At 36.8% G+C, this 53,101-nt stretch overlaps 2 protein-coding genes across 2 annotated transcripts; both read left to right on the forward strand.

The window, feature by feature from the left end:
• Positions 1–6,100: 6,100 nt before the first annotated feature.
• LOC128863484 (cytochrome b5-related protein) lies at positions 6,101–38,591 on the forward strand. The gene is made up of 4 exons (XM_054102670.1): positions 6,101–6,971; positions 30,236–30,566; positions 30,637–31,019; positions 37,436–38,591. The coding sequence occupies exons 1-4, from the start codon at positions 6,865–6,867 to the stop codon at positions 37,956–37,958; spliced, it is 1,344 nt and encodes a 447-aa protein (XP_053958645.1). The 5' UTR covers positions 6,101–6,864; the 3' UTR covers positions 37,959–38,591.
• Positions 38,592–50,120: 11,529 nt separating this feature from the next.
• LOC128864844 (UDP-glucuronosyltransferase 2B15-like) lies at positions 50,121–52,471 on the forward strand. Its single transcript, XM_054104602.1, has 2 exons — positions 50,121–50,188; positions 51,188–52,471. Exons 1-2 carry the CDS (start codon positions 50,121–50,123, stop codon positions 52,062–52,064), a joined length of 945 nt encoding a protein of 314 aa, XP_053960577.1. The 3' UTR covers positions 52,065–52,471.
• Positions 52,472–53,101: the final 630 nt, after the last annotated feature.

Here is a 53,101-nt window from a genome sequence, read left to right on the forward strand (position 1 = left end):
CTTCATAGAGGCTATTAGTAGTAGTGTAGTCACGCCATACTAGAGCCATTGCATTGTTTATGCTGCTTTGCCTTTGGGTATGAGACCATTTCGACCATTTCAATTTATTGAATTTTGTGTTATTTTATGGCAGTCAAAGAAACATTGAAGACAATAGTATTTTTCACATTCTACGCATTTCAATGTGGTTTGCGGTGTTTTTCTGGTAGCCTGTTCTCTACCCGACTCTCCAGCTATTCTTTTGTAGCATATTATACACCGACGGCGCTTTGATCGACCGAGATCTTCCAATCTATAAGCTTTTGGTTCTGGTACGTCCAATTCATGATCCTTTTCGAATAAACTTTCAACAATTTTTTCCATGAATTCCGTTATTGATAGTTTTTCATTGGTTACTTCTTTATAAGCCACAAAAGCACTCACTAAAGCCATTCCTGTTATTAGTTCTATGGCAAGTTTCCTATACCATTTCAAAGAACGGCGAAGACAGGTATTGTAAGATTTCATTTGGTCAGATATATCTATGTAGGATTTGTATTTGTTATATTCAACTACATTTTTTGGTTTCAATACTTCTCGTTGTCTTTGTTTTACTTTTATCATTTCTTCCCCATACTTCGTACTTAGGACAAGAACGTCTCTTTTGTCTTTCCACTTTTGAACCACAATACCTTCCTTACATTCCATGGATATACATTCTCCTATCTTCAGTTTTCTTTGAATTACTTCTTTTGGAATAAATTTTCGGCTTAATCGCAGAGTACCAATCAAATGCGTCTCACGTTGCAGCTAACAAACGTATAATAGTTATCTGTACAAAGTGTACGGCCCTGAACAAGTAGTTTTTCCATAAGGTCCATGACAACTTTAGATGGTACACTCATGTTTTCATCCTTCGATTTTCCACAGTATACCTTGAAATCATAGGTATACCCGTATTCCAAGCACAGCTTGAATAGTTTAATTCCAAACTTATGTAACCTATTTTCTGTCAGATCCTCATTATTGTTGAAATGCAGCATTTTCAGCAATAATTGAAAACGATTTCTTGACATTATTGGGCAAGCACTTCTGATAAATCGACTTTTTCTGCCAATATGATTGCAAAGAAGGATATGGGCACAACCCCATCCAAATGATTATACCGATAAGTTTTTCAATTAAAGGTGGTAGCATATGCCGATGACTTGGTCCTGATGGTCTCAGGTCCCTTCCCATCAGTAATGGCTGAAATTTTGGAAGGTGCACTGGCTACACTCAGCAGGTGGGCCGCCAGTAGCGGTCTCAGAGTCAACTCTGACAAAACGGAGTTGATGCTATTCACCAGAAAATACAAGCCTCCGCCGTTTAAGCTTCCTAGACTTAACAACCAGTGTCTTACACTTTCATCGGAAGTCAAGTATCTTGGTGTAATACTTGACCCCAAGCTCCACTGGAAGCTGCACATAGAAAATCGAGTTAAAAAGGCTAATATAGCCTTCTATGCCTGTAAATCTATGTTCGGCAAAAAATGGGGCCTCAAGCCACGTGTCGTACTCTGGATGTACAACTTAGTGGTTCTGCCAATTTTGACATACGGTTGCCTAGTTTGGTGGTTAGCTCTTCAGAAGGGCTACAACTTCACTAAATTAGAGAGAGTGCAGAGAACTGCATGTGTGGGCATCACTGGTGCCTGCAGAACATGTCCCACCGCTGCGCTCAACGTTATACTCCACTTAATTCCTGTGGATCTGCAGGTTAAATCCATTGCTGCTCAGAGTGCTATCAGACTGAGGGAGTTTGGCCTTTGGAGACAACTCCCTGTTGGGCATAGCAGCATCTTGAAGCAGATCTCCCCTTCCTTCTCTGATATTCGCACCGACCTCTCCATCCGCAAACTGTGCTTTGAGGGTTGTGCTAGGGCTATCTTTCCGAGCAGGCAAGATTGGAAAGAGGGGAGAGTTGTTGCGGATATAGAGGCCTCTGTTTTCACTGACGGATCCAAAATGGAGTCTGGAGTGGGAGCGGGGGTCTACTCTAAATCAGCCAACATCTCGGTCTCCTATAAACTGCCGGAGACAAGCAGCGTCTTTCAAGCAGAGGTCTTCGCGATCCTGCAGGCATGCAAAATGCTTCGGGATCGCTGCTGGGAGGGAGACATAAATATTTTTTCCGATAGCCAAGCTGCAATCAAGGCACTGTCGTCGCCGCATTGCAGCTCTCTTCTCGTAAACTCCTGTAAGGAGGAACTTAAACGCCTCGAACGGGCAGGAAACATCTCCCTCATCTGGGTTCCTGGGCACAGGAATATAGAGGGAAATGAAATTGCCGATGAGCTTGCCAGGAAGGGGGCGGCAGAACCGAGTCCAGCTGCCCTCTTCTCAGACATCGGTATCCCCTTGGCCGTCGTTAAAGGGAAACTACACAACTTCTTTCTAAGAAAAGCGCAAGACAGATGGAGGTCTGTCTCATCGTGTGCCATTTCAAAAGCACTATGGCCTCAATACGACATAAACAGAACGCTTAAGGTGATGGGAACCCCCCGCCATTCAATTTCCAAACTCATCGCGGTGATCACTGGCCACTGGGTGATCGGCACTCACGCGGAGAAGCTTGGAATTCCGTACAACCCCCATTGCAGAAGCTGTGGGGATCCTACAGAGAAAGAGACTGTGGAACACTTTCTCTGTAGATGTCCGGCTTTGGCGGCTAGGCGCTTGAGATTCCTCAGCGTCCCCTTTGGGGATGACTTGAAGAAATTCTCCAGCCTAGATCCCTTTTCTCTCCTCCGCTACATCAACAGCACTGGATGGCTGTAGACGGTCTTATCTCCTCCCTTAATCCTTTCACAGGTAGTGGTCCACTCTATGGTATCAAAACGGCACGTAAGTGCTACTTGTAGCGTACCTGGGGTACTCTTGCCATCTTACCTACCTACCTACCTACACATTTCTAACTGCTGCAAATATTTCGTTCACATAACTATCTTCTTTAACTGGAAAAATACAGTTATGTCTATTTTTATGTCAGGTATTATATGTTGCTTTTGCACGATCAACTAAAGAGAATTATTTTTAGTTGCGTTAATGGGCTCAAGAACAGCTGATTACTTTTATTACACATAAAGAGTTTTATTTTGAGTTCTGCCTCTATAACTGTAAAAAGTGATAAATTTCGAGGTATATTATTTTGCATTGTGCCTCTTTAGTTGTGAAAAGTGAGTTCAATTAGGTTAGGAAACTTATAAAATTAAAATATTTTATCAGTTAAAAAGGCACAACTTAAGATAATATCACTAGTTAATCGAAAAAATTTCAGTGAAAGAGTCATAAATCAAAATTTTGTTTTATTTTCGCAAACATAATATAAAATTGAAAAAAATATAGTAGAACCTTCTTCAATGTTGTATATTTTCATGATGGAACAATATTTTCTTTAAATATTACAATAATTTTTACATAAAACGTTTTTCGTCTCTCCTGAAAATCTTAGTATTTTGAGTTGTGACCCTTTTGTGTTTAGGGTGCGATATGTAAGTAAATATGTATAACAAACGTTTTTAAATATTAGTTGGTGCACAAAATATGGAATAATAAATTAAAATTCGAATTTTTGTACTGAAAGTCCAAGACAAGTATATATTGTAGAACCACACCAACAAAAGATTTATGTGGCAAAAATCAAATACAGAGTTCGCCCGTAGAAAGAGTGAAGCAAAGAAAAGGTTATGCGGTGATTTGCCGGCGTATGGATTTACAGCGCTTGAGTGAGAAATTTGACACGTATTGGGGAATTATGGATTCTTGTGTTTAAATATTTCACTTAAGGGGTCCCGGTGATCTAGAGCTCGAAAATTTAGAGTATTTTGAGGATTTTTTTTTACTATAAAAAAATTAAAAACGATATTGGAATTTTTTAGGCTTTTTATTTAACTTCTTTTACATACAAAAATGATTTTTTGTTTTTAATTTTAATAATTTAAAAAATGGCGCTGAAGTTGAACTTCCCGAAAAATTGGACCTGGACGGTGTTGTCCATTTTCGCTCTTCTATTTATCTGAAACACAAAAACCAAAAAAATTATTGTATTAAATCAGTATGACTGTGGTTATGTCCCGCCACTAGAATAAAAAAAAATTTGAGAAAATGTCGCGGTTTAGAATTTCTATTTGAAAAAATACGAAATAATAATATGATTCGAGTACAAAATATTAAAATTTCAGACGATTCCGTTATATGTATATCTTTTATTTTTGACAACACCAGGCCGAAAAAGTCGCTTCGAAAAAAACCAGTTTAAAGTTTCAGGTACAGGAGCGCGCGAACCGCTCTCTATATATATATATATATTGGCGCGTACACCCTTTTTGGGTGTTTGGCCGAGCTCCTCCTCCTATTTGTGACGTGCGTCTTGATGTTGTGCCACACAAATGGAGGGACCTACAGTTTCAAGCCGATTCCGAACAGCAGATATTTTTAAAAGGAGCTTTTTCATGGCAGAAATACACTCGGAGGTGTGCCATTGCCTGCCAAGGGGCTGTATAATATTGTAAATAACCGCATGAAAATTTCACAGTATATTCGAAATATCGAAAAAACAAAAAATCTCTTTTTTGAAATTTCTAGATCACCGGGTCCACTTAAATCGCATTTAAAGCAACTTTATGAATCAATGTTGATGTCTGATTTTAAGATTGTACCGCTGAATGTCTACCTTTTTTTTGGTGGTGGGTGAGCAGAGTTCAAAATGTCTTCGCACTCACAGCGACCGTCGTCAAAACTGCGTCGCATGGTGTAGCCACTAAAACAATCCCTCCTCTTCTTCTGGGGAGACTCCCTTCCCGGAACTACCTTGCATTACTTTGGGCAGGCCCAGAACGGTGTACATTAAATGGATCAATACTATTCACCCACGTCTGGGTCCAACATATTTGTAGCCAGCTTCATGCTATAGGCTCGTCACCTAATGTCTCATACAACAATGCATTTTTGTCGCTCTTAAAAGTGTCGAATTTCGTGCCTACAGCGCTTCAGGTAGTTTGAAAAATTCCGAAGTGGTGATTTTAGCTTGGAGAACGAGGACCGTGGCCGGGCACCGAAAAAGTTTGCGGACGCCGAATTGCAAGCAATTGAAGATGATGGTCAAACGCAAGAAATGATGGCAGAGCAGTTAGGAGTGACCAAAAAACCATTTCCTTACGTTTGAAAGGCATGGGCATGATTTAAAGGTCGGAAGATGGGTGCCGCATGAACTGACTGAAAGGCAGCAAGAGAACCGAAAAACTACTTGTGAAATGTTGCTCTCCCGGTTCAAAAGGAAGTCTTTTTTGCATCGAATCGTTGAAAAAGGGGTGTATTTCTCCAATCCCACGCGTAAAGGATAGTATGGTCCGCTTAAAATCAAGGAAACAGTTGATGGTGCACGGTACCAACGACAATTGACCGATTTGAACAGCGCTATACACCGAAAACGCCCAGAGTATGCCGATCGGCGTCACAAAGTGGTTTTTCTTGATGACACACATCGCACAAGAGCCACTCGGGAATTGGTGGAGGCGTACGATTGGGAACCGCTGGTGCATGCGGCTTACTCACCAAACTTGGCGCCTTCCTATTATTATTTGTTTGCATCGATGGGCCACGCACTTTCCGAGCAGCGCTTCAATTCTCACGAAGAAGCCAAAAAAAAGCTCGATGATTGGTTTGCAGCCAAAGACGGCCAATTTTTTTGGCGCAGCATCCACAAATTGCCTGAGATATGGGAAAAATGTGTCGCTAGCGATGGCTATTATTTTGAAGATTAAATTTGTAACCATTTTTTGTTAATAAACGCTTGAAATTGAAAAAAAGTCTCAAATCATTGGTATCTACGAATAGGTAAACAAACAATAAAAATGTTTACATTTAAGTGTTTCTATTTTTATGCACGTCACTGTCAATTGCCGGTTCTAAAGGTTACCATTGAGCTCTTAATGTAGCAATTAAAGCAATTATTGTATATGCATATGATTTAATACTCTTTATGAATTTATTCAATATACATATGTACGCACATATAAAATAAAAATATACAAAGTACATATTTCAGAGAACACAACTCAGCCGGCTCAGTTAGTGATTTGCTGTGTATCAGTCAAGGCATAAGCGCATAGCTTAGTGGATTCTCGTACTCAATACTGGTAATCTCTTGTGGGACACCCTCAACCTTTTACCCCTTGAATATATGCAATAATGTAAAAGTGTAATAAACAAGAAAGCAATAAAGATCGATTTGGAGAGAGTAAAAAGTGTCATTAGTGACTTGCGTTGTTCGAGCCTAAATGTCTGTCTTAGATGGGCTGAAACAAATAAAAAGACGATTCAGGCATGCGCTGGTGCTTACTCAATAAATAAGAACCCAGCGCGTCGCACAGACCTGCGAACTTGAACAAAAGTATGCAAAAAGTATTTTGTATTTAACGCTTAATCGCTTTTATTTTTGAACGAACAAAGCTACGCTCTGCTACAACTAATCGAATCACCGCAACTAGTTTGCTAACAGTACTGAATTATTATCGCTGCTGCTATCTATCCGCTATCCACTATCTGCTTGCGGTCGACCATCGACCGTCGACCTTCGCTAATTTGCAATTCTAATATATTAATAATACTCGCATATGTATATCAGTCTCTAGTGTATGTGTGTATGTGTTGGTCTCCAGCGCATTTGTTGGTTGACTTCTTTTTGTTTGTTTTCATTAAGCAAAATTTAAAGTTGCATTCGAGTTTGTGTTTAATACTGTGCGGTTTGCTATAAACAGCAACTTGAGGTGTAGTGAAACGTAAGGATAAAATTACGCTTATTTATTATTGAATGTGCAGAAAGTGACGAAAAAACGTTTCAACTATGGCAAAGTGTGATGTGACCGATATGAAGCAGGAAGACTGGAAGGTCTCGAATATATTGCGGAAATATCCAACTTATCGCGATTTACTAGTCAAAACATGTGAAGGGTGAGTTAAGTGACAAATTGAAAAACATATCTACATACTCGTATAGGCACTCATACATTTATTTTTATCACACTACTTTACAAATTTCTCTAATAAAGGGGGGGTAAGTTTCACGCCGAGGCATAATTGAGGTTCTATGCCGTTAATGTGCCGAATTGTCTCATCGTTTAGCTCCTGAATTGTTGCTGGCTTATCGACGTACACCTTTTCTTTCAAATAACCCCAAAGAAAGAAGTCCAACGGTGTCGTTGACGTTTAGGTGTGGTTCACATTCAACATCCGTCCTTGAAATTTAACCACTCTTTGTTATTAGGTTTGCCACAAGCATAGTGCTATGCTAAAGTTTTTACCCTATTTAATATTTACATTTTTAAATGAAAATAAAAGTAAAAAGAAAATTGTGTTCTCGTATCAGTTGAAAAATCCTGCAGGTCTATACGCTACTCTGCGTATGAGTGATATTTAGTTCATTAGAACTATTGTATTTCACTGAAGTCACAGTCTCTTAGGCGGCCCACAAACAAATCATAATGCAAAGTATACACGCTTCAACCGTTGTATCAACTTGGGATGGTTGTACACCCAATTTCCATGTTGGTCCAATGGTTGCATGAAAATTAAAATGTTTTAATTTTTGGTGGGCGGAGTTAGCGGTTTTACAATAACTTGGAACGTGTATACGCAGATTGTACAACCAACTTTGTTACGATTTTTCTTTTTATTTATTTACAGAGAAAACTAATGCAATTGAAAAACATAAAAACATAAAAAATTTTAAAAATATATGAAAAAATATAAAAAAAATAAAAATTACAATAAAAAAAAAATTAAATACGTAAAAAAATTTTAAATTAAAAATTAAAAAAAAAATTTAAGAAATTGAAAAAAGAAATTTAATAGGACTATGAATAAGTTCGTGCGGTTTTTTCCGAAATTTGAAACTTTATTGACGAAAAATGGTTACAAATTTAATATTCAAAATATTGTCCATCGCTTACTACTACTTTTTCCCATCTTTCTGGCAATTCACGGATTCCCTTTGTGAAAAATTCGGTCGGTTTTGCCGCAATCCACGAATCGATCCATTTTTTGACTTCATCGTAATTACGGAAGTGCTGGTCAGCCAGGCCATGTTGCATCGATCGGAAGAGATAGTAATCGGATGGCGCAAGGTCTGGACTATACGGCGGGTGGGGTAGGACATCCCATTTGAGCGTTTCTAAGTATGTTTTGACCACTTGTGCAACATGTGGCCGAGCATTGTCATGTTGCAAAATAACTTTGTCGTGTCTATCGGCGTATTGCGGCCGTTTTTCTCGCAGTGCTCGGCTCAAACGCATCAATTGTCGTCGGTAGACATCCCCCGTAATCGTTTCATTCGGTTTCAGTAGCTCATAATACACAACACCCAGCTGGTCCCACCAGATACACAGCATAACCTTCAGGCCATGAATATTCTGCGCCGACGTCGATGTTGAAGCATGGCCAGGGTATCCATACGTTGCCCGACGTTTTGGATTGTCGTAATGGACCCACTTTTCATCGCCAGTCACAATTCGATGCAAAAAACCCTTTCTTTTGTGCCGTTGAAGCAGTTGTTCGCATGCCATAAAACGGCGTTCAACGTCTCTTGGCTTCAATTCATACGGCACCCAATGGCCTACCTTTCGGATCATTCCCATGGCTTTTAAACGTTTGGAAATGGTTGATTGATCAACTCCCAAAGTTTTTGCAACCTCTTCTTGCGTTTGAGCCGGATCTTGATCGAGCAATTCCTCCAATTCGGTATCCATGAACTTTGGCGGCGCACCCTCGCGTTCTTCGTCTTCCAAGCCAAAATCACCACTTTTAAAGCGTGCAAACCACTTCTGGCACGTTCGCTCAGATAGAGCATGCTCACCATAAACTTCCACCAAGATACGATGACTTTCGGCTGCTTTTTTCTTCATATTAAAATAATGAAGAAGAATTCCCCGCAAAAACACATTATTTGGCACGAAATTCGACATTTTCAAGTGTGGTAAAAATATTGTTGTTTACGCTTCAAATAAAAAACTTATACTGACGTTTGTGCCTTACGACAGTAGCTCTCCAACGAATGTTTGGAAATGTGGATCGATGGAATAATAATCAAGTTACGCCATCTGTTGTAAAACCGCACGAACTTAATGATAGTCCTATTAGAAAATAAAAAACAATTTTTTTTAATCCAAAAAATAAAAACAATAAAAAAAAATTTATAAATATAATAACAAATACTACGTAATAAATAACAAAATAAATAAAATTTCAGTATTTATTATTATTGAACAAATTTCACTTCATTCCTGCATTTGGAAAAATGTTCAACACAACGAAAAATTGTATATAATTGTATAAATAATGATAATAAATAAAAAACAATTAACAAAAAATAGAAAAAAATTAAAAAACAGAAAAAAATAAAAAAAATAAAGAAAAAAAAAATTTATATATTAAATACTAAGTAATAAATAAAATAAAGTTTCAACATTTATTAATATATTATTGTACAAATTTCACTTGATTCCTCCATTTGGCAAAATGTTCTACACCACGAAAATGAGGATAATAAAGTTGGTCAACGCGTTGTATATCATACCCTATGATCAAAAAGTACCGTGAATGTTTTCTTCGATTGCCAAGGCATAGTGCACCATGAGTACCTTCCATCGGGCCAGACAGTCAATAAAGTATATTATTTATCCGTTTTGAATCGTTTGAGAGATGCTGTACGTCGCAAACGGCCGGAAACGTGGGCAAACAATTCTTGGATTTTGCATGATGGTAACGCGCCATCGCACCGAGCCCAAATTGTGCTGGATTATTTGACCAAACACCAATTAAATACCATCGTGCAAGCACCGTATTCACCTGATATGGCCCCGTGCGACTTCTTCTTGTTTTCCAAGTTGAAATTATCACTTCGTGGAAGGAGATTTCAGTCAATAGAGCAGATCAAAGAGATGCGACGAAGGACCTGACCAGGGGTGCATGTAGGACTGGGTTAAACGTTGAAACATGTGTGTTGCTTCAGACGGATCGTATTTTGAAGGAGATAAAATAGTTTTGACTTTTGAGATTTCGAAGTGTAAACTCAAGAGCGGAAAAAGTGCAACATGGCATACAAGACAATTATTTGGACTCTCCGCGTTCCATGTATACTTGGCGGCGAACAATTTGCAATGAAAATCCTTCACCGAACGAAACCAAATTCAACCAATTCTCATGGTTTGAGGCCCGCTTAAAGCACAGCTATTTATGCGGTCAAACTCAAAAAAGTTAAGGAATATTAGATCGAATGATTTAATTTGATGCGGTTTTCGAGTAACATATGCGGAATGATATATAGATTCATTTTCAGCAAGAACAAAAGCACCAACAAAAATTAAATACAATAAGAGTATCATTCACCTTTCATTCAATAGAAGGTCATTTTTATATATTAGTTTGAGGAAAAAGAAATCCATTTTCTCGGTAGATAGCTTTAGTGATCAGTATCTCGTAAAACATTACTCAAACAATTTAAAATTTATGCTCATTGTCAAGGTGACATTTCACACTGAAAAAAAATTATTTTGCGGTATTGCGGTTCGTTTCATGCAGTTGTGAGTTACAGGGTGTTAACAATGGAAGTCAACAAAAAGAAAATTCGGCAAATTTTACAGTTTTTCTTTGATAAAGGCGAAAATGCAAGCCAGACCGTTGAAATTGTGAATGATGCCGATACAGTAACTGCAAATTAATTTAAAAAAATTTTAAATTATATCAGAAAATATCGATAAAATCACAGAAATAGTCGTAGTTGACCGGCTTGTTAGTAGTCGTAGCATCACCCAGCAAATAAAAATCGACCATAAAACAATTTTAAACCATTTGCGCAAAACTTGCGAACAAAAATTATGAATATTTTTTCAAACTATTTTTTTTAATATTATTTGTACTCCAAATATTAATTTTTTAATTTTTAATATTATTTGTTCCAAATTAGTTTGTACGCTATACAGTCTGTAAAGTTGTTAAGCCATTGACTTAACAATTTTATTTAAATTTAAATTTAAAATTTTAAAAATTTTTAAAAACAAAACAAAAATAAAAACACGTAACTTTTTTTTTTTTTTGATTTAAAAGTTTTAAAATATTTTTAAAATAAAATTTAAAAAGTTACAAAAAAAAATAAAAACACGTTACTTCGTTTATTTAAACCATTTTCACAATTCTCGCGATTCAGTCTTACCCTATGAAGGCACATTGTTTAAACATTTTTGAATATCTCACTTTACATATATACATACTATACATAGGTACATATTTTAAGACGCATGATTTTTTGCAATAATTCACAAAAAACAGCGTCCAAAAAAGGCAGCTGTTCAAAAGTTATAGACTAACGAGCACTCAGAGACGCAAAAGAGTACCCTGTGCGTCGTTATAACAAAAAAAAAACATTACTTAACAGTGTTCAAATATCATTGAGCATGCATTTAATATTGTAATAGAGTTCAATATATGTAGTTTGCCCCATGTAAAATAAGCAGCAAAAAACTATGTCAGATGATAAACAGGCAATAAAAACAATAAGTCAGCGACCCACGTATTTTGCAACTTGCATTGATAAGACCAACAACAAGCGATAAGAAAAAGGAAAAATGATAAGAACTCATAGCAGCTATTGGAAAAAAACATAAACAAAAAGGCAGTCTCACTTTTGAGTGAGAGATGGGGTTTTTTTCATGGTGAAAAGAATTCAAAAGGTGCAGTCAACATCAGCCCGTTAACTGGTTCGCAGCAAGTCTCAAGGAATGAGTTGAATTGCTGACGTCACATAGAATGTGACGGCGGTTTGTTTATGACCAAACTGAGATTGTGTGCCGTCAGATTTCTACTGCCCAAACTCTGATGGCTTGGTAGCCGAAGTTACTTACTTGCTTACTCATATGGCCTGATCAAGGATCACACCCCATTACCGGATTAAGGCCGACTGCACTAAGCCGACTCTCCAGGCGTCTCTGCTTTGCGCGCGCCATCTCCGATTTGTTACACCTAGCGATGATACAGTTCCCTCGACTTGATCTCCTTCCATTTTCTGCGCTATCCTGAGAAACAATTTCTACAATTCCCCTTTAACAACTGTCAGGAGGCTGCCGATGTCCGGGTAGGAGGTCTTTAAACGAAAGATTATGTCATTATCTTCGTCATTGGTTTTCTCCAGGATTAGGCGTAGTGTGAAGATCTGGTCGATGGCGGACTTTCCCGGTCTAACACCACACTGATGAGATCCAATCAGTGAGATGGCATATGGTTTTAATCTTTCACACATTGCGCTCATATAAGGAGTGGCCGAAGTTAGTCTCACAATTTTGCTTGAGATGGCCAAATCTTTTAATTTATCAACCTTGGATTTTTTGTCACAAACGTTCTTATTCCCATTTTCTCTTCGCATTGGTATCAAAACGGATGAATGTGATATCCCGTTACATTGAGGGCTCTATTTAGCGACCGCATAACCTAACCCACTTTTAGAGAGTATCTTAGAACTGTACCTTGAAAACTACTCCTTTTTGAGTAGACAATCCCTCGATAATTGGGAAAACTCTACGTATGTGAAGCAGAGATATACAATTCCTGTTAAACGACAACTACTTCTAAGATAGTTTGGGCACTAATGCGGCATCACAACGGGCCAAGTGCCTAAACTGACTGCTTTGATCAAATGAACAGACGCTTATTTTGTCATTCTTATGACCTTTAATGAAATTCTTAAGATCAGGAAGGTAATTTTCGATGTTCTCATCAGATTCTCTAGACATTCGCTTATGCTACGCTCAGCATTTAAAATGTTCCTTGGAAACTTTGTCTTGGCTATATCGGTGATTCGATGTTTAGAAGTTCGACGACAAATTTAAAGTCTATTCACTGCCACCAGGATAATTCTTATCCTCCATTACACAAATGAGTTTGGGAATTTAAAGCAAAACAAATCCTGGGGCAGGGCGCATAATCTATGTTTTACAATTACGGGCAGCTCTTCAGAAACTGATAGTAAACTTCAGACTTCACATATCGATGGTTTTTGAGAAAAGTGATATAATTCAAAAATACAAAATACTGAGGTGGGTCAGTTTTCTAGATAATTGACGCGCCAATTCGATCACCTGACAAAACGACACTAACGCCATCTCTCAGAATTGCTTCAAGCTTCGCTTATGATGCTTTTCCAGATAAAAATATATATACTCTCTAGTTGATTTTTGCTTTTAACGGCAAAACTCCGAATTTGAGTTAATTTTGAGTTGTGTCGCTTTTCTCGAAAACCATCGATATCTGTAGTAGACTTTTTAATAGTCTTGTCATCGACAGTTTAGGTATTTGCGAAACGGTTTTTTAATATGTAATCAAAATATTTTACACATGATAATTGTCTACTGGGATAAGCTTTCATATGCGCCTTAATTTAGCTGTAAATTTTGGGTACCGTTATCCACGCTTTGCTTTGTCTTAAAAGGAAATAATTGAAGTGAGTATAAAAATTTAGGGAAGTACGTTTTGTATTAATTTTTGCGACATTTTTAGTAATGGCACCAAGAGGAAAAGAGCTTTCTGATGATTTAAAAAAACGGATTATAAAATATCACAAGGAACATAAATCATTGCGAGAAATCGGTCGTTTGATAGATAGGAGTTTTGCTACAGTTCAAAAGATTGTGAATAAATATAAAAGTGCGGGAAGCGCCACTAATAAAGAGCGTTGTGGGCGTCCGTCGCTCTTAAGTCCCTGAGAAAAAAGCTTAGTCGTACGGAAAATCAGGACACACCCCAAAATAAGTGCCTCCAAATTGAAATCTGAAGTTGAAAATGAGACTGGAAAACAATTTAGCACCCAAACTATTCGCCGGGTTTGTCATAGTGCTGGTTATCATGGGCGCAATGTTAGGGTCAATCAGAGTAAACGGATTTCATTCGCAAAAGATCATGAAAAATATGACCAAACGTTTTGGAACCAAATCATATTTTCTGATGAGTGTAAGTTCAGTATCTGTGGATCTCATGGCCGTGAAAAAGTTTAGAGAAAAGTTAACGCGGAATTAATCAAAACAATATTACCGTCACTGTGAAGCATGGAGGGGGCTCTGTAATGGTTTGGGGATGTATTTCTGCGAACGGGGTTGGAAACTTAATATTTAAGGAAAATATTATGGACCGATATGGTTATTTAAATATTTTGAAAGAAATATTTTAAAAGAAGGCGCCACGAAATTGGGCTTTGGAGGAACGTTTATCTTCCAGCAGGATAATTAATTGGGATAATTTATTTGCTGAACTTGACACATCTAGTAGTTTTTCTGCGTTTAAGTCCATTTTGTCTAAACTCTGCTTAGATAACATTCCGCTCAGAAAGAAAAAGCCCTATAAATTGCCCTGGTATTCTAAGTCTCTGAAAAAGCTTAAAAATCTTAAAAATAATTATTTCAAGAAGTTTAAATCTACGAAGAATCATTTTGTACTTCGTTAAATATAAGCAAGCGTTAAAGGATTTCAACGATTTAAATAAATCTCTCTATAACAGCTATATTACCAATATAGAGTTAAACATTAAAGCGAATCCTAAAATCTTCTGGAAATACATAAAATCTAGAAGGAGCAGTGCCAGTGTTCCCACTGGTATGTTTTTCGATAATAGCCAAGCGCGAACCCCAACTGAAACGGCAAACTTGTTTGCTGAATTTTTTAAATCTAATTTTGCTGACGACGAACTTGATCGCCCATCCGACTTTTCTTCTGACTTAGATTATGCCCTGAACTTTGGAGGTCTTTGCCTCTCTTCTGAGGATATTAGTAATGCTTTAACTAAATTGAAATCATCCTCTCAAACTGATGCTGATGGACTTTCAGCAGTTTTGATAAAAAACTGTCCGGCCTTCGTCTATCCCCTGAAAATTATTTTCAACAAATCTTTATCGTCGGGGTGTTTCATTGACGCATGGAAACTCTCTTTCATTACGCCCTTCTTTAAGAGTGGCAATAAAAATGACGTTAGAAATTATAGACCTATCTCTAAGCTGTCGGCTATCTCCAAAATTTTTGAGCATGCGGTCTATGCAAAGCTGAGTTTTGCCGTTAAATCTTTAATTTGCCCTAATCAGCATGGGTTTATTGCTAACAGATCTACAGTATCTAATCTGGCCGTTTTTAGTGAATACTGCATTGATTCTTTCTCCGCTGGCTTCCAGGTCGACTGTATTTACACCGACTTTTCGAAAGCCTTCGACAAAGTTTCTCATAGAATCTTAGTTAAAAAATTAGCTAGTCTTGGCTTTCATTCTACATTTCTGCAATGGATAAACTCTTATTTGAGCAATAGACGCTGTGTTGTAACAATCGATGGTATTTCATCTACCTCCTTTGCTGCCATCTCAGGTGTTCCGCAAGGAAGTATCTTGGGACCGCTTTTATTTGTGTTATTTATTAATGACATCAAAAGTTGTTTCACATTTGCTAAATTTTTGCTTTATGCTGATGACCTTAAGATCTTCTCAGCGATCAAGACGCAAGAGGATGCCATTAGACTTCAAGCCGATATGAATAGGCTTTATTTCTGGTGCCAGAATTCACGACTTTCGCTGAACTTATCTAAGTGCTTCCAAATATCTTACTCTAAAACATCTAATATTTTGTGCACTAAGTACAGGATCTCGGCATGTATCCTGCAGTGTGTTAGTGAGTTTAAGGATCTTGGCGTCATCTTCGATAACAAATTCTCTTTTAATAACCATATAAATTATATTACTTCTAAATCTTTTTCGATGTTGGGCTTCATCAGACGAAACGCCACTAAGTTCTCTGATCCCTATACCATTAAGTTACTGTATACATCTTTTGTTAGATCCCATTTAGAATATGCTGCTTTTATTTGGAGACCTTGTAGTCAGCAAGCTATTAATAGAATCGAACGTGTGCAAAAAATATTTCTCAAATATGCCCTTCGATCCCTGAATTTTATTGATCCCATGCCATCATATTCTGCTCGTCTCATGCTTATAAGTCTCAAGTCCTTAGAGATTCGTAGGACTATACTGTGTCTGTCTTTTACTCATAATATTATTACTGGAGTAATTGATTGTCCCTACTTGTTGGAAAGGATTCGATTTAATGTTCCCCAGCGATCTCTTAGGAACTTCTACCCTTATTATGGGGGAAACTTTAAAACTACGTATGCCAGCAATGCTCCCATTACTCGTGCTTTACGGGAATTAAATGCCGTTCATAATGATGTTCTTCTTGATTTCTCGCTTTCAAGAACAGCACTTTTAAATCTTTTGAATTCTATATTATAGTTAGTTAGTAGCTAGTATAGTTTTTAAATACATATAATATATTTGTAGCTTAATCTAAGCAACTTTTGTATCATAGTCTGTAAGGATTGTAATTCATAGACTTAAATAAATAAATAAATAAATAATGACGATAATGTACGAGAGTGGCTGTTATGCAATGTGCGAAAACAGTTGAAAACACCGCCACAGTCCCCGGATACCAACCCAATCGAACATTTAAAAGAACATTTAAAGCGGCAAATACGTAAACATCCGATTAGAAATAAGGAACAACTAAACAACGTCCTTAAAGGGGAATGGAATAAAATATCACCAGCTGTAACTGAAAACTTGGTGAAATCAATGCCATTACGACTTAAAGCGATTGTAAAGTCTAATGGTTATCCTACCAAATACTAAGATTTGGTTTTAATTATGTTTTTGATTTCACAAATTAATAATATGATGAGCTGTATACTTACTTTTGAGACATGAATTTTTGTAAAGTTTAATATAAAAGGCTATAATTTTGTTCCTTTTTAAAATTTTGTCATTATTTGGATTATATATGACTTTTGTATTTCATTCATGTAAATCAAACACAATTTTGTTATAACTTAGGTTGTTTGAAGGAATCAATTGGGGGAAAATTGAAAACGTGTCCGGTGTATACTTACTTCTGTTACTAACTGTATTTCTGTGATTTCATCGACATTATCGGCATTTTCTTTAACATCAAAAATGCCTGCACGGAATCGGCGAAACCAAAATTGCACGTAATTTGCTGTTGCAGTATCGGCACCATAAACACCATTCACAATTTCAGCGGTCTGTCTTGCATTTTCGCCATTGTCAAAGAAAAACTGTAAAATGTACTGAATTTTCTCTTTGTTGACTTCCATTGCCCCGTAATTCACAACTGAATGGAACAAACAAAATACCGCAAAAGAAGTTTTTCAGTGTGAAGTGTCACCTTGACGACGAGCATGATCTTTAAATTGTTTGAAAGATAATTTACGAGATATCGAACACTACAGCCATCTACCGAGAAAATAAGAGATTTCCTTTTACGCAAACTGATATTAAAAATATTTAAAATAAAAACTAGTCAAGAGAGAAAAAACGGCCTTTGGCAGAGAAAAATCAAGTGATGCAGCATTATGGGCAGGGCATTAATTTCCATTTGTGTGGAACAAGACGCACGCCACAAATAGGAGGAGGAACTCGGCCAAACACCCAACAGAAGTGTAGGCGCCATTTATTTATTTTATTTATTTTTTAAATTTTTTTAATAAACTCTCCAATGGTACAGTAAATGGAAGCATTACTGCCATATTTTGTTCTCGCCTTTCTACAATAAAATGGAAACAAATTTACGAAGAAATCGCTTGGTGACATTAAATATAATTCATTCTAACCAAGTAAGAACAATCAACAACACTGTTAATAACGTCTAAGTAAATGATACGGATCTACGGCTATCAAAAGACTTTAGTGGAACTAAAAAATTCAAAGAGCAAAGTGCGAGTTTGAGGAAAATTTTCCACCCAAATTACACTAACAGGGTCGAAATTACATTAATTGTATTGAAATTTCGGAGCAGTTTGAGAAATTGCAATTTAAGATTTTTTTTTTTGTTGATAAATAGTTATTTCTTAGCAAATTAGCTGTTCACTAATACGCGGCTGCTACACTACAATTTTAATCAAAATCAACTGCGCCGGTAATCCGGTTTAACGCGCCCTTCAGTCTAGGCTACAATTCAGCTTGCATATCTCAATTAGACCTCTTCTTTTTGCCAAGCCTTAGCAAGTAGCGAATAGGTGAGGCAACTAAATAGTATAAATGAACATTTCGCACCCTAAATACAAAAGGGCACAACTCAAAATTTTCCACACTCGAGCTTGACTTGTCTACAGTAGCACAGAAAACAAACTATGTGACATATTACGCTGAAATTCGCCATGTACGCTTATAACAGTCCTACCAAAAAACAAAAAATTTATTTTTGCCATATGTCATCCGCGGACCGTTTTATTGATAACGTCTCGTTCATATTTGAGCAGAAGGTGCATTTTGAGTTGTGACCCTTTTGTATTTAGGGTGCGATTTGTCAACAACGCGGAAAGAGAACTGCCCTAAACTATGTATTTGTGTTGGTAAGACTGTGCGGCCTAATGAGCTATAGCCATACTCGCTAGCGGCGAATCTTACTCGATAGCTTTGTTGTTGCTTTCGCATGGAATTTTTTCGTTAAGTTAATCGAGGATAGAGATAGCAAGCGGAGAAGGGGCGAATAGAAGAGGTCCATTATATTTTCCCGTACACTTTTTTGCACTACTTTCAGGCATCTCGTATGGGTCGAAGAAAACCAAAATTGCGTACGCAAAATTGTTCTCGTTTTTGAAAGGCCAATTGTAACTCTTTGCACTTTTGCCATTGTTTTTTTTTTATCAAATACATAATTCGCCTCTTCTGTTTCACTTTGAGCTTAATTCCCCACAGTTGGTCAACAAATGTACTAATAGCGAGCGTCGCCGCAATGCTACCCTGTCAATTATTATTCTTTTCTATATTTATAAATTAAGGAAAATTTAGGAGAAAAATTACCAAAGAAGTAAGTAAGGGGGCGTCCATAAATTACGTGAGATGTTTAAGGGGGGGAGGGGGTCGAGTCAAATCTCATCTAATCTTACGTTGGAGAGAGGGGGGGTCTCGGCAAATATCACGCAATTTTTTCTCTGATTGAAACAAAAAAATTGTACATGCTTAAGATTTAATCTCAAGCGTAATCGTAGTATGATTAAGATCATTCACTAATTCGTTCGAAAGAAAATAATTTCATTCATACTTCGACGTTATACATTACTACTGTCAAACCACCATATTTGTTTTATACCAAATAGCTCAATTTAATCTGAATTTGCGGTACAGTGTAGCCCGTCGATTGTTTTCGCGCCACTATGAGCCGAATGCCCTATCACTCAGGTTGACGTTTGACAATTCCGGACTTTAAAGAACATGACGGAAAATCATTTGCTCCATTTCTAATACGCGTACCGATTCAACCGCTGAATGCCTTCATCAGCACGCCTATTGATCTCTATTGCCCAAGTATACGTGATGATTTAGAGAAAATATGCTGCAGTACATGCGGTATTTACTTCGCATCTATCACAAGAGCTGCAGAGCACAGGAGAGCAGCTCACATTGCACCAGCTAAGCAAGCGCGTATGTTCCGCAAAGTGCGACCCTCACGGATTGTCACAAGACGAGCTAATGAGTTACTGTGCGCAAGCGTCAACGGCTTAGAGTGGCTATATTAGAACGAAGTTGAAGGAGCACATGATTTTACTGAAAATCATATGGACATGTTGGTCCCGATAGTCTCTCTTGAAACCGCGCATGATTCTCCATGGACTGAATTAGAGTAGATATTCTTTTTTTAATCGCAGTAGTTACGATTTAAGTCTTCTATTGTTAAATTTTTATTACACTTATAACTCTCAGCAATATTGATTACTAGTCTTAACTAGTCGTAAATAAAAGCACGAAGCAAATTTTTTTTCTTTTTACAATAACAATCCAACGCGTTTACATAAGAAACCCACATTTTGAAAAATCTCACGTGAGATTGGGGGATGGGGGAGGGGGTTGAATAAAATCTCACGACATCTCACCAGGGGGGGAGGGAGGGTCAGAAAATTGAAAAAAACACCTCACGTAATTTATGGACGCCCCCTAAATATATTCAACAAACGCATAGTCCCAAATTATATATATTTTTTTCCTCAAAAAAGTATTTTGAACCTTAAAACTAATATCAAAAAAATTAACAGCTCCTTCTGAGGGAGTGATTGTAGGTCTTCATCTGTAAGCATGGATTTGTTTAAAAACTTTTTCCTTCTATGCGTCAACCCCGGACATTCGATGATGAGATGTTCTATAGACTCCTCATCTTCGCAGCAAAATCTGCAGATGCTGGTGTTAGTTATGCTTAATTTATGTAAGTGTTTATTGCAGGTGAAGTGACCCGTGAGGGCGCCTATGAGAGTGCGAATGCTCTTTTTGTTTAACGTGAGGGCCATTTTTAGCATTGAAACTTAAGAACTTTTTGGAATGTCTAAGACCCTCTACATTGTTCGAATGCTGATTTAATAGAGTTTTGGCCCAGTATTTTACTTTTTGTTTTAGGCTGTTTTTGTTAATTCCAAACACGGGACTAGGCCCGATGAAATTTACATCTGCCCCTTTTTTGGCATGAAAGTCTGCCTTTTCGTTGCCGTCATATCCCTCATGTCCTGGTACCCAAATTAATGAGACATTGTTTTTGGATGCGAGGTTATTGAGTGCCTTGTGGCATTCTAAAAGAGTTTTTGAGTTGTATGTATAGCTATCTAAAGCTTTTAGAACTGATTGGCTGTCCGAGAGTATTTTGATCTTTACTCTCTTGTGGTTTCTACGTTGCATGATGTTTACTGCTTCCATTATTGCGTATAATTTCGCTTGGAGAATGGTAGTGTTCCTGATGAGAGTGAATGATTTGTGGATTCTGGACCCCACTACTTCTGCTCCTACACCATAAAGTGTTTTTGTTCCATCAGTGTACCATTTTTGTGAATTATCACTCATCCATTTTGGGTTTGTTTTCCACTCGTTCCTGTTGTGAACAAAAGAAAAGTAAACTCGCATGCGAACACAACAGAAAGCTAAAGTTAAGGTGGGCCCTACCAGCGCTTAGTATAGATAACTCACGAAAATTCGCATAGCAGACAGAGATTTCAGAGCTTCCAGAGCTGAGAGATTACATCGATTTAGCCATATACAGTCTGTGTCAAAAGAAAAGAACCAGTTTTTTCTTGTAACTACAAAATATGTCGAAACGATAGTGCACGATTTAAAGCAACTTGTGCGTCAAGTTCACAAAATCTAGTCCTCTTTGTCAACAAGCTACGCAGAAAAGATTCAAAGCATGCCAAGAAGATGTCAGCACAGTAATTGCGACTCGTGGTTTTGTACATACTTTTATGTAAAAAAATTGTTAATATATATATTGTATACTTCATAAATAATCGCGGTTCTTTTTTTTTGACACAGACTGATTTCAGGTCTCTATTAATCAAGTGATGATCACTTGAAGCATTTGCACAATTTTCTTGATAGCACAGGAATGCTCTCAAGCGGCGATTGGAAGCATTAGCTGGACAAGTTTTTTTACCAAAAAGACGAGGACTTCTTCGATGGAGGGAATTATGAAATTTTAATGAAAGTTAAAAAATATTATTATACCAAACGATTTTAAATTATATAAGCGTAAATGTGTTAATTTCTTTTTTTTTTTTTAAATAAAACGAAAAAATACAGCCAACTTTTTACTTGTCATAAGATTTGCAAATTAATAAAGCCAAGATATGGTAAACAAAATTTTAATTTGAGCAGCAAAACAAAAAAACTTTCCAAAGTAACCCAAATGATTTGTATGTACCAATAAAATTAATGTATTCATAAAAACGAGAATTAGTTTCAAATTCAATGCAATAACATATTTTTATTAGAAATGCATTTATTTTCTTGTTTGTAATAGAATTAATGCAAAAATTTACAGCTAATATTAGAAAGTGAACTGGTTTTCTAAAAATGAACCGTTATATCTTCTACATTATATTAAAAACAACTGCGCACTTTTTGAAAAAACCTTCACTTTTCTACAAAGTCTATCGGTTTGAATTATTACAATATATTACGATAGAAGACATTTTTTTTTTTTCAAAACAACAAAACACGTTGCTGCAATGTCTAACAGCTAAAGCGTCTAAAGCAAAATAAGAATTTCATATTAAAATAGCGGTACTTTTTAACTGTAATAAATTAAGAAATAGTACTTCAGCGGGAGAAAATTGATCTACCAATGGACCAATGGAATGCTTTAACAAGTGCGATAAATTGTCTTCATCAAATGTGCGTAAATAAAAAAAATAAAAATAAAAAAAACAAAAAAAAACTGTTTCATCTCGTTACTTGTGATGCTCGTGCTCTGTCAACACCGTTTGTGTTCTCGTTCTTCTCAATGTTGTTGCTGATTGTAGACTAAACACGTACAATTGCAAGATGTTTGAACACAACAGGAACATCAAAAGACAATTCGGGAAGTTGAAACAACAAAAGTCTTCCTATATGAACGCAGTCGAATGAAACTCTCTTGAAAGAAAGTTGGCAGCATTGGAAATATGTAATTACTCACTATTTTTATGAGTTACTTAACAGCTTTAAGAGGTATGTAACCATACTCGCTAGTGGCAAATCTTACTTGATAACTTTGTTGTTGCTTTCACGTGCTAATATTTCGTTAAGTAAGCAGAGCGCATAGATAGCAAGCAGAGAATAAAGCAATTCGAAATTGCCTATAGTCTATATTGAGGTCTGGATATTGAGGATATTTATTGCTTAAATTATTTCAATATTAAATATAATAAAAAAAACCCAAAATATGTACACCCGCATCAAAACGATGGCACATGCAATTTTTACCTTTCTTCCTTGTTGTATAAAAGTTTTATTTCTTTACTTTTATACTTATTAAAGTATTATTTCATTACTTTTATACTTCATTATTTTTATATAAAAGTATAGCTCATTGTCTAACGAAATCCATACATTGAGTATTAAGCTGCATGGGAACTATCGATATGGATAACTATGGTTTGACAGCTGAGAATGGCCAACTGTGTTGGCATTGCTGGTCAGTAAGTTTTGGCAAGTCATCATGAATCGTTTAACGACAGAACACCACTTCCAAATTGTGGAGATATAATTTAAAAAAAAAAAATCTCTGCGAAATTCATAGAACATTGGCAACATCATGGGTCCTTATTTCTTTCGAACTGAGGAAGTAGCTGCCGTTACGGTGAATGGCCAGCGCTTTTAAGCCATGCTGATTGAATTTCGTTTCCAAAAAATGTATCAGCTAAACATCGATGGCATTTGGTTACAATAATACGGCGCAACTTGTCATACAGCGTGTCCAATAATCGATTTATTGTAATACTAGCGGACCCTCTGCCTGCTTCGCTAGGCATTTCAAAATTAGAAATGAATAATGCACACTCGATTTAAATTCACTCTATGTGTATTTATTCTTTTTTTACAATATAAAATTAATGTCAATTTTAAACTCAAACTAACACATAGCCTTTGCGTAAACTACATTTTTTGTTTTGCCCTGAGTTGTGGTATAAATAAACAGAACTGATGGCTTACCTACGCGTGAACATGATACATATAATTGTCCGTGGGAGAAGCATGGATATTCTAAGTCACTTCCTTGTGTTTTGTTTATTGTCATTGCAAATGCAAGACGTATTGGAAATTGCAATCTTTTGAAGTCAAAAGCTAAATCTGGTGGAGTCAGCGGAATACGCGGAATCAATACGTCTTCACCTTTGAATTTTCCTTTTAAAATTGTTGCTTCAATAAGATTCTTCATGACCTTTTTGACTGCTAATCTTGTTCCGTTACACAATCGAGGCTGATTTAAATTTCTAAGTAAAATAATTGGTGCACCAACTTTCAATTGTAAGCGATGAGCGGGCAGTCCAGGTAAATCCAAGAAATTTAAAAATTCTGTTTGATAATTTACAGTGTCATCTTGATTTTTAACTGTATCAATTGATTTAAATGTTACAATCTCACCAGTACATCATTTAAAATATTCGCATTCAATTGACCAACATCCTTATTTTTCGCAGCCAGTATTGCCTTTCAGCTAACCAATTGTGATTTTGATAATTTTGCGCAATATTTGGAAAAACACTTAAAACTAAGTCTTGTTTTGTGTGTGCGAAATTACAAAAATTATCTGGCAAAGTGATTAAGCCAGTAGCAGCATCAATAGGAATTTGTCCATTTCCTATCTTCCAAATAAACTCGCAGATTTGTTTTCAAAGTCAAAGTTTTTACGTGCCTCTATAAATGGGATGTCTTTAAACATGCTTTTAATTCATCTGCTGGTGTTGAACGGGGAATTACTGGCAAAGTTTGAAGAAAATTACCAGACAATAATATTAAAGCGCCACCAAATATTTCTTGATTATTACGTAAATCTTTCAAAGTTCTATCCCATGCTTCTACTGATTTTTTATGTCCCATTGTACATTCATCCCACACAATTAATTTGCTCGTCGGCTTTCGCGTTTTCTTTTCTTGGTTTTAGACTTTCACCACAAAAAAATTACTCAAACCCATGAACAAAGTTATGTATGGATTCAACCGCTGAATAATTTCGTATATTTTAAATCTATCTGAACTTTTACATTTGCGAATTTATATATATGTACAATATTTAACATTTAATTTAAGTAAACGTTTCAATATTTGTCCAAAAACTTTGAACTTCGAAAAATACAGGCTTATGGTTATTAATGGAATCAAATATATTTAACGAATTTTTATTTTATCTAAATCATAAATCGTTCAAATGAAGCTCAAAATATTTTTGATGCCGTGTCACGCATGCATAAAAAGGAAAGAAAAGAGAGGACAACTATTGCGTTACGAATAATACAGTCGCATACGTCACTCGACATCGATACAATGTTATTCATGCCTGTGTATATTCTATTCATTTGCGTGTATTCTCATTCCGTATACGTAATGTCCGTATAAGGGAAACACGCAAATATTGTATTTTTCACACTTACACAACGCACACATACTTTTACCGATTTCTTTAAAACTTCACATAAACCATCTATGGACGTATACCAATGATCTGTGAAAGTTTGATTGAAATCGGTAAATGCGTTTAGGCGTGAATCGGCGACTAACGAATACAAAAAAACGTCTCCATTTTTATATATAAGATTCAAGTCACTAGTGGCGTCATACGGCCAGATTTGTTGGAAAAAGTAGTCAAAAAGTGTAGTGATCGAATGGATCATGTCACTCGTAGCCGCGGTCGCCAAATGCCGGATATATTCATATTCAAAAAATAAATTCCATGATTATTATAAAAAAAATCACATCGAAAATCTTTCCGTTTTGTGTTATCATTTTAAGTTCTCAAGCTCTTAAAACAACACCCGATAAATAAGTCCAATTTTAAAATTTTAGACAAAAAAATTATTAAATTTTCAACCATACGGCTTTTAAATAGCATTTCTAAAAAGATTTTTTGATATGCAATTTTATAGTTTATTAAATTTTAGTATAATAAAGTGCAAGTTTGAAACTTCTCACAAATCTAGTTGATTTATATTATTTTTTTTTTTAATTTTTTTTTTTACGGTTTTAGGCATTTTCTCCACATAAAAAATATTTCCATAAATTAAATATTTATTTGTCCGCATTAATCGTATTTATCAATCATTTCCTACTGCTGTTCAAATTTTTTAAAACAACAGTAGTATTTTTTTTTAAATGCTGCTCACTCCGCTAAGCTGATTTAGTAGTATGTCGCTCACTCTACTCTTTCGCATATACTTTACCTTAACGGGAGATGCCGCATGCCGAATGTTTGCTAACCCGAATATTAAATAAAAAGCCACTCATCGTATGATTTGTGCTTTGTAAAGATTTAATTGTTTATTTATAAAATTTACTGTTTGAAAAGTTAAAATGCAATTTTGCGATACGAGGGATGCCATTTATTTTTGCGAACAATTGTGAAAACACAGTAAAATAATAGTGAAAATGGTTTTAATTTATTTTATTATTTATTTACATCAGGAACTAATTATAAATAATTGATCCACTGAAAATAATTGCTGGCTACTAGGGCCTTCAGCAATAAAAACAAAAAAAAAAAAAAAATATGACTTCATTTTTCAAAATATTCACCGTCGAAGTTAATACACTTTTACCTTGTTTTGAACCAATCGCCAAGCACTTGTAACACTCAGACGTAGATAGCTGTTTAAAGGCTTCAACAGCTTATTCAGGCGCTAAAGAAACGTTGATCTCGCATTTTATTTTTGATGTTCGGGAACAAAAAGATATAATTAATTCGATCTTTTGAGTGCTCAAAAACTCTCGGTGAGCCGATACGTGAGAGCTCGCATTAGCTTGATGAAGAATGACTCATCTTCGACTGTTAATTTTGCTTAGATCTCCGAAAACTTTTGGTAAACAGATAGTTTTGTACCGCTCGGAATTGACTATTTTAAGTTAGGTGGTAGAGATGCGATATGACGAGATTCTCCGTTCAAACAGCCAGTCATGTGCTTTGAGGTGCTTCTTCCATGAACAAGTTTCATTGGATTAAGCTCGTCTTGGAACACCCATATTGTCGGTTGCAGTTTCGTTTCCATCTCATATGCATAGATCCAGAATTTTCAATTGTTACTCTAATCGACACGAGTCCTTTTTGGGCAATTGCCAAAATATGCGGTATTCTACGAGAACAAATCTTCTTGACGACCACATGTTTATGCAATATTTACCGTATGCTGATCCCACTATTGAATGTATGTTGATCCCTCAAGGATGTCTTTATCTTGCGATATATCACATTGTTTCTGGCATAACGACCTTTTTTGAATGGCCTTCACTAAATTTATCCTACAAGAATCGGCGGTCACTTTGGAACTCGTTGTACCAGCATTTACCCCACAGCTGAGATCACCTTATTCAGAAACCTCAGATCATTTTTTTAGAAAATCGAATCAAAAAGCCTAAAATACATTCTGTCAAAAAAGTACCGGGAATTGTTCAATAAAACGGAAAATAATTGTTTAATCATCAACATTTATGTTGTCGGCTTCAAAATAGGCTCCATTCGAAGCAATACGCATATGCCAACGATTAGTTCAGTCATCAAAGTACCTTTTAAACGCGTTTGAAGAGATCTTCTTCAGCTCCTTCAGAGAATTTTCCTTAATGTCTCTATTGACTTAAAGCGGCGTCTGCGGAGTGGCAATTTAAGTTTTGGGAAAAGGAAAAAGACATGGAGCCGCCTGTTGACTGGTATGCATGTCAAACTCATATACACACGTCTCATAACCTGTTATGATGCGCTGGATAAACGTTGGGGCCGAATTCACTTGCTCAAGCATGTCTTCAGCCAACTTCTTCCGGTGAATTTTTTGAAAGAAATTCAACTCTCTTGAAACGATTCGAGCAGCCACGCGTCCCATGCCCCATTTATGATGTAAAATGTTGGAAATTGATTCGTGAGACACGCTAAGGTCTTGAGCTACCTCCCCAAACTTAAATGATGGTTTTCCTGCACCAGATCGGAGCAAACCTTCCATGACTTATCGGCCCTCTGCAAAAGTCTTATACCACTCGTAGACCCGTGTTTTTGTAAAACCACACTCGCCATAGGCTTCCTGCAACATTTTCAACGATTCGGCACACGAAATCCTGTGCAAAACACAAAATTTATGACAAATTCTTTGTTCGATATTTTTAACCGTAGTGAAAATCGCAGAGCACACCTGCGGTTGACTGATATAATTAAATGTCAAAAATAAGCTAATTGGCAGATCACGCTCAAACTCGGCGACACTACAAAGAACAGTAGTACCAACATTCCAGCAAAAAAAAATTAGACATATGTATATACATGAGTGCACTTAGGTTAAATGAAGCGGGTCGCTGGGAAGAAAAAACGTATGGTCACGCTAGTCTATTATTGCGACAAGCTCAGTTAATCACGGTGAGGACTGACTACATCGTCCCGATGGTAACTTTCAATAGGAATTTTGCCACTCCCTTTCGATCTAAGGAAGAATGGAATAAGGGATTCTCTCTAAATCACTTCGACACTATAGTCTATACAGATGGCAGCAAAATGGATTGTGGTGTTGGAGCTGGTATATATTCTCATAGACTTGGAATTGAAAAATCTGTGCGTCTCCCTAATACCAGCAGTGACTTCTAGGCGGAAGTAGTGGCAATTGGGAAAGCCTGTAGGCTACTAATCACGGATTTCTCTTTTAAGGGCAATACCGCTATTCTTTCGGATAGCCAAGCTGCAATCCAAGCACTGGACTCGGCTACAACAACCTCTAAAGTGGTGGAGTAAAGTAGCCACCTTGAGTTAAAACCATAAAGTAATCCTGCCCCTCGGCAGGCAATGGCAAACCTCCGAGTGTATTTCTGCCATGAAAAAGCTCCTCATAAAAAATATCTGCCGTTCGGAATCGGCTTGAAACTGTAGGCCCCTCCATTTGTGGAACAACATCAAGACGCACACCACAAATAGGAGGAGGAGCTCGGCCAAACACCTAACAGAAGTGTACGCGCCAATTAATATATTTATTTATTTTTTTTTTTTTTTAATCTTAATTTGGGTCCCGGGACACAGGAACATAGAAGGTAACGAAAAAGCAGATGAACTGGCAAGAGAGGGATCTGCGTTCTTACAGTACCGGTAATCACACCATTAGGTACAGTCAAGAATGCAATTTCCCTAATACCTCCGAATCCCAGATTGTATATTAGATGGAGAGACCAAACGAAATGCAAAATCAGCAGGACGTTATGGTCCATCTACAACCTCAAGCAATCGTCGACATTGATAAACATGAAACGACGGGACACCTGTAGACTAACGGCAGTCATAACTAGCTTCTGGTCTATCGGAGAACAAGCCGCCAAAATGGGCATCCCTCACAATACACACTGTCATAGTTGTAAACAACCGGAGAAAAAGGAAACAATCTTCCATTCCCTCTGTGAATGCCCTGCCCTATGGAAGGGCAAAATGTTAACCCTGGGCAAACCGCTGTTCGAAAGTCTCGAGCAACTGTCTGGCTTAGACGTTAACAACCTAATAAGATTCCTAAACCGCACAGACTGGATATAGTCTTGCGGTAAATAACTGTTAAACAGGTTGGTAATGAGGATGTGGCAACAAAATGGTGCGGAAGCGCTAGTTAGATTCTGGATGAATCACCACTCTAACCAACCAACCAACATACATATGTATAACGCGCGCTTTTCAAATGAACAATTCCTGATATTTTTTTACAAATATTTGTTATTGTAAATTTTCCTAGCCAAAGTTATTATTTTGTATTTTTCTTTTTTTCGATATTCTATTGATTTTAATGTTACCATAAAAATTCTAATTTGGCATAGCAACGGCACCAAATCTCACGAATCCTGCTACACGGTGAATTAAAAGAGGCAGTGCGTTAAAAGAAAAAAAATAATATTTAGAGCGTGGCATATTTTGTATGTTAGATTGGCAGTTTTGGCAAAAACGGTGGTTTCACTATATACAATAAATTACATGGGCTTATGAAGAGGATGCGTCTAAAGTCATCTACTTTCACCTACCAGCTCTATTTTAGAAGAATAAGTTTTTTGGAAATTTTGCCTCGTCATCATAAAAGTGATTTTTTTTTTTTTTTAATTTTCAAATTCAAATACATCACACAATACAGGTGTGCTTCCACTTTCGTAATCGCAGAAAAATTACGATTTACTTTTTACTCAGGCAAACGGGCTTATTCTATTATTCTGTTAATCGTAAATCGTAAAATATTCACGATTTCAAACCGGCTGCATTAGATGGCCAGCGGTGGAAGGAAAATTATATGGCAAAATTAGTATAAAAAAGTATATTAATTTAAAAAACTTGAATTTATTTTTTATTTATTTTCATGACATTGGAGTACTTGAAATTTAAATTTATTTTTATTTAACTTTTTTTTAAATCTTTGTAATTTCAAGCACGCCTTAGTAGCTAATATAATTTACGTTGTCAGAAACAAAATGCAAAAGGGAATCGATTATAAAATATTGCGAAAATAGAAGCACAACCGAAATTGTAAAATTTTTTCAAATTACAAATCACAAAAGTTAGTGTAAATGAGCTGATGGTACTTATTTGGATAATGAGAAATAGACCCTAAAAATGTTTCATTTTGATCTTGAATTACAAAAAACGAAAATCATAATTTAAAGTTGCGTATTTTCCCTTTACAGCTGGATTGCCGCCAAACAAAACGAGGATGAAGCTGAAGGACTCTGGCGTATTAAGGATGAGCTCTATGATCTAACGGATTTTATACCTCGTCATCCGGGTGGAACTTTCTGGATAGAATGGACAAAGGGCACTGACATTACCGAAGCATTCGAGTCGCATCACATTTCAACGAAACCAGAAGAGATGTTGCATAAATTTCATGTACGCGCTGCAGCCAAACCACGCAATTACAAATTCACTCTGCACGAAAACGGGTTCTACAGGGTGCTCAAGTCACGTGTGCGTGACAAATTGAAAGAAGTGGATTATAGTCCAGCTCGGCGCACAGATGTATATGATTTTTTTCGATTATTGTTTTTTTTTCATTTATTTATTGTAATACTTCCTTCTTTCCTTGCAGCTCATGCACTTCGGCCTCTTGCTTTCTACTTTCGCATTCAGCTTCGCTTGCGCCTACACCGGCTACATAATATTCGAACTCTTCGCCGCTCTATCGCTTACATGGCTCACCGTTGCTACACACAACTACTTGCATCAAAAGGACAATTGGCAGATGTATACTTTTAATTTTTCACTCATGAACTTTTGCAATTGGCGCGTTATGCATGTCATGTCTCATCATGTGTACACGAACTCGTTGCACGATCTCGAGATGTCACTCTTTGAGCCGTATCTTTGTTGGTGGCCAAATTCACGCAAACACACAAAATGGATTCGTCTCTTTTCTTTCACCATACAACCAATCGTTTACGCGCTCATATTCCCGTATCAGATTATAATGAGGTTAGGCACTGTATATATGTATGTATGTATGCACATGTGTGGACTTTGAAAAAAAAACTTTTATCGAACTAGTATTTTTTAACTCTCGAGCACTTAATAACTGAGTGCAATATTTAAACTAAATATTAATCATTCATAGCCACCTTAGGAGTCCAATTTAAGGTTAAATTCGAGGTGCCAGATCATAACGCCATAACCTTAACCGTGATCTTAACCGTAACAATATTTACTGTTATCTATTATTGGTATCAAAGCCATAAACAGCTGATTTTACATACATTGTCATTTATTTGTTCATTCTGAAAGTGCAAAAACTAAAGAAAAAATATCAACTTGAGCAGTGACGAGGAAATCACGAATACTTTCTGCTCAAATATGAACGAGACGTTATCAATAAAACGGTCCACGGATGACATATGGCAAAAATAATTTTTTTGTTTTTTCGTAGGACTGTTATAAGCTTACATGGCAAATTTCAGCGTGATATGCACATAGTTTGTTTTCTGTGCTACTGTAAACAAGTCAAGCTCGAGTGTGTTCTTCGAATTAAATGATGGAGATTCAAGTTGAACAAAGAATTTGTTTGAAATTTTGTTATTCCAACAAAATTTCGGCTTCAGACGCCTTAAAATTATTGCAGACAACCTATGGGGACTCTGCTCTATCGCGTGCACGTGTTTTCCAGTGGTACAAATCGTTCAAAGAGGGCCGTACATCGGTTGAAAACTTGCCTCATGAACGTCGTCCAGCAACATCAGTAAACGACGAAAACATCGGAAAAGTAAAGGAAATTGTGCTTGAAAATCGCACAAATCGCAAAATCGGTTAACGCTTAATATTATTTAGATGTTTTAAAGCGCTTGCGCGAAAACATTCGTCTTAAAAGGGAGGAATTGTGGGACAACAAGTCATGGTTCTTGCATCACGATAATGCACCAGCTCACACATCACGTCTTGTTCGCGATTATTTGAACAAAAATAATGTTAATATCGTTCCGCAAGCACCGTATTCGCCTGATATGGCTCCATGTGACTTTTTCCTGTTTCCCAAGCTCAAGTTGCCGATACAATTGAAGTCATAAAAGAGAATTCGAAGAACACACTCGAGCTTGACTTGTTTACAGGAGCACAGAAAACAAACTATGTGACATATCACGCTGAAATTTGCCATGTGAGCTTATAACAGTCCTACCAAAAAACAAAAAATTTATTTTTGCCATATGTCATCCGCGGACCGTTTTATTGATAACGTCTCGTTCATATTTGAGCAAATTATTAATATACAAGGTGAAGTCCAAAATAAACAAGACTGAGCTAAAATAGATACGAGAGGAGCTTTGCTCTGATAACTTCGAGTTTATTTATTCAAAATAGTCCTCTCTGGCCTCGATACATAATTTGCGCGATGTAAAAGCTTTTCGAAAGAGGTTTTCAGGTCATTGACCGGAATGTCCTTCAGGATGTTGGTAAAAGCCTTTTGGATGGCCTCTACGGACGCAAAACGTTTTCCTTTCATTGCCAAATGCAATGTTCCGAATAGGTAGAAGTCACAAGGAGTCATATCAGGTGAATACGGTGAGTGATTGATGGTTAAAATGCGATTTAGAGTCAAAAAATCAGTCACAAGAGTGGATCGATGAGATCGTGCACTATCATACAATAAGCGCCAGCTTCCTTTTTCGCGATATTCAGGGCGAATTCGACGAATACTATGCAACAAACTCTTCAAAACGCCAAGATATAAAATTGCTTTAGCGGTTTGACCCGTTGGCACGAACTCCTTCTTGACAATTCTCTTGGAATCATAAAAATAAATGAGCGTCGACTTGATTTTTGACTTCTCCAAACCCGGTTTTTTGGGTGGTAACTCGTCTCCGGCCTTCTATTCGGCACTTTGACGCTAAGTTTCAGGTTTATGTTGGCAACACGATGTTTCATCACCAGTTACAATGTTGTAAAGGAAGTTCTCGTGTTTTTTCGCCTCTTTAAAGAGGTCTTTCGAATGTTGAATTCCGAGCAATTTTTAATCCAAATGATCAGTTAAAATGCGATAAATCGATGTTTTAGAGATATTCAACTCCGATTCCATAAATTTCAACAATGATTTCGGTTCATTTTTGATAAATTTACGAACAATTTCGATGGAGTTTTCGGTGATTACTGATTTTAGGTTGTTGATTGTCATTTATGTCCTTACAACCATCTCTGAAACGTGTAAGCCACTCATGAACTCTGGCACGAAATAGACAATCATGTCCATAAAACTTTTTTCATCAATTCAAATGTTTCAGTAAACGTTTTACCGAATTTAAAACAAAATTAGATATTAGCTCTTTGTTCGAAACTCATTTTTGTACCGATGACACAAACATACTGACACTTTAGACGCAATAACTTCGCTTCCACTGAACCGAATGTCACCAAGCGTTCACTAGGAGTTAGCTTGTACCAGCTCCTTCTGAGGGAGTGATTGAAGGTCTTCATCTGTAAGCATGAACTTGTTTAAAAACCTTTTCCTTCTATGCGTCAACCCCGGACATTCGATAATGAGATGTTCTATAGACTCCTCATCTTCGCAGCAGAATCTGCAGGTGCTGGTGTTAGTTATGCCTAATTTATGTAAGTGTTTGTTGCAGGTGAAGTGACCCGTGAGGGCGCCTGTGAGAGTGCGAATGCTCTTTTTGTTTAACGTGAGGGCCATGTTAGCTCTTTTAGCGTTGAAATTTAGGAACTTTTTGGAGTGTCTAAGACCCTCTACATTGTTCCAATGCTGATTTAATAGAGTTTTGGCCCAGTATTTTACTTTTTGTTTTAGGTTGTTTTTGTTGAATCCGAACATAGGACTAGGTCCGATGAAGTTTTCATCTGCCCCTTTTTTGGCTTGAAAGTCTGCCTTTTCGTTGCCGTCATATCCCTCATGTCCCGGTACCCAAATTAATGAAACATTGTTTTTGGATGCCAGATTATTGAGTGCCTTGTGGCATTCTAAGAATTTTTGAGTTGTATGTATAGCTATCTAAAGCTTTTAAAACTGATTGGCTGTCCGAGAGTATTTTAATCTTACTCTCTTGTGGTTTCTGCGTTGCATGATGTTTACTGCTTCCATTATTGCGTATAGTTCCGCTTGGAAGATGGTGGTGTCCCTGGTGAGAGTGTATGATTTGTGGATTCTGGGCCCCACTACTCCTGCTCCTACACCATAAGGTGTTTTTGATCCATCAGTGTACCATTTTTGTGAATCATCATTCATCCATTTCGGGTTTGTTTTCCACTCGATCCTCTCAGGAAGGTAACTGTGTATCCTTTTGTGAAACAGAGGGTTGGGTCAATGTGGTCTGAAACTATGATATATGACGTTAGTCTTGTTTCTTTTGGACTTCACCTTGTAATGCAACATACAGAACAATACATCAAATAAGAATCAACTGTTTATGGATACGGCGAAAAACCAAATTTCAAATACGGTCAAAAATGATAGAGTAAGGTATTGCCATCTGAAGAAGAAAAGTAGGCGCAAGCAATAGAAACTATGAAATACAACAAATTATACAAATACCCACACTTTCTTGCCACTTCGTCATCCGCAGAAAAACTGCATTTGGAAGTATTTTTATAACTCGTGCTTTCACAATTAAACACGCGGTTATTTTGTTTACTTTAAATGTCACAAATCACAATCAGCACATCGATCATTATGCATGCCCAACATAGCAAGAAAGCTCCTTGAAAGATTGACCAAGCCTCGACTGGTCGCAGCCATAGATTACGCCATCAGAAGACAGCACGGCTTTAGACGCGGAAAGTCTACAATAGGGGCAATCGAAACTGTCTTAAATAGCGTAGCAGCAGAGCAACAGGGCAGTATACAATCCAGAAGCATAGTCCTCCGTGCCACCTTAGATGTAAGGAACGCTGTTAATAGCATAAAATGGGCGGACATTACACTTAAACTCCGGCATACCTACACCGCATAATAAAGAATTACTTACGAGGTCGCAAATTCGTCTATCAGACCTCAGAGGGTTCTCCTTGGATAAACGTCACATCCGGAATGGCACAAGGATCTATTCTTGGCTCCGACTTGTGGAACATTAGTTATGACGAGATATTCAATATAGGGCCTCTTCTTTTCATATGTAGATGAAGCAACTGGTACAAGTGAATATATGTCGGCAACACGCGAAGAGAGCTACCCTAAATTGCATGTGCTGGTAAGGCAGTGCAACCTAATGAGCTATAGCCATACTCGCTAGCGACGAATCTTACTCGATAACTTTTTTGTTGCTTTCGTATGCAAATTTTTCGTCAAGTTAATAGAGCATAGAGATAGCAAGCGGGGAAATGGCGAATAGAAGAGGCCTATAGAAATTCCCGATAGTACCTCTCTGATCGGATACGCAGACGATATCGCCGCAGTCATCAACATGAAAACTTGAAGAAGCTCATAGAAAACTTAAGTAGTGATATGAGCACAAACGTGGCCAGATGTACGTGGCCTCAAATTAGCCACAGTGAAAACAGAGCAACAAAGAAGTATATCCTGTTAGAAGTTTGTATGCAAATTTATTCAAATACACTAACCCCAAAAAGGTTCTAAAGTACCTAGGCATAAAACTGAACTCAATACTAACTTTCTGGGATCAAATAAAACACGCAGCAGAGAAAGCCGCTAAAACGGCATTCCTCCTCAGTAGACTGATGGCAAACATAGGGGGTCCACCCTTCGCGCTCTCCGTTCTCTTATACGGAACTGACCGCCTACAACACAGTATCAGGGCCAGCTGTTCAAGTAATAAGCGGTTCAATACCGATAGACTTACTAGCCTTTAAGAAGAAAAAGTTGTGGGCATCAAGAAAGAGGGAATGGAAGAAAGAGCAAATGGACGGCTGGGCTAATAAAAGGCTTCGCCACATGGTACAGCAGGAACTTCACTGAAGAAATTGCTTATATAACCCAAATGCTTTCGGGGTACGGGTATTTCCAGAAATACCTGCTCAATATAAGAAAAAGTGTTAGCTTTATAAATATATTCATATACGGGGATTCCGCTGAACCACAAACGCTGGAGAATGTAGTCGGTCACATAACCACAAAAAATGTAATCGACAAGATGCTAAGCAGCGAGGAAACGTGGGAGATCATCAGTGGTTTCGCGGAAAAAATTCTCCAGGTGAAAAAGCGGGACCTGAACGTGGGCACATAGGCATAGACCTTTGTAATGAGGAAGATGGAACGTCAATTTAAAGTAATACGAAAGCGGTCCCAATGTGGGCGACGGTTCCAAACGAGAGGGAGTGTTTTTGTCTGTGTATGCCCTTTAAATATTATGTTTAGATTTAAAGTTACTTTAGTGAATAAAAATAATCAAAGGGCATTTTAAAGTTAGGAATAGTAGATTGGTTCGCTTAGTAGAGCTAATTTTATTGGTTGGATGAGAAAATGGTCCTTAATAAAAATTTAGTAAAAATATTATTTTTTTTTTAACCCTCCGTTGGGCACCCGGGTCTGGCCAGACTTTTTCGACTTTGGATGTGAATTTCACATATTTCTATTATAGCTAGCGACTTGAGCTTTCATAATAAGAGGTGTTATCTTGATATTCAAAGAAAAATGATATTTTTTAATATAAATGATCGGATGTTTATTTCATTATAAAGAGGAAGGTATGTCGTTAATAGTGGAAAATAATATCAGGCAAATGACCACCACGACCACGCTTACAGCACTATATCCTTTTCATGAAATTTTCCATAACGGAATTGCAAAGTGGCTGCCCTATGTCCTTGATAGCCTCACGAATTCCATCTTTGAGGTCTTGAATCGACCATGGGCTGTTGACGTAGACCTTCTCTTTCACATGGCCCCGAAGAAAAAAGTCACAAGGTGTTAAATCACAATCACAAGATCTCGGTGGCCAATTGTGATCACCTCTTCGAGAGATAATACGGTCCGGAAACTTTCCCGTAAAAGATCAATGGTTTCGTTGCTTGTGTGGCACGTAGCAGCGTCTTGTTGAAAATAAACGTTGTCCAGATCAATACCATCCAATTCCGGCCATAAAAAATCGTTAATCTTCTCTCGATAGCGATAGATAACACCTGTTGTTGTGAAACCGTTTAGCTTCCAAAAATTTAATTTCTATCGATTTATGTACAGAACCTTTTAAAAAGGATCCTCGAACGGGACGAAAAAAGCCAGGCCCGGGTGCCCAACCGAAGTTTTTGAAAACGGTGTCCAATGGAGGGTGAAATAAACCTTCTAATAGCAAAACCTACTAAAGGTGAATAAGTTGATTTGCAAAAAAGCTCAAAGATATCAAGCAAAAAAATTTTAGTTTTGCATAATATTTTTATAAAAAAAATTTATATTAAATTTATACTAAATTTTTTATTTTTATTTTTTTATTTATTTATAGAATTACGGTTTCTCTTCTACAAAAGAACATTTTATTTTGGCACGACATCATCGGCTTTACACTTCCGCTCTTCATGCTACTTGTAGCACAAGTACCCATATTAACAGTGCTTCGGCAATGGGTGGTTATCGTTGGTTTGGCGAGCTTTATTTTTGGTGTTATCGGATTGAATGCAGCACATCATGATCCGAAAATTTTCCATGACGGTGATGCCACTCGTGAAGATCGGGATTGGGGACTCTATCAATTGGACACAGTTATGGATCGAAGCGACATCAAAGGATCGCAGTTTTTGGTATTGACACATTTCGGTGAACATTTCTTGCATCATCTCTTCCCCACATTGGATCATGGCATTTTGCCACAACTATATCCGACACTTTACGAAACAATGGACGAGTATAAGGCACAATTGCGTGAATGTAGTCACTTGCAACATATAATTGGGCAGAGTAAACAGTTACTACGTACAAAACCAAACCCGATACCGCCGGGTGAGGTCAATAAAACCAAACGAGGTTAAAAAAAATTATAATGAATCTGCGAGAATAGCTTTCTTTAGCATTCAAAGTGGAGTGTGTTTGAAAATGATTTTCTCAACAACTTTTGTTTCGCTTTTTGTATTCCTTTTACAAGAAATCCTACGAAATTATACATAACAGCTATGTGGCTTTCAAGTCAGTTTAAAGAAGGCTTTTAGAAAAAAAGGAAAAAGTATTTACGTAACTACTTTCTAATAGTAATGTCTAGGCCCTCATGAATTCCATCAAAAAGATTCTCAAAAGCCAAAAATTTTTATTTTATCCATTCCAATTGAGAACAACTTCAAACCATTTTCGATAATTCCGCAGGTACTTAGCCACAATTTTCATTTAATTTATTTTCATTTATGTAAGTTAATGTACATGAGTTGACACCCCTAATAAACTACCAACAACATGCGCACACACCCACAAACAACTTCACTCACGTGAAAGCTACAACACAACCCGAAAAACTCGTCGGAAAAAGTTGGTGATATGTAACAACAAAATGTGAAAAACTAGTTAGGAAAAAGTACTTAAGCTATGACAGTTTTCAAATAAATACGAAATAATAAATTCAGAAAATTCGGTAGAGGTGAACAAAAAGTTTGAATAAAATGAGTTCAAAAATTGAAAAAGTAGTTTTATTCATCATTATCATCATCATCTTGGCATTACAGTTCGGGGTGTACCATTGCCTCCTCTACAATACGCCTCCATTCTTCTCGACAGTTCGCTTTCACTCAATGTTTGAGATTTTCATCTTTTGTATATCTTCTTCTACGTCTTCAACCATCCTCTCCTTGGCCGGTCTCACCTTCTTGCTCCTCCCAGGTTTGCTTCAAATACTTTTAAAATGTGTCCATACCACCGTAATCTTTGGGACTTTATAAATCGTTACATTTCCTACCGCGATTAAAACATGGTTATATCGTATACTGTATGTAACGACTTTTAATCGTATAGGGCCGAATATTATTCTAAGAATTTTTCTTTCAAATCGCATCAGTAAATTCACGTCATTAATCTTAAGGACCTATGTTTCACAGCCGTAGATGAGAACCGGTCGTATTATAGTTTTGTACATCTGGAGTTTTTGTTCCTTTGATATCAATGAAGACTTCATAAGTTGGATATAGCCAACGTATCCTCTGTTAGCTACCTGAATACGGTCTTGTATAGATAAGGACATATCCTTATTTATGCTGAGCACTATGCCTAAGTATTTAAACTCTTGCATGAATTCAAAAACATAACTTCCGATTCTGATGTGACTATCATGAACGAATCGTGCCATGTACTTCGTCTTTTCTTCATTTATATTGAGGCTCGAATGTAGCTTACACTAAGCGAGGCAGGCTTTTCTTGTTTCAATCTTTGCGTTATTCAGCTCCCTCCATTCTGCGTCATACCATTCGTTGGTAATAACAGCTTTTTGGCTAATGGTTTCATATGCAGCGCTAAGAATTTCTTCTTTAAGATTTTGGCATTTTGATGTTATATCTGCTTCTATTAAAAATTCTTTGATATCTTTGATGTGTTCTTATCCGAGGCAATATTGTTGGTTTCGTGGCAATATGATTTATGACTGATAAAGGGTCGCCAGCCTCAAACCAGGTTTTTCTCACCTCATTTCTATTGTTTCCTTCCGTTCCACTGAATGTTCTCTCTTTGAGAAGTATTCAGTCAGGCGAAATGAGGAGATTGGAAATTAAATTGCGTATCCCTTTCCTTTTGATGGATTTATTTAATAACTTAAAAATCAAATCACAAAAACAAGGAGATCGAGAACTTGATATGAGCTTAGTTCATGTAAAAATTATCCAGTAACTTGCCAGTGACTTAATTTCTGAGAATTCGCTCCCAAAGTGAAAAATATCAAAAAAAAAGTGCATGAACGAAAAACCAGTAGGTAGCAATTTGTAGGTTCTACAAACAGCTGATTAAATTGTTGGCGGGAGAAATCACAAAAATTTAAAAAAATGTTCAATTGAGGTACCTCGTATTAAATTGAAAAAAAAAAAATTAAGGAATTAAAAAGCAAAATAATGAGCTTAGCATCACTTGATTTTATTTTGCCCACACTAATTTATGCCATTTCATCATCGCTGTCGGATGAACAACTCTCCAATCACAGCTCTCTCCTTATTTTTCTTGCCTCCGTATATGTATGTATTTAGGTGTATATATTGCCAAGATACCTTCAATGGTTCCAATTTGTATTTCGGAAACTGCCGCAACGTTGACTGGTGACTAGGGTACAGAAGTACAGACCTCTATATATCGATTCCTTGTTAATATACGAGGTATGTCAAAAAAGTATAGCGAATTTTGAATTTTCGCAGGCTACGTATATTCGAATTTCGATTTTTTTGGGCGATATGTTGGTACTCATGTCTCTCACACATGCCGACGAGTTCGGCCATTTTGACTCTTCAGTTAATTGTTGACAGCTGTTTTGCGCTTGCACGTGTTTCGGCTCGTCTTTGATTTTTACCTTTTCGAAAAGATGGATCAAAGAACCTGTATCAAATTTTGTGTGAAAAACGGGATTAAGTGGGCGGATGCATTCCGAATGTTGACTGTGTCATACGGAGAAACTACTTTGGACCAAAGTAACGTTTATCGGTGGTACAAAATATTCTCAGAAGGCCGAAAAGATGTGAACGACGAAAAGCGTGCCGGACGCCCGAGCACAACAGACGAAAAAATTGATGAAGTGGAGAAAATGGTATTGGCCGTTAGAGAAGTTGCTGAGGACCTAGACATATCGATTGGGTCGTGCCATTCGATTTTTTTCATTGATTTGGGCATGAGACGAGTCGTACCAAAACTGCTCAATTTCGACCAAAAGCAGCGTCGCATGAACATTGCTAATGAGATGTTGGACTCTGTCCGCGACGACCCAAATTTCCTCCAGAGGGTCATAACTGGTGACGAATCGTGGGTTTATGGGTATGACGTGGAAACCAAAGCTCAATCATCTCAATGGTAGCTGCCGCACGAACCAAGACCGAAAAAAGCGCGACAAGTTCGGTCGAATGTAAAAGTTTTGCTTACCGTTTTCTTCGATTGCAGGAGCGTTGTGCATCATGAGTTCTTGCAACGGCGTAAAACGGTTAGTAAGGGATATTACTTGCAAGTTATGCGCAATTTGCGCGAAGCAACCCGCCAATCCGCCAGAAACGCCCGGATTTGTGGAAGAACGAAAACTGGTCTTACATCACGATAACGCCCCTGCTCACACATCGTTGCTTGTGCGCAACTTTTTCATCTAAAACAACACACTAATGATGCCACAGCCACCGTATTCCCCAGATCTGGCCCCCTGTAACTTTTTCTTGTTCCCGAAACTGAAGAGGCCCATGAAAGGACGACGCTACACTACGATTGACGAGATAAAGTCGGGATCGAAGTAGGAGCTGAACTTGATAAAAAAAATGATTTTTTGAAGTGCTTCGAAGATTGGAAAAACGTTGGCATAAGAGCATAATATCTCATGGGTATTACTTTGAAGGGGACAAAATAGATATTAATGAATAAATAAATAATTTTTGAAAAAACACAAAATTCGCGATGCTTTTTGAACACAACTCGTATGACTTCAAATAGGCTTTATAAATTTTATCTAAAATATATTTACTTGCATTCTCCATTTTAACCACCATTTTTATTTAAATTTAGAACTTTGACTCAACTCACAAATTTTAAACACAAAACAGCGATCAGCTGTTTTTCTCCCTTGCAAATTCGTACAAATAAAAATGTGTCCAGTAAAAACTTGCAACTTCCCCTCAACATGAAATGTTATTTTGCTCTCTCACTTTCCCCTACTTTGCAAGTTTTTTGATTACATGAACACCAAAACTTCATAGTTTGCTTCATAAACAGACCTATTGACTTGGATTTACTTAAATGTGGTATAATTCTTACTGTTTAAAAACTCAAATAAAATGAATAGCAAATGCAAACTCCAGTAAGGCTACAGCAGAGTGACCATTAATTTCATATCTGCATGTATTTCCTTTAGTTTTTCATATCGAACGATTGGGATAAACTTTTTTGTTTCCTTATTCGCTCCGGCAGTTCCGCATGTCCCGAATACACGCATCTGTTCTGAATGCTTTGAATATCAGCAAGCTTTCTAATCTGCCTTAGGCGCGGAATACACGCTTTTCATTCAGTTCAGGTACGTTGATATGTGCAAATGAATTTGACAATGAGTGGCGTCGTATTAACACCAGTATGGCCAGATTACCATTTTTTTTTTATTATTTAGTCTCGGGGCCTTAGATCTTTCATCATGACATTTTTCTAGCCTGTTCTAATTAAAATGTAATGTGTATAATTTTGTAAAATATAAATTTTTTTAAATTATTTCCATAATTCACTCAGTTTTATTAAGCTTTACTTTTTTTAACATCAGGTCGCATTGCCCGCAATTGCTGTTACTGTTGATGCCCGTCGCCTTTTAGCTGTCAAATCTCTCTCTCGCTACTGCAGTGTTGTCTAGCCTTGGATATAAAAACGCATTAAAATGCCCATTTAAAGAAAGTAAAATACCAAATTTTTATTGAATTACTTGAAGAATTTTGTATGCGTGAGAAAATGTCTTTAAAATGTGCTTGTTTTTAAATATACGTGTTATGATTATGTGCAATTTAATTCATGAGTTTTTGGTTAAGAGAAACTGTTTTGTTAAGAGAACGACTGTTTTGCTATATTTGAGGTTATGTCACAAGAAAAGGTACTCTTTTTGTAAAAATGTGGTTATAGTTTCTTCAGTATTTGCTGCTATTTTGTTGCTTATTTTTACCATGAATACACCTCTTGATGCCCTATGTCCCACTAAGGATTGAGGACCGGAAGAAACGATTGCACCACTATTGTTTTACTTCGCATTCAGTTAATTCAAAGGCTTTTTAAAATGTGGAAAAAGGTTTTCATTATTAAGAATAGTGGAGAGAAGAAGATTTAATATTCTCGCATAACCTTAAAAGGAGCAAAAAATATAAAATTTTATAAGAACCAACAAACTTTCGTTAACACTAAAATCTTCTCAGAGTGAACTTTTTTATCATTCTCTTGTTTAATAATACAGTTTTTTATCTTACAGTTTTTACTTGTACTTTCGTACCTATCGTTTGTAGTGCTGCAAAGTGCTCAACCTAATTCCTGAGCGCTCTCATATAAAATGAGAGAGTTTAGTATCTAGGCATCTATGCCGATATTACGCTCTCAGTGAATTTGACAGAATTTCTGGTGGAATTACTGTGTGTGTGATGGCGAGCAAGGCACATCTATTCAAGCATTCGAGCAACAACAACATTTTTTATATTAGAGCTGTCAAGGGAAAGAGAATAGAATAGAATGAATGTCAAATAGATAAAATTAGTTCTCTGCACATTTCTCTCATGTATGTATGTATGCATGCACATAACTTGTTTATAAAACTTCCGGCGAAATAAAAAACACTAACAGTTTCTAACAATTCAGTTCACTTTTATTTTAACGAAATCATATTCACATATTCTAAGCATAAATTTAAACGCAAGCTAAATCCAAGCAGCCGTTTTTAAGTTTTCTAATTTGCGCCGTAGCCGAATGGGTTGGTGCGTGACTACCATTCGCAATTCACAAAGAGCACGTCGGTTCGAATCTCGGTGAAACACCAAAATTAAGAAAAACATTTTTCTAATAGCGGTCGCACCTCGGCAGGCAACAACAAGACGCACACTACAAATAGGAGGAGGAGCTCGGCCAAAGACCCAAAAAGGGTGTACGCGCCAATTATATATATATAGGTATATATAAAATTTGTATGTATGTATGCAATACATTTCCATATGGATGTAATAAAAATATTCACATGATTATTTGTTTACATTTGTTTTTGCAAAAAAGTTAATTGTTCAGCTTCGCCGTTCACTTCGCCCTCACAGCTATCAATTAAAATATATTCGCCATTGCTGGGATGCTGGTACGATAGTTTAACCGCCGAATCAATGGTAAATAAATAGGCGCTTGCTTTTGTTATGTCGTTCATTGTGGTCGGTATAGACGCGTTCGGTACTCTACTTTTCGCTTAATTTTACACGTGGGAGCGTATTTTCCCTTCAGCGTTTGTTATTGCTTCTGCACTTCTGGCGTCAATTTTTCGTTGATACACGGCACGTCACATGGCCGCAACAGATGCTTTCCATTTCAATTCAACCGGGCTATTCGGGGCATGTTCTTCGAATTCGATGTAACTCAACTTTTGCAAAATAAAAAAATTTCAACTACTCTTTTGCTATTATTTGTACATGACGTGCAAATAATGACGATCATTTTGAACTCAGAATTTTTAAAATCGGTTCATTTTTGACTAAGTTATGAGCAATTAATTCTTATAAAGGGCGGTTAAGTTTCAAGGGCCGGTGTTGATTTTAAATAAAATTCAATTTTTTTAGGAAATTGTTGTCATTTCTCTTTATTATGATAATATTGGTATGGCTCAATTACGTATGGAACAAAATATCGGCCAAATGATCGCCGCGGCCTCGGCGGCACACCTCCAAACACCACCAAATGCAAATAGTTCCTTATCTAAAGGGTGGTTAAGTTTCAAGGGCCGGTGTTGATTTTGAATAAAATATAATTTTTTTAGGAAATTATTATTATTTCTCTTTATCATGATAATATTGGTGTGGCTCAATTACGTATGGAACAAAATATTGGCCATGTGGAAGCCGAGGCCTCGGCGGCACACCTCCATCCGATGGTCCAAATTTTCGATGACGCTGAGACGTAATTGAGGTTCTATGCCGTTAATGAGCCGAATTATCTCATTCTTTAGCTCCTGAATTATTGCTGGCTTATCGACGCACACCTTTTCTTTCAAATAATCTCAAAGAAAGAAGTCCAACGGTGTCGTAGACGTTTAGGTGTGGTTCACATTCAACATCGAAAAACAAAATTGCCCATAAGTCTTGAAAAAAATCTTTTCGGGCGAACAAAAAAATACGTATCTCATTATTTTGACCAAAGAGCAACATACAAATTAAAGTTACATCGAAATCGAAGAACATGTCCCGAATAGCCCGGTTGAATTGAAATGGAAAGCATCAACAGCCTTTTCGTTTTTAATCCTTAATAACATTTGAAAGCTAAAATTGCTACCCTTATCATCATTATCCATTTCAAAAACCAATCCTCCTACGATGTCTTCTGGTTTAAAATGTTCCATACAAATTCTCCATGTTTTTGGTTTTAAGGTAGCAGATCGCCAACAAAATTGCAACCACTTTTTTGCGTTCGTTCTTAGCTGTTGGAAAGAGAAAAAAACTAATATAAGGTGTTTTATAGCGGCTATCATTTATTTATCAATTCCACACAGCGCACATCATTTCAATTTTATTACAATATTTATTTATAGCAATTTTCACTCACATAAATGCGTAAATTCAACGTAGAGCAAATTGGCTTGCTCCCAAATATTGGCACACTCACACCGCGTGACAAAAAAAAACGCAAATGCAAATAACAATTCAATATTCAATACAATTATAAAGAGCTCGGAAAATCGGAATTTATCACATTTTGACTGGACACTGAAATATCGCAGGTTTTAACAGAAATTGATTATTTCAAATTGGTACCTGATTAGTATTTTATTGAGTATCCATTATTTTTTAAAACTGATTCGCACGCGCGAGTTAAACTTTCTATTAACTTTTGGCATCTCTCCATAGGAATGGAGTTCCGCGCTTACGGTACTTCTTCAGTTCATTGGCATTTTTAAATGTATTTTGCCCAACCTTGACCTAAATGTATTCAATAAGGCCTTGGATTTGTGATGGCCGTTCCAGAACTGCAATTTTTTCTTTTGAAATCCAATTTTCACCACTTTCGCCGTATGCTTGGCTTCCAAGAAAATGCTTCCCGAACTTTAAAGTAATACCCACCGTACTTTACGTTCTTTGTTGTATACCGGGGAATGAACTCTTGGTTTTTTCATGATGAACAAAAGTTTTCACATCAGGACAAATCTTATTAGTTTTAGTTCCGTCCGGAAAAAGTATTTTTTCCCAGAATCTTATGTCTTCTATTTAAATGCATTTATGGGTATTTGCGAAAAACGACACGTTTGTTTTTATGATATTTTTTTCGACAGTAGCGGATTTTTCTGCTTACAAACAATAACGATTTTAAAGAAAACCATTATATTTGCAATTACAACAATTAAAAGTTTACCAAAAAAATAGCTTGAAAAATTACCTATGAATATCAGTTAAACTTCTAAGAAAAAACCATTCATATGGAGGACACTATAAGTGCGCTATTTTTCTATCTATAGCTGCAAGAGTGGTTTGAAAAGTATGTGCAAAAATAAAAGCCACTTAATTGTTTGGGGTAAACTTTTTTAATTTTTAGACATAGTCTCCTTTTAGGCTTATACCTATATCATAATTGGTCCAACGCTATCTAATTTTGATCTTCTTATTTCGATCGCTTCCATTCGTTTCTGCAATCAGCTCCGCGTTTGAATAAAATCTTTTTCTCTCCAACTATTTCTTCACAATGGGGAACAAATAGTAGTCCGGGGGATCCTACGGAGCCAAGTCTGGAGAATAGGTGGGATGTGAAACGAGTTGGAACCCTATTTCCATTAAATTTGCGACCACAACTACTGAGACGTGAGCCGATGCGTTATCGTAATGGAAAAGAAATATCACTCGACTTCCTCGATTGAAACGAGTACCAAACACAAATAAATATACTGATTTGACTGAAACCTTGTATGAGATTCTACTAAATAAAAATGAGCTCCATACGCGCCAATAGTGCCATCTCTCTGAATTTGCAGGTACTTTTCAAACGAACCTCGTTTGTATGCATGAGATTCCCATTTATGATTTCCTCTGATAATATCGCCGCTAAAACGTAAACGCACCCTAATACTTCTGCTCCAGGCAGTATGCAAGTTAAGCAGTATGTACTTGTAAAGGGTGATCAAGTTAGAGGTATCAGATTTAAATTGAAATAAAACAATGAAAATTTAAACTGATTGGGCAATATTTATTATTTTTGTGTAGAAGCAATCATGACATTTACTTTTGAAGATAATCCCTTTCAAATGTTGAGCGCAACTGCGCCGTAATTCAGTCATCATAACACCAATTTTGAATTACTCGCTGGAGGACTTCGGTCGGTATCTCGTGAATAACTTTTGTAATGTACAAAGGTGTGATATCACACGATCTTGGGGGTCAATCCACTACTCCGAGAGGAGAGATTAATTGCTCACCGAAACGACAATGCACTAAATCCATTGTTTCACAGACTGTATGGCAAAGGCTTGTTGGAACCAAATATTGTGCAGATCAAGGGCTTCAATTCCCGGCATCAAAAAGTCGTTTATCATTACGCGATAGCGTTCGCCATTCACTATTACATTGGCGCCATTGTAATAGATGTTCTTGAATGGCTGCTCTTCGGCCTAAATATGGTAATTTCGCTTATTCACGTAGCCATTAAGCCAAATATGGGCCGCATTGCTCATCATCATAACTTGGCCTTAGCGCGCGATAAACACTTTTCACAGAGCGTCGATTTTCGTAACGCAATTTTACGATTTGTAAACGTTGTTGAGGCGTAAGTAACCCTTTCCATGATGAAATGTGAATGAATACTGAAAAAACGTATGTATTTAGTTTATTAGTAGTCACACGTGATCTATCAAAAGAACCCTATTGGAAAAAGTACATCCAATCTGATCACCCTTTATATACGTTGTCACGCGCAAAATCATCTATATTACTTTTATTTAATTTCTTTGTTAATAATCAAATGTAAAATATGTAAAGTCAAACCAGACTGTATGTCAGCAAAAATTAAACAAAGTATGCCGGATGCATTTAGCAATAAGTTCAACGGGTTCAATAAATTGCATTAGAAGCTTTATTTGCTACATAAGCAGTTAAAGTAAGTTTAATTATAAGTAAAATAAATTGTAAGGTTCAGTTCTATTTTGATAATAATGAAAGGAAGAGTTAAGCTTAGAGCTTATTTTTTTTAATATGGAGGTTGAATTAGTTTTAAAAGTTTTTTTCGAAGATTTGGGGCTTTATTGTGAAAAAACGGTACAAAATATTTTATTCGAAGTATTGGCCATCGCTAGCTACAACTTTCGCCCATCTTTCGGGCAATTTCCGGATGCCGTTTCTCCAAAATTCTGGCCGCTGCTTGGCTATCCATGACTCAACCCATATTTTGGTAGCCTCGTACGAGGAGAACCGCTGGTCCGCCAAATCGAGACTCATATGCCGGAACAAATGATAATCGGAGGGAGCTATGTCTGGACTATACGGCGGGTGGGGTAACACTTCCCAGCCAAGCGTTCCAAGGTATTTTTTGACAGGTTGAGCAACATGCGGCCGAGCGTTGTCATGTTGCAAAATAACCTTGTCGTGCCTTTTTACCGTTTCCGGCCGTTTTTCTTTCAATGCCCGGCTTAAACGCATCAATTGCAGTCGGTAACGATCCCCCGTGATTGTTTCGCCCGGTTGGAGCAGCTCAAAATATACGACGCCGACCTGATCCCACCAAATGCAGAGCATGATTTTCTTGCCGTGAATATTCTGCTTGGCCGTCGACGTTGATGCGTGGCCGGGCAAACCCCATGATTTTTTGCGTTTTGGGTTATCGTAGTGGATCCATTTTTCGTCGCCAGTCACCACCAATTCGCACGTAAAAAGTCGCCGTTCGACGTCGCGCAGCTTCAACTCGTACGGGACCCAATGTCCTTGCTTTTGGATCATTCCCATCGCTTTTAGACGCTTGCAAACGGTTGATTTATCAACGCCCAATGATTCAGCAAGCTCTTCTTGGGTTTGGCACGAGTCCTCGTTTACCAATTCCCCCAATTCCGCGTCCTCGAACTTTTTGGGCTGGCCAAGACGCTCCTTGTCTTCGGTGTGAAAATCACCACTTTTGAATCGTCAAAACCAGTACTCACATGTTGAAATCGAGGGAGTATGGTCTGGGTAGGCCTCCTGCAGCTATTCACGGGCTTGGGCTGTATTTTTTTCAAATTGAAGCAGAAAAGCAAAGCTTCCCGCAAATTGCGTTTCGACGGCACGAAAGTTGACATACTCGGAACACGAAAACACTGCGTTGTTTATACTTCAGCGAAATGACAGATACTGATAAACAAAGCCTAGGGATGAGGCTTTGTCATGAATATATATTCAGTATTGCCAACGCGATAAAGTGATAAATAGCGCCATCTGTGTGTCACCTTTAAAACTAATTCAACCTCCCTAAAATTAAAATAATAATTTATTAACTTATACATATGTACATATCACCGCCTACATTGAATTTTTATTTTTTATTTGTATTTCCACTATTGGTTTAAACTGTTTTAAAAAATTTATTCATAAATATAATCTCTATTTCTTTTTCTAAATACAAATAAAAATACAACTCCCAAATTTATCATAATCTTCTCCCTTCAATACTCGTATCATCACTGTTTGCCATCAAAATATAAGCGTTTACTCTCTGCGCTCTCTCAACATTTTGCAAAAGCAGAATTTTTTGTTGGTAAGTTTAGTTTTATAAATGAAAATAAAACTATGAAATTCATCATAATCTCCTCCCTTCAATACAAATCGTTTGTTACTCGTATCATCACTGTTTGCTATCAAAATATAACAGTTTACTCTCTGCGCTCTTTCAATATTTTGCAAAAGCAGCATTATTTTTTTTTGGGTGAGTTTTAGCCAGCTCTGCACTTGCATATCAGTGTTGTTCTCGGGCAAGAGTCTTGGTCTCAGTTGGCATACGCACAGGTATACGAAAATAAATCACCAAATTTTACTCGATATTGTGTGACTGCAAAGCAGTTTATTATCTTATTTACATACATACATACAGATATTCTTGAACTTGATTGATAAGTTAAGTTACTATCCGTATACCCACATACATACATAGCATGAACTTAGTACACTACTTATACTTATCCGAATACATGGCACCAACAAAATATCTTATCTTCAAGGCCACTTAAGTTTTATGCTTAGTTATGCTTAGCTTAAAACACTGGCTGGTCATCGTGACTATTTCAGTTTGTTTTGTAGAATCAACGGAAGATGAAGTGTTATTGTTATACGATGGGTGATCCTTCGAAATTGATCGTTATCGCATTAATGGCTTTAATTGCCATTGCCAGTTGCATTGAGTGAATTTTAGATAGTTCGCCTATATGCTGTCAATCAGCCAATCGAATAGGAGTCTCTAATATTTTTATAAAAAAATTGTCAAATTGCGAAAAAGTACGAAAGATCGATCGATAATCGTCGACACCGTTGGCTCAGATACCAATGACGAGAGTCGTAGCAAGGCAAGTTAGATTAGATTAGGTTTAGGTGGCTATACCAAGCAGTGATATGCCTAAAAACTAGTCCATCCCCTTACCACCGGTTTGGATAATAGAGAAAAAATATACTGAAGGTTGAAAGAAAATGAAACAAATGTGTACAACTCCGCAAGAAGCTGATAACCTCTTCAGATAAAGGCCGAAAGAAAGCGAATTTTCCAGAATTCTTTCTGAGAAAACTTTTAAATTTATTGATCTAAAAATATGTACACATATTATCTTATCTTTTAACTGTATGTTGTGACTTAGTATTAGTAAAAATATTTATGTGGAAAGGAGATACAGCTGATCTCCGGGAGCTCCTCTCAAAAAAGATGTTTTGGGGTGACTACGATATCTCTGATCTGGATCCTCTAAAATTAAAAACCCAAACAGATTTCGTTAAAATAATGTTAAATCTAGTAATTAATCGAAGGAATAAGCAAAAAAAGCTTTTTTGACAAAATGACGGTTTCTAAAAAAATCGATTTTTGACCAAATTTTCGGCCTTAAATTGTTTATAAAAAATATTTATCGATGAGAAAAAATTTGCGATGAATTACTGAAAGATATATTTAAGAAGCTCGTGTTAAAATTCGAGACTAATCGGCTAAGCCATTTTCGAGTAATGTTGGTCATCGACTTTGAAAACACCATTTTGAAAAAAACGCGATTAAAGTTTGAAAAGCACTTTATATAGGATACAATTTTTTTCTTTAACTTACATGGAGTTATTTATTTCAAGACCCTATAATACACCCTCCGCCGCTTCGGCAGCTTCTAATAACTCGAGCTGATGTTGTTTGACTTCTTCCTTTAAAGACAAACATTATTGCATCTCTATTTTTATTTTAAATATCTAATTTTGGTTGACACTTATAAAAATTTCATAAAGTGGAAATTTCAATTTAATACAAATTTCTTCTTTCCATCCGCAACTATTTTCCAGGAACTTGAGAAGTTTTTGAACGCCTCCAACAAGAATGGCGCCATACTCTTCAGCTTGGGTTCGAATATGAAAAGTTCCAACATACAACCAGCCACGATTCAAATACTTTACAAAGTACTCTCCTCACTTGAACAAAATGTGATTTGGAAATGGGAAGATTTGGCAAAAACCCCAGGTAATGCCTCGAATATATTCTATCAAAAATGGTTGCCACAAGACGACATACTCCCCCATCCCAATCTCAAATTATTCATCACGCACGCCGGTAAGGGCGGCATGGTGGAGGCCACTTACCATGGTGTACCAATGGTTGCCATTCCAATATTTGCTGACCAACCCCTAAATGCGGCCAAAATAGTCTCTTCCGGTTATGGAACACAGGTGGATATTATGAATTTGAAAGAAGATGATTTTAAGGCTGCCATCTTGGAGGTGCTGAACAATCCAGTGTATCGGTATAATGTACGAAAATTTGCGAAACTTTACCGCGATCGCCCGTTGAGTGCTCGAGAGAGCGTTGTTTACTGGGTGGAGTACGTGCTGCGTCATCATGGTGCTGCTCACATGCAAAGTCCACTGGTGCGCATGAATTTTATACAATCCAGTGGTTTGGATGTCTTGTTTGCTTATTTTGCGATATTATATGCGCTTTGGCGATTGGCGAAGTTGGCGCTTGCGCATTTATGTGAATTAATTCGCAAAGTGAGGGGAATTTTTAAGTCAAAGCGGGAAAAATCGAAAAAGCAATAATTTAACCAAGGCTGCGCCTTGGAGTGAGTAAAAAAGAACTGTTGTTTTTGAACTATATTCCGAATAAAATTCAACGTTTTTCGGGTTTTTTTAATTTTTATATATGTACATATTTGTATTTTTATCAGAATTCCTTAAAATTTGAATATGTTTTCAGTTATAAAGCATATAGAAATGTTTTAATACACAATTTTTGTCTCATTTCTAGTTAACCATTAAAAAATGTTTATATATTAGAAAACAAAATGTATTTAATTAATGTAATAAAATTTTAAAACACTCGCTAGCTCCTCAAGCTTTTATGCACCTTATTGGACTTTTCCCTTATTTTCGTGTAAAATTCAATTTTGTAGAAATTTCAAATAAAACAATTGCTGGTCGGTTAGTAGTCGAAGAGGACAAAACGAAGTATCTGCTCTCATGAAACAGACATTTCAACGTGATTCTGATTAAAATTTTGACATTCAAAAAACCACATTACAAAAACAAAATATATTTAAACATAGCTGTTGCTCTATTATATATTCGCCTTGAAACATTCGGTACGTTCGCGTTTTGTCTGTAATTTGTTGACAAAAGTTGAAAGTTAAAATTGCAAGGATAGAAAATTACAAGGTTTGCTATTTAGCTATGGTGAAAAAGAATTCGCTCAGAGCCGCATAACGTCTGCTAAGTAGCTTTCCTTTGAAATCTTTTTTTAACCATCATAATGTTTAAGTGAGAGAAGAATTTGCCTATCTCGGAGCCATCCCTTGAAATGCAAGGGAAAAGAGCTAATAAGCTCATCTTTGAATATGCAATTGCACAACAAAGCCCGCTCTCGACCATGGCAATATCGGGTCAGACGGCCCGTGGAGTGTTCGAAGTAAAGACAGAGGGATTCTAAGGGTATTTTCTTGGTTTAAATTGTCATGTTATTATTCTTTTTGACAACAATGTTTCAAAAAAATTTAAATTCTGTTCAGTATACGAAAGAAAAACCAAGGCGAATTTATACAAGGTGATGGCAATGGAGCAGCATTTCCAATTTTTTCACA

The sequence above is a fragment of the Anastrepha ludens genome, chromosome 5 (genome assembly GCF_028408465.1).
Source record: "Anastrepha ludens isolate Willacy chromosome 5, idAnaLude1.1, whole genome shotgun sequence".
In the NCBI taxonomy this organism is placed as follows: Eukaryota; Metazoa; Arthropoda; class Insecta; order Diptera; family Tephritidae; genus Anastrepha; species Anastrepha ludens.

Bases quoted from the DNA above. Each gene is read 5' to 3' on its own strand.
- LOC128863484 (XM_054102670.1), top strand. From the start codon at position 6,865: ATGGCAAAGTGTGATGTGACCGATATGAAGCAGGAAGACTGGAAGGTC. The intron at 6,972-30,235 runs GTGAGTTAAGTG...TTCCCTTTACAG, and splicing joins CTAGTCAAAACATGTGAAGG to CTGGATTGCCGCCAAACAAA. The intron at 31,020-37,435 runs GTTAGGCACTGT...ATTTATTTATAG, and splicing joins CCGTATCAGATTATAATGAG to AATTACGGTTTCTCTTCTAC.
- LOC128864844 (XM_054104602.1), top strand. From the start codon at position 50,121: ATGGGTGATCCTTCGAAATTGATCGTTATCGCATTAATGGCTTTAATT. The intron at 50,189-51,187 runs GTGAATTTTAGA...CTTCCTTTAAAG, and splicing joins GCCATTGCCAGTTGCATTGA to ACAAACATTATTGCATCTCT.